The following is a 72089-nucleotide window of genomic DNA, read 5'->3' as shown; positions in this document are numbered from 1 at the left end:
TCTGAACTATTCCAATCAACAGAAAAAGAGGGAACCCTCACTAACTCATTTTATGAGGCAAGCATCATCCTAATACCAAAGCCTGGCAGAGACACAACAAAAGAAGATAATTTTAGACCAATATCCCTGATGAACATTGATGCAAAAATCCTCAATAAAATACTGGCAAACCAAATCCAGCAGCATATCAAAAAGCTTATCCACCTCGATCAAGTGGGCTTCATCCCTGGGATGCAAGACTGGTTCACAAACCAAATCAATAAACGTAATCCATCATATAAACAGAACCAAAGACAAAAACCACATGATTATCTCAATAGATGCCAAAGAAGCCTTTGACAAAATTCAACAGCGTTTTATGCTAAAAACTCTCAATAAACTAGGTATTGATGGGACGTATCTCAAAATAATAAGAGCTGTTTATAACAAACTCATAGCCAATATCATCCTGAATAGGCAAAAAGTGGAAGAATTTCCTTTGAAAACTGGCACAAGACAGGGATGCCCTCTTTCACCACTCCTATTCAACATAGTGTTGGAAGTTCTGACCAGGGCAATGAGGCAGGATAAATAAATAAAGGGTATTCAACTAGGAAAAGAGGAAATCAAATTGTCCCTGTTTGCAGATGACATGATTGTATATTTAGAAACCCCATCGTCTCAGCCTAAAATCTCCTTAAGCTGATAAGCAACTTCAGCAAAGTCTCAGGATACAAAATCAATGTGCAAAAATCACAAGCATTCCTATACACCAAAAACAGACAAACACAGAGCCAAATCATGAGTGAACTCCCATTCACGATTGCTTCAAAGAGAATAAAATACCTAGGAATCCAACTTACTTTTTTTTTTTTTTTTTTTTTTTTGAGACGGAGTCTCACTCTGTCGCCCAGGCTGGGGTGCAATGGCCGGATCTCAGCTCACTGCAAGCTCCGCCTCCCGGGTCTACGCCATTCTCCTGCCTCAGCCTCCCGAGTAGCTGGGACTACAGGCACCCACCAAGGAATCCAACTTTCAAAGGATGTGAAGGACCTCTTCAAGGAGAACTACAAACCACTGCTCAATGAAATAAAAGATGACACAAACAAATGGAAGAACATTCCATGCTCATGGAGAGGAAGAAACAATATAGTGAAAATGGCTGTACTGCCCAAGGTAATTTATAGATTCAATGCCATCCCCATCAAGCTACCAATGACTTTCTTCACAGAATTGGAAAAAACTGCTTTAAAGTTCATATGGAACCAAAAGAGAGCCCGCGTTGCCAAGACAATCCTAAGCCAAAAGAACAAAGCTAGAGGCATCACGCTACCTGACTTCAAACTATACTACAAGGCTACAGTAACCAAAACAGCATGGTACTGGTACCAAAACAGAGATATAGACCAATGGAACAGAACAGAGCCCTCAGAAATAATACCACACATCTACAGCCATCTGATCTTTGACAAACCTGACAAAAACAAGAAATGGGGAAAGGATTGCCTATTTAATAAATGGTGCTGGGAAAACTGGCTAGCCATAAGTAGAAAGTTGAAACTGGATCCCTTCCTTACACCTTATACAAAAATTAATTCGAGATGGATTAAAGACTTAAATGTTAGACCTAAAACCATAAAAACCCTAGAAGAAAACCTAGGCAATATCATTCAGGACACAGGCATGGGCAAGGACTTCATGACTAAAACACCAAAAGCATTGGCAACAAAAGCCAAAATTGACAAATGGGATCTAATTAAACTAAAGAGCTTCTGCCTGGCAAAAGAAACTACCATCAGAGTGAAAAGGCAACCTACAGAATGGGAGAAAATTTTTTGCAATCTACCCATCTGACAAAGGGCTAATATCCAGAATCTACAAAGAACTTAAACAAATTTACCAGAAAAAATCAAACAACCCCATCAAAAAGTGGGAAAAGGATATGAGCAGACACTTCTCAAAAGAAGACATTTTTGCAGCCAACAGACACATGAAAAATGCTCATCATCACTGGCCATCAGAGAAATGCAAATGGAAACCATAATGAGATACCATCTCACATCAGTTAGAATGGCGATGATTAAAAAGTCAGGAAACAACAGGTGCTGGAGAGGATGTGGAGAAATAGGAACACTTTTACACTGTTGGTGGGACTGTAAACTAGTTCAACCATTGTGGAAGACAGTGTGGCGATTCCTCAAGGATCTAGAACTAGAAATACAATTTGACCCAGCCATCCCATTACTGGGTATATACCCAAAGGATTATCAATCATTCTGCTATAAAGACACATGCACACGTATGTTTATTGCGGCACTAGTCACAATAGCAAAGACTTGGAACCAACCCAAATGCCCATCAATGATAGACTGGATTAAGAAAATGTGGCACATATACACCATGGAATACTATGCAGCCATAAAAAAGGATGAGTTCATGTCCTTTGTAGGGACATGGATGAAGCTGGAAACCATCATTCTGAGAAAACTATTGCAAGGACAGAAAACCAAATATCACGTTATCTCACTCATAGGTGGGAATTGAACAATAAGAACACTTGGACACAGGATGGGGAACATGACACACTGGGCCCTGTCATGGGATAGGGGGAGGGGGCTGGGATAGCATTAGGAGACATACCTAATGTAAATGATGAGTTAATGGATGCAGCACAGCAACATGGCACATGTATACATATGTAACAAACCTGCATGTTGTGCACATGTACCCTAGAACTTAAAGTATAATAAATAAATTAAAAATGAAATATAAACATATGCAATTTTATATGTAACATAATATAAATGCACACAATGGAAAGAAGACAAGAATACATTAAATTTTAATAATCATTTACCCTCTCTGGTGGGATAAGAGGCTTCTTCCCCCTTCCAATTTTCTCCATTCTTCTCTTTTATTATTTATCCATTTATTCAATTTTTTTGTAGAGACAAAGCCTTTCTATGTTGCCCAAGTCTCAAACTCCTGGCCTCAGGCAGTTTTCCTGCCTTGGCCTCCTAACGTGTAGGGATTGCAGGTGTAAGCTACCACACCCAGCCATTCCCCTTCTAATTTTCTATATTTTTCAAACATAAGTAACAAATTTTTAGTACTTCTACGCATTAAACTGGCAGCTTATTTAAATCTAACCGAAACTACTTTATGACCGGCAGTAAGAATATGTGAAGGGGCTGCTGTATGCAGGAGGTCCATAGTAAGTATATTTGGGAATAAGCCTAGGAAGGGAATTGTGGCAATTGTTAGAACTTTAATTCTCCTGCTGCCCATTGTATGGTTTTAAGCCTTACAGTTTTGATGGTGTTTACAGCATCTCCAGCTTCAGGAATGAGTCCTGGTGTGTTAAATTGTTTAGGGTAATCCTATTTCCTTTAGCACCTTGATTGGTTGAGAAGTAGACTGACCCAGGGCTGAGCCAATCAGTGGATGACCTCCCTGGCCAAAGTCATTGGTCTGGAGTGGTCCAATCTCCTTAGGGATGGAATTTTGTTCCTGGTTTAGGAAAAGAAACGTCTCTCACTCTGTGCATCCTGGAGGCTACCTTGAGAAGCTGGACCTGAGGCAAATGCAAAACATAGTGGAGGGTGCAACAGAAAGAATCATAGAAAAGCAGAGTCCTGTTTGAACGAGACTGGACACCAATCACAATGTCAAGACGTTTCATTTACCTGAAACAAATCATTCCATCATTTGAGCAACAAGAGTCAAACCAAAGTATTCTGGCTGATAACATAAAGAACATATTGAGTGTTTCTTATGTACTGGCCATATTATCATATTATACATGTTATTTCCTATAATCTACACAAAACAATGCTGTTAGGTTTTACTACTTTTTTTTTTTGAGACGGAGTTTCGCTGTTGTTACCCAGGCTGGAGTGCAATGGCGCGATCTCGGCTTACTGCAACCTCCCCCTCCCGGGTTCAAGTGATTCTCCTGCCTCAGTCTCCGGAGTAGCTGGGATTACAGGTGCCCTCCACCACGCCAGGCTAATTTTTATGTATTTAGTAGAGACATTCACCATGTTAGGCCAGGCTAGTTTCCAACTCCTGACCTTAGGCGATCTACCTGCCTTGACTTCCCAAAGTGCTGGGATTACACGTGCGAGCCACTGCGCCCAGCCAGGTTTTACTACTCTTATTTTAAAATCAGGAACTAGTGACAGTGATGTTGGTGAACCACCCAAGGTCATAGACCTAGCAATAGTTTTGCTAACTTTTATTTTGCTGGAACATTAAAAAACCTCATCATGTTTTGTCATAACAATTTCATAAAGGGAAGAACATTATAATAAAAAATTAAGATGAACTTAGTCCGAGAATAAAAGACAGCTCTCAAGAAAGGGCTTTTGCCATCATCATGGATATTTTCCTCTGGACAGGAAAAAGTTCATCATGTGTGGGTGCCAGGCCAGCCGCATAAAAAGTCATATTTTGATTCAGCAGGAATTGAGCAAGGTCTGGAAATGTGTTTTTTGAAACGAACTGCAGGTAATTCTGACAGGGAGCCAAGATGGGGAACTTCTATTCTGGGAGACATAAAGTGTGCTTCCACTGGAACAGGTCCCTTTGCCTGCTTTCTCCAGAAGTTTCTTTCCGTTCTCCAATCTGCTTCTATTTGCCTTTCAGGCTGTACTCCTCACCTTGGCAGATCCATGATTCCTGTCTCTTCCGGTCTACAGTTCTGTTAACTAAACATTACTTCTCTTTCTCTTGTTGCCTCAGTGATTACATTCAGGTTTGACTATTGTTTTCTTATTCAGAACTACCCAGGGAAGAAAAGACTTCTCTCTGAGCCATTAACCATAAATTCAAAGAGGCAACAGTGGCATGACTATTTCCAAAGACCTCAACCTGAGACTTCCCTGGAAGGTGGGGAGTAATTGAACCTGATAAAAAATAATTTACGATTGTAACCTTTGTCAATAATTTTATTTGAATGTATTATATTCCTTGGGAGAATATTAGATTGTATTTTGGGAATAGATTTAATGAATCCTATGAGCTGATGATAATCATGATAATATGGTCCATGTCACTAAAGAATTGTCTGAGAGTTGATTGACACTTTCTGTGTTCTTTTTCCCTCCTCAGTTTCCAACGGCCAGAGACTTATTATGTTAATTTCCAGAGCCCAGCTGTTGTTCACTTTCCCTCTTTTTCTTTTTCTCTCTAGCTCTTTCCCTCTGCCCTCTCTCCTCCCTGCTCTGCACCTTGCTTCTGCTACTGACATTTCTAGCATCCGTCTCTCATCCAGTTTACCTTCTTAAGGTGAGGAGATCTAATTTTGTTGGTTTGTCATTACCCAATATGGTGAGTTCTCATGAGAACAAATTTGGGTTCAGTTACTGATTTCTTGGCCTGATCAACAATGATTAGGGTAGCAGGACTAGTTTCACTGCAAGCATTCAGCCTCTTTTCTCCAAAGGTTTTAGTAGGCGAAGTGTAGCTGAAAAATATTCTGGGGCTCTATAACCCATTGAGTACAATCCAGCTTTGCAAAATGCTGAAAACTCCCCAGGCAAGGTTTAGGTAGGGGGAGAGAGCGAGCGCGCATGTGCGCGCAAGCACAACAAGACATTCTAAGTAATGACTGCTCTCTCCTTTGTCTTTAATATAGAGAAATGTCTAGATTTTCTCAGTCATGTATGGAGGGAAAACCCAGGCAGATATTTATTTGCTCCTTTAGCAATTTCAGAATGAATGCCCAAAGGTATAAGAACTTGACTCCCTGCTTCCACGTTGTCTTTATGGCAGGGGGTCTTCTGACCTCTGCAGTCTTCTCTCACTAATCTACATGTACAGAATGCCCAGCTGTAACGAATTATTTGCCTCTGATTGTTCAACACACTTGCAGAAGCAGCTCTCTCTCTGCCTTTTCAAACTTTCTCAACTTTACTACCTGTCAGCTTCTGTTTGAATTCAACATAAGCATGATCTCCATGAAACCTCATGAGTGTGGCTGTTAGCCCGCTGTGGCAGGCTGTATTCCTTGCCATCACAAAAACCATTCCCCTATCCACCCTTTCAAGTGGAGCCCCCATTTGTTCAGAAATCAGGCAAGCATTTTAGTTCTCAGGAAGGGTAACTTCAGGGTAGCTGGTGTAGGAACTGTCATGGGACAAATGGAGAGGCAATAAGATGTAAAGGGAAGTTTGTTGCAGGAGTCCAAGGAAGGGTTTTTAACTCCTTGATAAGAGAATATCAGCACAAAGAGAAACTCACCTGTCCACACCACCTCCTACTTCTAGCACACCTGACCTGGCAAAAGCACACTTGCTAGGACAGGTGTGCTAGGACACTTTTGCGCTGCAGCCATCATTTGACTTTGACAGGAAGGTCAATGGAGTGCAGAGATGGCACTCTTTATGTCATTGAGCTACTGAGCCCCAATATGTTGAAGCACTGCTAATTATTCTGTTGCTTACAACTGAAAGCATTCCTAACTGTTAACCTCCTCTGTGTGCATAAATGCAATCACTGAAGGAAGTATCCCTGTCATGTCCTCAGAATCAGTTTTGCCTGAGAGTGAAAACATCGTCACTTTTAAACAGTACCATATTACTGACAACAGGAAAACATCTATAATTGGTGTATATTTGGACACATACTTACTATGCCAATAAAAATAAGACAGCTACACTGGCAAAATGATCTCATCCTGTCTTTGAGTTGTAGAGTTTAGTATAAACCCATATTGACCAAGCAAATTGTCTTTGCAGTATGCCTGCATACAGAAATACTAGAAGGAAAACTTCTTTCAGCTGAGTAGAAATAAAAATAATTTTTGATCTAATGATTTTCATAGTCTCCCAATAAGAAGACCAAACCTCACATTATGAGAGCCAAAAATCATCCATCATCAGCTATATATGTTTCTTGGTCTACATTATTTCTGTCCCAGACACTGGAAGTCTGGACTTCTCCCAGAGAAGAGAACTGTCATCCTGTCACATGATTGCAATTGGCAAGTCTTACCAAGAAAGTTTGGCAGATCCTTAGAACAGGACTAACATATGTTTTATATATGTGTGGGTAGGTGTATATATAGCCATCCATCTACATACATATATGTATACTTATTTATTTATAAGCTCTAGTTAAAGTTAGAAAAATTAATTTAGATGCATATGGATAAGTCACACAAATTAGCACCAGTTTAAAAGGAATTAGTAGAATCCTAAAAGAAATCATTTTGATTTTGTTAAAGTAAAAATGCCAATGCAAATTTTAAAAGTGGAACATCATGTTAATAACTTTTATCTTTAGATTATTGCTCATTTAGAGCAATGATTCACTCACTCATGCAACAAGTGTTTATTAAAGACCAACTACAAAGACTTATAAGACACAAAGTCCTTGCCCTGGTGAATCCTATGGTCTAGTTGTAGACACACACACACACAATCATTCATTCATTCATTCATTCATTCATTCATTCACTCAAAGATTATTATTGAGGACTTTCTTTGCCTGCCATGTGGGCTGAGAATACAGAGGCAAAAAGACAGAAGACACTTGCACTCCCAGAGCTTATGTAATATGGGGGGAGGTGGAGAAAAACAGTAAACAAACATTAACATATATACATAAGAGAGTGATAAATGCAATGAAGAGACTTCAAATTGAATAATATGATAAAAAGTAACTGAGCTGCTACTTTTAAATGGGTGGACAAGGAATACTCCTCTGGGAAAACATTTAAGCTGAGACACAGGAGACCACTGGAAGAGGATGGAAGGTGAAGTGAGGGACTCTTTGCTATTATTATTATTGTTTTAGTTGTCTGTGTGTGTGTGTGTGTGTGTGTGTGTGTGTGTGCGCGCGCACGCGCGCGCTTAAGAAAGGGATTATTAGAACTGGTGTATGACAATGGGAGTGATTGGGAAGAGAAATTATGATTCAGGGAAGACTGAGCAGAGAATTGAGAAACAAAACTTTTAATAAGGTGAGGGGGCATGAATTCCAGAGTAAAACCAGAGGGTGTGCCAGTGACAGCAGCAGAGATAGTTGCTCTACAATAAATTGAGCAGGCAGATAATAGGTATAGAGTGAGGAGGGTAGATAATATTTGATTGGAAAGGTGAGGGAATTCTTATCAAACTACTTCTATTTTCTCAACGATTTATGAAGCAATGTTATAAGCTTGGAGTATGAACAGTAAAATTGGTCAGGAGATTTAAGGAGTTAAGACATGAGGTGAAATTATCAGTTTGGAAAGTGGGAATGCAAAAGTCCTACAGGATAATAAGATTGCTCTTGACTACCCACTTGAGATTTATAGCCAGGATTCAAAGTGATGCTAGCAAGCATAATTTTTTTGCCTTTACCAGTGTTCAGTTGTGTTGCTGCATGGGGACCACTGGGTATAAGAAGGTTGCAGCTCAGCTAAGGTGAAGGAGGGTGGCACAGGCAAGGGAGTGAAGGGTGTTATCAAACAGTGGCTTAATAATGTATTACAGAGTCTAAGGTGGGTGGATAAGGAAGGGAGTACCTGAAGAGGACAGATTGATAGTGATTCAGTCATAAACTCAACAGATTAGAAAGTCTTAATAAAGGCAAGATATTGTTTGTATAGATATTCTTGGTTTAGTGAGCTTTTAGGATAGAAGACAATAGTCAAAAGAATGGGATGCTTGTACTTGAGTTATTGGAGATGATGGACTTACTGATGATTACAAGGTCAGAAGTAGGACCTTTGATAGGAGTGGGTAGCTGATGATGGGTGAAGAATAACATCATTCTACTGTAAGGTGGAAAGATCTGGAAACTGGAGTCTAAGGTATTAGATGTATTATTTGAGTGGGCATTGAAATCAGGAAAAAGGAAGTGAGTGAGAATAACATCAGAATAATCATGAAAAAAGCCCCAATGAGTCAGGTGCTAAATTTATCAAAGAATGAAGTTAACTGAATTCTCTAGATGACAGGAACAAGGAAGGGGAGTAGGTGCCAAAGTCTGATGGCACAGAGCCAGGTGTGATGGCTCATGTCCATAATCTCAACACTTTAGGAGTCCAAGGCAGAAGGATTGCTTGAGGCCAGGAGTTCAAGGCCAGTCTGGGCAACATAGTGAGATCTCATCTTTATAGAAGCCCAAAAAACTCTGATGGCACAACTTTAACAGAGCCTGGGGCGTGGAAGGATGCAGGAAGACAATGGCACTGGAAATGGCACTGGAGAACAAGAAAAGCACTCACCGCAGAGCTGGGTCTGGTTAGGTAGGATACAAAAGAAGAACAGATTGCACCACGTATAACTGCAACAGAATTGATTTCAACAAGGCACAGTCAGGTTTTACCTAGAGCAAGAAAGGAAAGGTAACATTCAAGATGATGTTGAGGATGCGTTCACATTTGTTGATGATGGACTGTCAGCTGTAGATGGCTGAGTGGAAGTGGTTGGGATGGCAGAAGTGAAAGAGTAGGTCAGATGAGTAGATATACACAGTAGTGCAAGAATGAATGTCTAGGCTAGGGGTCAGCATATTGTTTAAATAAAGGGACAAATAGTAATTACTTTAAGCTTTGTGGGTCATATGGCCTCTGTTTCAAGAATTCAACTCTGCCTTTTACTTTACAAATTTTTATTTATTTATTAATTTTTAAAAGAATCAGTAAGCATCTGTGGGTCTTGGACCCCAGCGGGGAGACTGGACAGATGGAGAGTCTAGCATGAGGAGAGTCTAACTGCTTGAGCTAAAACCAACCCTCTGCGTTTTTAGAGTGAAAGCAGCCATAGATGATATGTAAAGAAGTGGATATAGTTGTGTTTCAGTAAAATTTTATTTACAAAAATGGGCAGTGGACTCACTTTGGCTGATTTGACTCTTCAATAAACAGAGCTGGTGATGGAGTTTGGGTTTGTGATGATCAGTGAGGTAAAAAGCAAAAACATGATCAAAATGGGAGTATTTGATACTTTCCTGGAGAAGGAGGATTGCCCATTTAAGAAGGAAGCTGTGAAACTACCAAACATCTGCTGCTCCCAGATGTGGTAGCCAGGGATTAAAAAAAAAAAAAAAAAAAAAAAAAAAAAGACCTTGACATGGAACTGCTGTGACTTCTTGACCAGGAGCAGAAATTTTGGTGAGAATATCTGCTTTTGAGAGGCCCCAGTGTAACACAAGATGTGGCTCTCATCTAGAGGCTTGGGACCATCTCTTTCCCAGGATACTCAGTATTATTGACTCCAATCAGTTGACTACAACTAAGAGGGAAAGGGCAAGGTACAGACACTTGGGGTTTCTAAAGAAGGAAGACACAAGCACTAGTAAATATGGGAACAGGCAAGATTTTCATACTCAGTCCAGGTCTATATCCTAAAATGCAATCACTAAGGAGGTTAATTTGGCTTTCTCTAATATTTAAAAATGATTCTACAGGTTTCAATCAAGCAGACTTTTAGATTTTGTGAGACATCAAATTGTCTCTCTGAGAGACTGGTGTTTTGCACCAGACAAACTTAGAGTCACTAGTCAGTCATTATGACAGAGGCTTGAACTCAACCTGTATTAACAGTTTTAAAAGATCCCTGGATTGAATTTACTTCAAATGCTAAGTAAACTTTGCACTTGAAGATGGCTTCTTGGATGCCCAGTTTTAATGATTCTTAAATAAAAGGTATTCACCCCCATTTCTGAAAGATTTTTAGCTCTCATCTCACTAATTATCCCCTACCAAATTGGTCCACATTTTTGGTCTAATTTGATATTCTGTTGATATTATTAAAACAGCTTAATAGTAAGCTGTTGATATTATAAAAACTGCTGTTTAATGATATTGTTCTGTTGATATTATTAAAACTGCTTCTTCAAATGTTTAAATTATTTCCTGATAATAAGCAAGGTTGTAATTTATAGGAAGACATGAACTCTTTTAGCCCCCTGGAGTACAATTTGGCACACTTTTCTAGTGATCTGAAGGTATCTAATATTCTTCTTGATAGTAAATTAGGTCCTAGGATACTGGTTTATTGCTTATAACTTGTGAGATTTCTGTTATAGTGATGACAAAAGAAATGGACCCATCTTTCAAGAGAATACTTCATTTGATTTTAACTGAAGAAAAACACATGAATGATTTAATACAACTGAAGTACATTAGTGTGTAAATCTTTTTTCTTTGTTGGAGCTATTTCTGCTTTATAGGAAATGTATATTCTATCAAACACATTTCACGGTGACTGAATAAAACTCTACATTGATTTAGCAGTGATTATACACAAAGTCTGTGCTACATACTGTTGGGGAAACAAAGCTGAATAAGGCTTGATGCTTTACATATCCCTGGTTTGCTTAGGTTTACATTTCCTTTGTATAGGAATTCCTTTGTAAATATTCCTATATGTAAATATATATGACCTATATTTGAGACCAATAAAAAGCAATGTTTCAATTATACAAATGTTTGAATTATATAATTTCAATTATATAAATAATAATAGCGTTCATAATTATTGGACCTTTCATATTACTTAACATTAATGAATTTATCTCACAACAACCCAATGAAGTGGGTACCATTGTCCCATCTTAGAGGTAAGTAAATCATCACTGACAGCTAGTAAGGGATAGAGTTTAGTTTCAAAACTAGGTCTGTCTGATTGCAAAGCCCTTGATCTTAATCCCTCTCTCATTATGCTTCAGAAACACAGATTTTAAGCTGGGTAGAATCAATAAGTAAAAGCCAGTTATTGTAAAATATGGATTTTTGCCATTCTTGACAGAAAGATGTGACATTTCGACTGCTGGCAATAGGTCTTCAAGAGTTCTTCTTAAAAATGCAAATCTATATTCCTAAAAGGAAAACATTTTAAAAAGTAAATACTTTTAGGCTCTTAACTTGTGTGCCCTTGCAAAATCTTAAAAGAATGGGATAAAGAACAGGTAAGTTTTGATAAGGTTAAGGAGTAACAGGTACGGAATAAGGGAGAGGCAAACTTGAGCAGGAGGTGGGTAGGGAGTAATACCTTCAAGAAACAGGCAGCATAAAAGACCCGAGTATCTGTGGTGGGAACTACTAAATGGAGACAAGACGAAAAAAAGCTAAGACAAGATATTATCGCTATATAATTTTGCATAAGACCAATATTGCTGCCTCTGAAAAAAAATCCAATGGTATACCATTAGCAAGTAAAATCAAATAAACTTGTATGAATTTAGAAGTGTAGTAGCTTCCCTAAGCAGGGACTGAGATGTAATATCCATTGTCAAAGAGTTTATAATCAAGGAAGCATTTTTTTTCTCTCCTTCACACCTATTTACTCCAGCATTCTTTACATAATGTTAGATTTTACCCATGATCACCTGTAACATGGTTCTGAATTAGCATTATACCCAGAGCAGGGCTGCTAATATAATCAATTACTAATTAGTTCTGTTGTTTCTTTTTATTGCAATCACATTCTTAAGAGTATAACAGTTATCAATATATGACTCATTCATAAAACGTAAATGCAATTTTAGTTAAATGTTTAGTTACCATCATTGTAACACTAATAATTGTAGGAATTATGAAAATAATAATAATAAAAGCTAAATGGTTTTAGGGTTAGAGATGAGTCTAAAAATGGTATCTTCATGATCTGCGTTTATCCTACATCAATAATTTTGCATCAAATTTGTTCAATTTACATATCAAAAATAGATTTTTCTGTCAGCAAAGTAAGATCAGTCTTGTATCTGAAAATCAAGCACAGCTTGTACATCATCATTAACCATAAAGGCTCTGAAATCAGAACTTAGCTGCCAATTTTGTTGATGATGAATAAGATGAAATCGAGTACAGCTGGCTCTTCTGTCCTGTGCTAGCTCTGCAGTACTGACATTAGTGAAAAATCTGTTTGTTTTTTGTTTCAGGAAATTAAATAGCTATGACTAAAATGAAGCAGAGAGAACAGATATATCTGGGTAATAACCAGGTGCCATTTTATTTTTATTTTTTTCTTGCAGGTTCATTTGATTATTGCAACACTACTTGAGTTTGACCAATTGTAATGATCTCAAATAATATATTTTTCAAAAAGACCTCCTAGAGGAGTCCTTTTTTAATAAATGGGGACCAAATAATCCAAATCATTTATCTTGTTTTAATTAATTTTTTTGAGACAGAGTCTTGCTCTGTTGCTCATGTTGGAGTGCAGTGGTGCAACCATGGCTCACTGCAGTCTTGACCTCCTGGGCTCAAGCAATTCTCCCACCTCAGCCTCCCAAGTAGCTGGGACTACAGCCAAAAACCACCACACTTGGCTAACTTTTAAATTTTTTTTTGTAGAGATGGGGTTTCTCTAGGTTCCCCAGGCTAGTCTTTTTTTTTTTTTTTTTTTTTTTTTTTTTTTTTTTTTGAGACGGAGTCTGGCTCTGTCGCCCAGGCTGGAGTGTAGTGGCCGGATCTCAGCTCACTGCAAGCTCCGCCTCCCGGGTTTACGCCATTCTCCTGCCTCAGCCTCCCGAGTAGCTGGGACTACAGGCGCCCGCCACCTCGCCCTGCTAGTTTTTTGTATTTTTTTTTTTAGTAGAGACGGGGTTTCACCGTGTTAGCCAGGATGGTCTCGATCTCCTGACCTCGTGATCCGCCCGTCTCGGCCTCCCAAAGTGCTGGGATTACAGGCTTGAGCCACCGCGCCCGGCCTCCCCAGGCTAGTCTTGAACTTCTGACCTGAAGCCATCCTCCCACCTTGGCCTCCCAAAGTGTTGGGATTATAGGCGTGAACCACCTTGCATGGCCCTCCTTTATAATTTAAAGTTCATCACAAGTAACTACAATTTTCTCAGTGATTCCTTCTAGTAGAGTATCTATAAGCAAATTTTACATTAAAAATAGATTTAACTATTTATTTTGTCAATTGGCTTTTCAGAATGGTACTTTATATGATTTAAAGCCAAACTTTAAAGTCTTCCTTACAGAGAAACAAGCCAATTTCTAGATGTCACCTTCAGATGAGGAAATGAGAAAATTTTCAATAAGACAACATTAAGTTAATGGCATAAAACTAAATTCTAAATTCTTAAATCTACTGGAAGTTTGGTAATCAAGAAGATCCTTACCTCTTTTCCCACCAAGCATGAACTGTGCTATACCAGCTCAGTTAGAGTGAGGATTGCACAATATTCACCACCATCACTTCGGGAAATTCTGTTAAAGCAATCTTGAAATTTTTTTTTGAAGACACAAAAGGATGACAGCAAGAGGAGATAATAACAACAGAGTTTTGAAAACTGAAAAGGAGATGAATGAAACCTGACTGCCTTTGCATACCCCAGAGAGTGGAAACCAAGTTGGTAATGGTGAAAACTGAGAAGCATCTCCATTAATACAAGAGAATCTTCAAAAGTTTCAAGAAATGGTAAGACAAGATAATTCTGGAACTGAAAATGAAGGAAGGATGACCACTGCTAAAATAGGAAGGAGTAGGTGAAAGCTGACTCAGACATAGTCATCTCCTTATTGTCTTTCCCAGCTCCATGCCAGTAGGAGATTGACTCTCCCAGTTTGGTCATAAGTCTGTGGTTTTATTTTCTGGAAAAGTGTACGGTACTGCTTCTGGACTGAGGAAGGATACAAATGTCTGAAGACCTGAATATTCTATTGAAAACATTCTCTTATTCCCCTTTCCACACTCGGAACCCAGGACACTCCGTCTCTAGAGCCGGATCTCTACCCTTGAGGGAGGAGATAGGTAGATTTTTCTTTGGTAAACTGACCAGCCTAAGTGGAAAGGCATCAACATACTGCTAACAAGGCTACCCACAGTCTTCCCAGTTCATCTTGCAGTAAAGCTCAAGGTTACTGAGCCTCACAGGCATGCAGAACTCCCAATCAGATTTTCAGTTTTCATTCTGAAGAGCAGAAAATCAAGAATTACAAGAAATCTGATGAAAACTTCTAACATGGAAAGAGAGACCAAAGTAAACAATCAAATGCAACTTGAATAAATTTTAAAAATGTGCACACACATATCTTAAGTACATACCATTCATATCCTTAGAGAACTAAGAAAATATATTACAGCTTTGATAAAAGAGAAAAGTATAAAAATGGAACACAGAACAAGAGAACTCTCAAAAAATAAAAAAATATATATATAATAGTACAAATAAAACTATGATACATCAATGTTAGTTGCAGCATTATTTACAACAGCCAAAATGCAGAAGCCACCCAAGTGTCTATCAACAAATGAATGAATAAAAAAAAGTGATATACTTGTCCTTTGGTATCCATGGGGGAATTGGTTACCAGGGATCTCTCAAGGATTCCAAAGTCCATGGTTTCCCAAGTCCTTTATATAAAATGGTGTAAGTCAAATGCAGTGGTACACACCTGTAGATACAGCTACTTGATTGGAGGCTAAGGCTGGAGGATCACTTGAGCCTAAGAGTTGAGGCTATAGTAAACTTTTGTTTGTTTGTTTGTTTGTTTTTTGAGACTGAATCTCATTCTGTCACCCAGGCTGGAGTGCAGTGGTGTGATCTCAGCTCACTGCAACCTCCACTTCCCTGGTTCAAGCAATTACCCTGCCTCAGCCTCCCGAGTAGCTGGGATTACAGGCACATGCCACCACGCCTGGCTATTTTTTTCTTTTTTTGTATTTTTAGTAGAGACGGGGTTTCACTATGTTGGCCAGACTGGTCTCAAACTTCTGACCTCAGGCAATCCGCCCGCCTCCCAAAGTGCTGGGATTACAGGCTTGAGCCACTGTGCCTGGCCTATAGTAAACTATTAATATGATTGTTAAACTGTGCTCCAGCCTGGGCAACAGAGAGAGACCTCATTTCTAAAAAACAAATAATAAAAATTAAAATAAAAAATAAAATGGCATAGTATTTGCATATAAACTACACAATCTTCCAATATACTTTAAACAATTTCTAGATTACTTATAATGCCTAATACAATGTAAATGCTATGTAATTAGTCACTATATTGTATTGTTTAGGGAAGAGAGACAAGAAAAAAGTCTTTACATGTTCAGTACAGATGTCATTGTTTTTTGAATATTTTTTACCTGGGGTTGGTTGACTCTAGATGTGGAACCCACAGATATGGAAGCCCAACTGTACACACAGTGGAATATTATTCAGCCTTTAAAAAGGCAGAAAATTCTGACACATGCGACAACATGGATGCATCTTAAAGACATTATGCTAAATGAAATGAGCCAGTCGCAGGAGGGCAAAAAGTATATGATTTCACTTACATGAGTTATATAGAGTAGTAATCAAATTCATAGAGACAGAAAATAAAATGTTGGTTGCCAGGGGCTGAGGAAGAGGGGAATTTGAAGTTTTTGTTCAATTGGTACAGAGTTTCAGTTTGGGAAGATTAAAAATTCCGGAGATGCATGGTAGGGATGGTTGCACAACAACGTGAGTGTACTTAATAAGCCACTGAATCAAAAATGATTAAAATGGCAAATTTTATGTGTAGTTTGTCACATTAAAAATAAATAAAATTTTGAATATATTAAGAATATAAGTTGGAAAATAAAATTGAGAAAATTTCTAGCAAAAACAAAATGAGATGAAAAAGAATAGAGAAGAAACAGAAAAATTGGAGGCCCAGTCCAGGAGGTCCATCATTTAAAAAAAAAAAAAAAACGGAATTTCAGAAAGGGAAAAAAATAAAATATACAGAAAGAAATTATTAGTGAAGTGATTTAAGAAAATTCCCCAAACCCTAGTTTCCAGATTGAAAGACCAATGGATAAAAATAAAATCACACTAAGGCATATCACTGGGGACAAAGAGAAGATCATGAAATTTTCCAGAGAGAAAAATATTGAGTCAGAAATCACAATGAGGGCCAGGTAGGGTGGCTCCCATCTGCAATGTCAGTATTCTGGGAGGCTGAGGTGGGCGGATCACTTGAGGTCAGGAGTTCAAGACCAGCCTGGGCAACATGGAGAAACCTTGTCTCCACAAAAAATGCAAAAAATTGCCAAGCACGGTGATGCAGGGCTGTAGTCCCTGCTACCCAGGAGGCTGAGGTTAGGTGCATTGCTTGATCCCAGGAGGTCAAGCTGCAGTGACACATGATCATGCAACTGCACTCCAGCCTGGGTGACAAACTGAAAAAATGAAGAAGGAGATCACAGATCACAATGTCATTGGATTTGACAGTAAGACTGGAGCAATGCCTATACATTTCCAACCTAGAACTCTTATTATTGGCCAAATTATTAATCAGATGGCGGTTGGGGGGCGGGAGTGGTGGGTTGGGAGAAGAAAGGGATTTTCAGCAATGCAATATCTCAAAAAATGTACTTCCCAGACACTCTTGCTTACTTTGAGGTTATTGGAAGATATATTCTGAAAGTGAGAATGCATGTAAGGGGGTGTAGGGAGACAGAGAGACAGAAAGAACATGAAGAAAAAGAGGGTTACATGGGTTGGAGGAAACAAGATATCCCTCACAAGAGAAAGGGGAAGGGAATCCTTAGAGGAAGGTTAGGATTACAGGGCGCCTGTTCTTTACCAGGCATACAGGAGAAAATCTAGATTGGATCTTGTTAGAAATTTGGGGGCTAAGTACAGTGCAGGGCTATTTTTCTACAGCTCCCTTTCCTCCACACAGAACAAATGTGTATAGAGAAAATTGGTGGAATTTATTTTATCATGTTAAATGATTATGACACATGAAGCAATAAATATATTTCTATCTTAAGTGGTTACAATGAACCATTTCAGCCAGCAACTTGGGAAGAACCTTCTGATTTTTGTAGACTATGATGCAGAAGAAAACACAAATTTGCACAAACAAATTAAATTATCCTATGTGAACTTTCATGTGTGCACATGGGCATATGTGTAAGCTTATGTGTCTGTGTATGTGTGTATAAAATCTCTAAAAGGATATAAATGAGGTGGTAACATATTTGTTCCTGGGGAAAGGAAAAGTGTAGTTGGGCAAAAGGAGTATGAGGAAGACTGATTTTTCCAAATTTTATCCTTTTATCTCTCTGAATTTTCAAAATCACAGTTAAAAAGGAATAAAAGACTTTCCTTAAAAATGACAATACGTAACTAATAACATATTTTATTTCTAAGAAGGTATTCCAAAAACATACCTACCCATAAGCAAAAGGATATAGGTGCAAGGATACCTTTGTCCTAGCAAAAGATTGGAAACAACTTAAGTGTCCATCTACTTGGTACTGAAATATATTATGTACATTCTTGCAATGGAAGAGTATGTAACCAGAAAAAAATTTAAAAGCTCTTTATGTGCTTATACTATCCCCAAGAGAAGTTTTAAAAGAAAATAGACAAGATACATACTCAAGCATATATGTGCTTCTATATACACAGACTATCTCTGTGAGAAAATACAAGCATTGTATAACATTGGTTTAGACTGGAAAGAGTTGGATGGCAGGGGAACAAAGATACCATAGAAATTATTCTCTGTAGAATACTATAAACACCTCTACGCAAATAAACTAGAAAACCTAGAAGAAATGGATACTTTCCTGGACACTTACACTCTCCCAAGACCAAACCAGGAAGAAGTTGAATCCCTGAATAGACCAAAAACAGGCTCTGAAATTGAGGCAATAATTAATAGCCTACCAACCAAAAAAAGTCCAGGACCAGACGGATTCACAGCCAAATTCTACCAGAGGTACAAGGAGGAGTTGGTACCATTCCTTCTGAAACTATTCCAATCAATAGAAAAAGAGGGAATCCTCCCTAACTCATTTTATGAGGCCAACATCATCCTGATACCAAAGCCTGGCAGAGACACAACAAAAAAAGAGAATTTTAGACCAATATCCCTGATGAACATCGATGCAAAAATCCTCAATAAAATACTGGCAAACTGAATCCAGCAGCATATCAAAAAGCTTATCCACCATGATCAAGTGGGCTTCATCCCTGGGATGCAAGGCTGGTTCAACATTCACAAATCAATAAACGTAATCCAGCATATAAACAGAACCAAAGACAAAAACCACATGATTATCTCAATAGATGCAGAAAAGGCCTTTGACAAAATTCAACAGCCCTTCATGCTAAAAACTCTCAATAAATTCGGTATTAATGGACCGTATCTCAAAATAATAAGAGCTATTTATAACAAACCCACAGCCAATATCATACTGAATGGGAAAAAACTAGAAGCATTCCCTTTGACAACTGGCACACGACAGGGATGCCCTCGCTCACCACTCCTATTTACATAGTGTTGGAAGTTCTGGCTAGGGCAATCAGGCAAGAGAAAGAAATAAAGGGTATTCAGTTAGCAAAAGAAGAAGTCAAATTGTCCCTATTTGCAGATGACATGATTGTATATTTAGAAAACCCCATCATCTCAGCCCAAAATCTCCTTAAGCTGATAAGCAACTTCAGCAAAGTCTCAGGATACAAAATCAATGTGCAAAAATCACAAGCATTCTTATACACCAGTAATAAACAAACAGAGAGCCAAATCATGAATGAACTTCCGTTCACAATTGCTTCAAAGAGAATAAAATACCTAGGAATCCAACTTACAAGGGATGTAAAGGACCTCTTCAAGGAGAACTACAAACCACTGCTCAACGAAATAAAAGAGGACACAAACAAATGGAAGAACATTCCATGCTCATGGATAGGAAGAATCAATATCGTGAAAATGGCCATACTGCCCAAGGTAATCTATAGATTCAATGCCATCCCCATCAAGCTACCAATGACTTTCTTCACAGAATTGGAAAAAACTGCTTTAAAGTTCATATGGAACCAAAAAAGAGCCCACATTGTCAAGACAATCCTGAGTCAAAAGAACAAAGCTGGAGGCATCACGCTACCTGACTTCAAAACTGTACTACAAGGCTACAGTAACCAAAACAGCATGGTACTGGTACCAAAACAGAGATATAGACCAATGGAACAGAACAGAGCCCTCAGAAATAATACCACACATCTACAGCCATCTGATCTTTGACAAACCTGAGAAAAACAAGAAATGGGGAAAGGATTGCCTATTTAATAAATGGTGCTGGGAAAATTGGCTAGCCATAAGTAGAAAGCTGAAACTGGATCCTTTCTTTACTCCTTATACGAAAATTAATTCAAGATGGATTAGAGACTTAAATGTTAGACCTAATACCATAAAAACCCTAGAAGAAAACCTAGGTAGTACCATTCAGGACATAGGCATGGGCAAGGACTTCATGTCTAAAACACCAAAAGCAACAGCAACAAAAGCCATAATTGACAAATGGAATCTAATTAAACTAAAGAGCTTCTGGACAGCAAAAGAAACTACCATCAGAGTGAACAGGCAACCTACAGAATGGGAGAAAATTTTTGCAATCTACTCATCTGACAAAGGGCTAATATCCAGAAACTACAAAGAACTCAAACAAATTTACGAGAAAAAAATAAACAACCCCATCAAAAAGTGGGAAAAGGATATGAATAGACATTTCTCAAAAGAAGACATGCATACAGCCAACAGGCACATGAAAAAATGCTCATCATCACTGGCCATCAGAGAAATGCAAATCCAAACCACAATGAGATACCATCTCACACCAGTTAGAATGGCAATCATTAAAAAGTCAGGAAACAACAGGTGCTGGAGAGGATGTGGAGAAATAGGAACACTTTTACACTGTTGGTGGGATTGTAAACTGGTTCAACCATTGTGGAAAACAGTATGGCGATTCCTCAAGGATCTAGAACTAGAAATACCATATGACCCAGCCATCCCATTACTGGGTATATACCCAAAGGGTTATAAATCATGCTGCTATAGACACATGCACACGTATGTTTATTGTGGCACTATTCACAATAGCAAAGACTTGGAATCAACCCAAATGTCCATCAGTGACAGACTGGATTAAGAAAATGTGGCACATATACACCATGGAATACTATGCACCCATAAAAAAAGGATGAGTTAGTATCCTTTGTAGGGACATGTATGAAGCTGGAAACCATCATTCTCAGCAAACTATCGCAAGAACAGAAAACGAAACACCGCATGTTCTCACTCATATGTGGGAATTGAACAATGAGATCACCTGGACTCTAGAAGGGGAACATCACACACCAGGGTCTATTATGGGGAGCGGGGAGTGGGGAGGGATGGCATTGGGAGTTACACCTGATGTAAATGACGAGTTGATGGGTGCTGACGAGTTGATGGGTGCAGCACACCAACATGGCACAAGTATACATATGTAACAAACCTGCACGTTGTGTACATGTACCCTAGAACTTAAAGTAGATAGATAGATAGATAGATAGATAGATAGATAGATAGATAGATAGATAGATAGATTTACACCTGGAAAAAAAAAAAGAAATTATTCTCTGTATACAATTTTGTATCATTTGAATTTTGAGCATTTGAATATGTTGCCTTTGAAAATCAAATTCAGTTACAATTTTGAAAATGTGGGGCATTTTTAAATAGCCTAGATTATTTTCATCTCAATTCTTTCTTTTTCCTCTATTGCAAAGCCAGTATGAGGATCTTTCATCTAATAATAACACTTTGGTCGTAGTTCTGCCATGCTTAAGAAATAAAATCTGTTACTCCTGCTGGGATCAGAACAGTTGTCAGCATATGTGGGCAGCAGTGGATGAAGAGCTCTTGAATGTAAGGCATGTAAACTAAATACCAAAGTTGAATGTATTAAAAGTCATTGTTGATATAGGAGAAATCTTATATCAATGATATTTATGAAGACATCTGTCATGTAGTTCTCTATGATACAGATGAGGACAAGACTCTATATACCAGCTTTATGCCATCCATTCGATCAACATAGACAAGAGATACGAAAAGAGAGGGGTAATAGGAATTCCAATCAGATTTCAAAGCTATGTCTGGGTCCCTTTACAATGGCATGGATACAGAGGATGTTGTTAGGTTCTTCATTTCTCTTCTATGTATTCATAACTCTGTCCATTATGTATATTAGAAATTCAGGCATAAACTTAACTTCACAGAAGATTTTTGGAAATGCCATAAATAACTACTTTTCAGAAAATTAAGTGGGCTGTGTGTGCCATAAAGACCGTGATGTAACTATGATGATATGGTGCAGAGATGAAGAGTCCTGCCCATGAATTCTACAACTAATGTGTCAGAACAAATCATTTATGTCCAAAATTTGCATTCATGAACCTCACCATGCTCTCTATCAGATGCCATATTACCATCTCTCCTCAACCAGATTCATCTAGGACCAGAAATATCTGACAGAATTACAGAATTATTAAAGATGCATATCCTACAAGCCTTATTGATCACTATATGAACATTTACTTTCCCAAACAAAATTGACAGCTTTTCAAGGACATCACTGCTTTTACTGTGGTACCATCTGTCTCAATATTGAAAACTTGGGTAATTTTTAAATGGGTAAATCTTTAAATGGAATCCTCTTAGCATGACAAATGACTTTAATGGCACTTCTTAACTGAACAAAATAACACATTTTTAATGGTTCTACAAAAGGCCTAATTCACTAGCTTTGAATACCTAAATCTTCAAACGAGAGGAGCAGCTTTCAATAGAAATACTGAGGCCAATAAACAGGCAGAAAAGTTTTTTCAGGTGGTATTGGCAGAACACTGGGAAGGGAAATGAGCTAGGGCTCTTTGTTTTTGTTTCGTTTTGTTTTGTTTTTGAGACAAGGTCTTGCTCTGTTGCTTAGACTGGAGTGCAGTGGTGAGATCACGGCTGACTGCAGCCTTGACCCCCGGCTCAAGCAATCCTCCTACATCGGCATGTAAATGGGACTACAGGCACATGCCATCACGTCCAGCTAATTTTTGTATTTTTTGTAGAGATGAGGGTTTCTCCATGTTGCCCAGGCTGATCTAGAATTCCTTGCTCAAGTGATCTGCCCTCTTAAGCCCCTCAAAGTGCTGGGATTTATAGGTATAAGCCAGTGCAACTGGCCTCAGGGCTCTTTAGAAAGACAACCACAAAGAAGGTGTTCAGTAGGCACAGGCCAGGGCAAGGAGGGAGAGACTGATGATAAGAGGCAACATAGGTTGGGGCCGGGCGTGGTGGCTCACACCTGTAATCCCAGCACTTTGGGAGGCTGAGGCGGGCGGATCACGAGGTCAGGTGATCGAGACCATCCTGGCTAACATGGTGAAACCCTGTCTCTCTAAAAATACAAAAAATTAGCCGGGCGTGGTGGTGGGCGCCTTGTAGTCCCAGCTATTTGAGAGGCTGAGGCAGCAGAATGGCATGAACGTGGGAGGCGGAGTTTGCAGTGAGCCACTACAGCGCCACTGTACTCCAGCCTGGGCGACAGAGCAAGACTCCGTCTCAAAAAACAAAACAAAACAAAAAAAGAGGCAACATAGGTATTGTTGCCAAAGTCCAGGCAAGAAACAAAGAAAGTTAAAGGAAGAGGAAAGAAATGGCCACTTTTTTTCCCTTTGGTAGAAGTGGCAGGTGTGGGTGGTGTTTAAAGGTAGAATTGACAGGAAGCTCTGATACCCTTGAGAACAAAGTTTTTGTTTTTTTTTGTTGTTGTGTTTTGTTTTCCCCACCTGCTCCTGAGTTATCTGAACATCCATAGCTCAATTATAGTCCACATTTTCCTCCATGCTCCTCTGCAGGCTGCTGCACATTTCCCTGCTACTTGCCAGAATTCTCCCCAGTAGGCCATTGGGGTCACAACATTGTGCAGAAGGTTACACTTCCCTATGTTGGTAAAAACTGTCCACTAAATCAACAGTCCCCCACCTTTTTGGCACCAGGGACTGGTTTCATGGATGACAATTTTTCCATGGACCTGGGGTCGGGGGGATGGTTTCATATGATTCAAGCACATAACATTTATCGTGCACTTCATTTCTATTATTACATTGTAATATATAATGAAATAATTATACAACTCACCATAATGTAGAATCAGTGGGAGCCCTGAGCTTGTTTTTCTCCAACTAGATGGTCTCATGTGGGGATGATGGGAGACAGTGACAGATCATCAGGCATTAGAATCTCATGAGCAGTGCACAACCTAGATCTCTCGCATGCACAGTTCACAATAGGGCTTGTGCTCCTATGAGAGTCTAATGCTGCTGCTGATCTGACAGGAGGTGAAGCTCGGGCCTTACTGCCAGCAATGGAGAGTGGCTGTAAATACAAATGAAGCTTTACTGGCTTCCCTGCTGCTCACTTCCTGCTGTGCAGCCTGGTTCCTAATAGGCCAGGGACTGTTAGGCCTTGGTCTGTGGCCTGGGGGTTGGGGACCCTTGCACTAAATAAAACTTTCCCAGTAGTTAAAGAAGAGCAAAAAACAGAGGATTTTCACAGAGATGCCCTTGAAAGTATACTCTGATTGCTAGTCAGGCTTCCTTGTCTCAAGGTCCACTATTGTGTATGTACTTTCCTCTTCAAAAGCATCTTTCCTCTTTTCTCTATGGTATGTATCTTTACAACTTTATGGCAGTTTATCTCATGGAGGGTCCAGCCCCCTTTCTCAATCAGCGCAACCCACAGGACATTATGTTTAGCAATACCTTTCCCAAAGTCTTAGGTAGGCAGTCTAAAATAATGCTACGGAAAAACTCTCTCATAGCACAGTCTCTGTAGAGTTTTCATTCCATTTCTTGCCCATTGGTAGCAATGAAGATTTGCCACCTAATTCTTCTTGATCATCTATGGGATTCTACTTACATATATATCTCAAGGGCAAATAATTATCACCAAAGATAATTCACACTAAAAAAGAAAAATATCTCTCCAAATACAACATATTTTGAACTGAGTCAATCCTAAATGGAGATAACTGGATATATTTTCATGCAGATTATTGCCTATTTCCACAATATTCATTCTCCTGCTTCTAAGCGTGCCCAGATTCCTTCAGGTCTATAAGAAATAGGATCCATCTGTAACCTTTTCATGCGACAGCAACTGCCTTCCTACATAAAGATGTTGAAATTGTGGGATTACTAAAGATCGTGGATATGAATGTGTGTGTATGTACGTGTGTGTGTTCACATAAAATGGGTGGAGAGTTATTTTTTTCAGTTATATTTAGCTCGGCTCTTTAAGGTATCTGAATTTATTTACTATTTGAACTAATGTTCGGTTTCTTGGCTATAATAAAACATTATGTAATCATAAATAGTGTGTAGGTCTGGGGAGCAATCTGACATATATAGAGAATAAAATGCTTAAAGAGAATAGAAAGAAGGTCTTTAACTTAGAAAAAGAAGACAGACAAATTTAAAAAATAAGGATTCTTAAACTTTGTGATATATCACTATACTTATGCAAATATAAAATACAGAATGCTATCATGTGATGAATTCTGATGAAATTAAAATATTTATTCTTGTAGAATCTATAATTTTGCTATTCCTGCGAAACATATTTTACCTCACAGGATTAGGTGAATTCTAAGTTCCCAGCTATAAAAATGTATGAATCTCTCTGCTTCCACAGCCATTCATTTAATGTATTTGATTATTTCCACTAGGCATAATTATTTATAGCTTAATGGCCAGGTCCCTAAAAGTTCCAAGATGAGTTGGAGAGAATTCCTGCCCTTGTGGAGCTCAGTCTAGTAGTAGAAGAGCTAGAGAAATAAACAAGAAGAAATTGGAAATAGGAGGATGTACAGAGTGTGACACAAGTAAATGATCCATTTTAGAGTACGTGCGTGGGAGGTATGAAGTGCAGGATTGTGTCATTGTTAGGTAAAACAAAAAGTCTCACAGAAGAGGGGGCCGGACATGGTGGATCATGCCTGTAATCCCCGCACTTTGCGAGGCCAAAGTGGGTGAATCACTTGAGCCCAGGAGCTTGAGGCCAGCCTGGGCAACATGGTGAGACACCCCGCATCACCACAAAGTATATGAAAATTAGCTGGGTGTGGTGGCGAGTGCCTGTAGTCCCATTACTCAGGAGGCTGAGGTGGGAGGATGGCTTCAGCCTGGGAGGCAGAAGTTGTGGTGAGCCTAGATTGCACCACTGCACTTCAGCTTGGGTGACAGAGCCAGACCGTGTCTCAAAAAACAAAAAACAGAAAACAAAACACAAGACATTTCACAAAGGCTGGGGCACTTGAGCTGGGCCTAGAAGGGTAGACAGTACTAGGAAGTACATTCCAGCCTAAAAAAAGAGCTAGAGAAGAGGTACTAATGCATGAAGCAGCACGGACAACTATTAGTTAACTAGGAGTAAAAGCTAGAGGTGGGGGTGCAGCAATAAAACGGTGGAAGATATACAGGGAACAAAGCCTTTTATGTTTCATGTCTCCTGCTTTGACTGCTGAATTTTCTGTAGTGGTGATAAGAGGGTTTAATATGTCTGTGGTAAGAAGAGTTCCATCCTCCCTAGAAGTTTAAACAAAAGTGGGTACTCCAATTAGATTTTGACATGCCACATGTGTGATAATATTACAACTCCCTTTCCTTGGCCCAGTAGCAGTAAAGTTAATAAATTGGTATCATATGTGTATGCACTGATATTGGTCAACAGGTAAGTTCTGTACTTACTATGCCCCACTAAGGCTTTGAACAGGTATTAGAGGCTAGTGTATTAATTAGGATTCTTTCCATTTCAAATGACAGAAAATTCAATCCAAGCTAACTTCACCTAAAAGAGAACAAATTTACTCATATGATTTGAGAGTCCAGGGATCAGTCTAGCTCCAAAATAGCTCAAAGGTCTTCAGCACCCAGTTTCTCCATCTCCATCTCTTGGATCCATTTTCTCCGTGTTGGCACTGTTCTCCAGCAGGCTCGTGCCCTGTGGTGGCAATTTACATTTGTTCAAGTACAGAGAACAAAGAAATACAGAGATCCCTCCTGATGGCTCCCGTACAAGTCCTGACCAGTCACTTTGGCTCCCTGGGGTGAAGACCAGTCAATGGAAAGAAGAACTAGTGCAATCTCTAGTACAGATGAGTGAGGTCTAGGTAGTATTTGTGTGATGATTTGTCTTCCCGTGACACACCTGGATGCTAAAACCACAACCTCTTGGGATTCCTTTGTTAAGTCTACCCCGGGCCTCTTCTTTCTTGGGCTACTTCCCCAATATCAGCTTCTAGTTCCTTGTTTCTCCCTCAGGAAACCTAATCATTCTGTCTCTGTCCCCTTGTAGTGCCCATGGAGATCCTTTTTACAGTTTCAGAAAAATATTTTCCCCTTTGTAGCTTCTCCCAGATACTTTGGATTCTTTTTCTTAAGAATTTAGGATTTTATAAAACAAAGCCAGAAATATTCATAGACCATTTTTGTATGCACTTACTTTTACCTCTTCTTGGGACAGTGAACACCCAGCAGGAGATCTGCTTACAGGGGTAGAGAGGGAGGAGAGAAGCAATAGCAGAAAATATAGGGAGAAGAAAAATACAGGACATGATGTAGATTTCAAAATATTATTCCAAGGAATCACATATATAATAAGGTTTCAAATTAGTAATGTAGGTGTTTTCTTCTTTCTCTCTCTCTCCTTCTCTCTTGTAAGATCTGAGGAGGCGGAGACCATTGGCAAACAAGCTAGTGAATGAGTAGGCCTCACAAATGTGTGATGTAAATTAAGCCTTGACAGGTATTATATGCCACCCTTTTTATTGGTGTGAAATTTATGTCTCAGCCTCAGCTATGTATTTGCCCTGTTCTGACTTATGTGAAGTTATGTAATATTTTGTGTTTATAATTTTAATATTATGCCCATGAGAAATTGATTTTTTAAAGTGTATTAGGTTTTATCCTGCTTTTCTAAGGACTGAATCCTTTATTAGCACTTCTAAATAGCACATTTTAAAAAAGAATTCCTAGTAAAAGGAATTCAAGGAATGACTGAATTTTCCATGTATACGGTCCAGTAATGCCTGTCAAAGGGATATATGGATTCAGGCTCCAATCAGAACAGAAACTGCTCTGAGTATTTAACATAGGGATAATTTAATTCAATAAATTTGTAAAACAGGTGAGAACAGAGCTAAGAAACCAAAAAAGAGACAGTTATTTTTCAAAAGGATGAAGCCACTATGACTCCAAAATAGAACATTAAAGGAAAGAGGCTGTGATACCGGGGCACAGGGTCAGAGGTCATGGGTCACTTGGCCGGAGCTGGAGTGTGGCAGTGTGGCGGGGAACATCCTAACTTTTCCCACCCTCCAGCTCTCCACTGTCCTCCTCCAGCTTCCCATTCAAACCCAGCTGGCAACCAGCTGGCAAGGAGGGTTGGAAATGCAGCTTGCAGGGATTAGCGTCCCTGTGATATGGACCAGAGGAGGGGAAAGAAGAACCAGGAATGAACTCCAGGGCAAACAAGTCTAGGACCCTAAACCCACACAAAGGATTTTTAAAAATTCATAGTTAACAAATCCTAGTTGGAGGTTGATAATTTATACTAGAACAACAAAGTTGTTTGCAGTGACTCCCATCAATGGGATACCAAAGTCTGGGCAGCTTGAGGCATTTACCCATTAAAATCAGGACAGCCTTGTCAGAAGGGCTGGTTATATGTGTACATGTCCACATTTTTAACTGATGTTGGGAGCCCTGTAATTTTCTTGAATTTAGTCAACCTTCTTTTTAAGACACTGCCTGCCTGAATGTATTGGCCTTTTAAATGAACAAGGCTCCTACTCCTAAATCTGAGTTGTCCCTTTTCTTTCATTTGGAATACTGAGAATCCCTCATCACTTTTCTTGTTAACCTTCTATTTATCCATTTGAAGGTTGCTGAGATTTGCTTATACTATAACTTCAGTGATATTTTCCAAGATGAATTTTCATTTCAATCACCAAAACTCTACTGCACAGGATATGGTAAATATTTGTGCTCATTCCTTTGAAGCCTCAACCTGGCTGGCACCACTCTCTAAATATAGATCAGGATTAACTGAGTAATAAGGCAAGAGTTCACTGTAGTTTCTCTAATAAATTCTTCAATACTGTTGCTGTAGAGGAGTCTTTCAAAGGATTTAACCTCAGGTAGACAGAAACTTCAGAAGATTGGGAAATGTTCACATTCTAAAACATTCACTATGTTTGAAAAATTGTAACAAGCTTTATGTTATCAACGAGATCCAGAAAAAATTCTTCCATATTTTCAGTCCCCTATTTCACAAATTTCGTTATGATTTTTTTGGTCTTGTTTGTTTTGAGGAAACTGGTTGTTTTACTGTATTTCTACTGGTTCTAAAGCTAACCTTGTTTCCTCCCTCCCCTCTAAAATTGGGCATGTTTCAAATTTTGCCAATATATGCTAGTTCTCATTCTATTAAAATTTTAAGGGCAGGGATAATGGAAAATGGAACTGATCACATTAAAAAGGGATAAGAAGTAAGCAAAAAGGCTTTAATTTAAAATTATGAGAGAAGTTCAGTGTTTCAGGGAAATAGCAGTGAAAGAAAAATACCTCTTTATAAGGAGCAGAAGAAAGAACCTTAAGGCTAAGTTAAATCAGACATATCAAACATTTTATGGGAAAGAGAGACAGATGTGCTTTTGGAACTGGAAAAATATTGGTTAACTTTTCGTTGTGATCACACTTTGGTGGTGTCTATGTGAAGCAAATGTTTTGGCTCTAAACTTGTTTTTGCCACTTTTATGTTTTCTGCGTTCACCAACCTGAAGAAAAAAGAATAAAGCATATTCTGACTGACAAGATAAATCAGAAAACTTTCCCTTGTCTCAATAACACCACTTAGTGATAAACAATTCAGTGTCTTTCAACGGAAACATTCCTTTTAAAAACTACACAAACCAGAAATGGGAGCAAAATTGGAGAAAGTGGTCTCATTGCATTTTGCTACCCATAATCCATTTGCTCACATGAGAAAACGTGGTGTTGGAAAGGGCCTGTGACATCATTAGATTGTAAATATGTCTGCTGTCCTGTAAATGAGGCAGACTGTGACAACTATTTTTTCCTTTTAAAATAGTTTTAATGGTATATTTTAATTCATTCTTTTCCTGAAGTGGCCCTAATATATTTTAAGATGTACAAAATTTTAAAATGTCAGAATATCAAATTTATCTACATTTGTTACCTGTCTCCCATGAGACACTGGGTGCTTATGTTTGTTTGATAAAACTTTATCCCTGGACACAATATCCTTTAACATCCTAGAATGTTAGTGTAGAAAAGGAACTGTCAGTCCTTAATTTTAATGAAGAAAGTGCGGCAGAGAAAGGCCATGGTTTCTGCAAGGTGGCACAGAAAAGTACAGTGAACACATAATTAAAACTCAAATTTCTTGATCTTCTAAACCCCAGCTCAGAGAACCTTCTACTATACCACTTTGCCTCACTAGAGAACTAAGAACTACTTCTTCCAACACTAGTAACTCACTCTACCCATGCAAGTCACTGCAACAGCTTGCTTGCATCTGCAAATTTATATCTATATCAGCACCTCAGAAAACATGTTCATATAGCTGAGACATTTTGCTTAAGACGAAATACAGTTTTACAGTCTACTAATTGATGGTCCCAAGAAAACAGACTGCCTCCAGTTGTATATGGCTACCTTAATGAGTAGGACAAGTGTCAGGGTGTGTGACAGAATTGCCTGAGTATGGAAGGTAGCAATGAAAGTCTCCACAAAAATATGAATACTTTCCTACAGAGAAAGCCCCCTTTAAGTGGGAGCCTTTATTAAGGTCCATAGTTAAAACGTCATCTCTTTAACGTTGAGAAAATCGACTTTTAGAAAGTTCATTTACGCCGTGTTTCAGGCCTACGCTAAGTTCTACGGCAAAAAGACCTGTAAAATGCACCGGAGCTGACATCGTGGGTCCTGGAACCCATGCCCGCGCCGCTTCCACGGGGCACCCTTTCTATAATCCAACACCCCAAATGAAAACACTAATGCAAGCCTGGCCCCACAAAAACCTAAGATAATGCTGACCTTGCAAACGAGAGGTTTTTCACTTTTATTTTCGGTTGAGGACTTACTACCACAAAAACACATCAGACCTGTACTAGAATAGGTGTGTGGCGGAGCGGGAAAAGCATCGGGTCATTTTAACTCAACTAGAAAGGAACACAGCGATGCCCTCGCTAAACTTGTCGCCAAGTTCCCACCTCGCCATCCCGGGATGCGTGGAAAACCCCTCCCGCCCGGGGCCCCGGCAGCACTCGGGGATGCCGGCACGCCTGGCTCCTTCCCACCGGCGAGCTGCGCTCCCCGCAGGGCGGGCCGGGGCGGGGAAAGAGAAGCGCGGCGCGAAGGGCCGCGGGCGGCCCGAGAAGGGAGGAGGGAGGCTTGGGAGGCTGGCGGGCGGTTTTATTGTTTCCTTTCGCCCTCCTCCTCCCGCGCCTCGGCCCCGGCGTCACTGGAAAGCCGCCCGAGCCGCCCGGCGGCTGGTTATTTATAGCGCGGGCTGCGCGCGCGTCACGGAGCCCGGCCCGGCTGACGGGGCCGCTGACGCGCTTGGCCGCGGGGCCGAGTCCGCGGGGCTGCGCGCCGGGCGCCGGCGACAATGGGCTTCTGTGTGTGCAGCTGCTGTCGCCGCCGGGGGCCAGGGGAGGGGGGCGGGCGACTCCCCGGCTCCCCGCTCTGTCGGCCGCGAGCCCCCGAAAGGTAACAGGCCTCTTTCGCCCCCGGTCAGGACCCGGGCCCTGTGGGCTTTTTTTTTTTTTTTTCTATTTTATCTGTAAGTTCCCCTTGCCCCAGCCTCCGGTTTCACTTCTCGTGTTCCCTCTATCCCAAAAACCGCCCCAGTATGTCGAGAGAGGGGGATCTATCCAGCCGGGGGCGACCACTTTGTGAGCCCCGGGGAGCGGGACCCGTACCACGCGCGTCCAGCTGGGGATGCGGTGACCGAGGGGCCGGGAGCGCCGGGCAGGTAACGTATCCTGGACTTAGAGTCGGGGGGCTTTGTTTGGGTCGGGAGGAGGGGAGTAGGGGTGGGTGTGAACGCCGGGCGCTCCTTCCGGGACTCTGGTCCCCCCTCCTTCGCCCCCCTCGCCTGCGCGCTGGAAGCCAACCTGGGTGTGTAGCGCGAAGAGCGAAAGAGAAACTTCTCCTGCGTGACTGACTAGATGAGGCTCCTCCCGAGAAGCCGAGATAATACAGGCCCCTCTCCCGCCGCCCGCCTGCCTGCCTCTCCTCCCCCGGCCGCTCCCTCCTGTCGCCCCACCCCTCGAAGGCTGCGGACCAGCCCCCCACACTTCCCCCTACATCTCTGGCGGGTTCGCGCCGTGGACGCCCCCGCCCTGCGGGAGGAGGGGCTGGCGCGGATTTTAGGGACTTCCTGGGATGCGGAGACCGGCTCTGAACCATCCCCTTTCTGCTGCGGGGAGCTGGGGAAGCTTGCTCTGGAGCGTCTCTCACGTGGCAGGCAGGCAGAGAACTTGCTGTACCTTCTAGGAAATTACAATCGATTTGTAATGCACTTTCGCTAATTGAGAGTTCAAAATTAAACTTTAATAAAGCATTTGTGTCGTCTCGTCTAATTGTGAAAGCTTCCATCCGTCCTGGTAGATAGACTCTAAGTCTCAAGTTAATGGCGCTAAGCTAGATTTCCCCCCCAAGTACAATTCTGTCAGCCGTCGTCGGCGCAGCTGGATTTCCGTAAGGTACAGATGTTGCTAATGACAGCTTAAGCACGGATGGGCAGATAGCATACGGAATGCAACATGTTGCCATATGGTTCCTTTAGCCTTTCACCTCCAGGGATATCAATCACATATATTCTGGGAGGAACTTAATGACTCTCTGAACAGCAAAATGAATTACCTGGTACAATTTATATCCCTTGACCTGATACGTTATAACAACAGGAAGATAGCATCTCGCAATTCTGTGGTATAAATTGAGCTACAGAGCTACATTTCAAATTCTACAACATCTATTTGTAGTTCGAGGGGCCCTGTCATATTCTGGCTGTAAAATCTGTTTCTGTATTGCCCATCTCCCTCCCCCTCCTACCTCTGGACGAAGCAAAATTTATAAAGTTTAGCAAAACTGTGGTGTCGGAAATTGCCAGTCAACCGATTAATAGATGAAGTGTGGAGAAATGGAAAATAGGACTTCCAGAGCTAGTTACTTCAACAAGAATTAGCCATCTTCAGGAATACCATACTTTTAAGCATACAAAATTAAAGGACTCCGGAAAACGTATTTTCTGTTAGTTGTTTCAGTATAGCTCCTAAATCTATTCATTAACTATTTGAAATTCTCCATTTATTTTCAAACTTCAACCATTCCTACACTTTGGAAATTACAGAAGACAGTTCTCAGAAATATGAAATGCAGGAAATGTAAGTAGCACCTCCTCAGCGAACCAGTTTCTGTATCCACAACCCCATGCACTCACTATTTATGTAGCTTAATTTGAATCATGTACATGGTGGTACTGGTAGTTTGCTTTTTCCTCCCAACATGTCAGTGACGGCATACTTAAGTTGCTGTTTCTCTCCTAGTGGATTGATTCTGCAATATCTCACAGGTGTCATTTTTAAATATCCTGGTGACTAATAAAATGTTTTGATTGCCTTTCAGATTATAAACGTGGTTGTCTTTGGTTGTCTTTTACTGTATCCTTTATTTTCTATTCACTAATACAGATAGATCACACAGAAAGACAGTAAGGGCAAAAAAGTAAAATAACTTACTAGAATTTCTAAACTTTATGTTTACTTTTACCTACTAAAGGATATTTGAAAGGTAGAGACACACTTAAAACTTTTCGCTTTTGGCACTATGTAAACATTAATTCATGTAAACTAATGACTAGCAGAATGCCCAAAATAGGCATGAACAATCTGAAAAAGTATTTACTTTCAGTCATGTCAAGTTTCAGAAAGTGTTAACATTTTGAAAGTTTGTCTATATATCATGTCCTTTCAGAATTACTGTGAAATTATAAGACAATGCTTCTCCTTTTTTTCCCCCCCCTTTTGTAGTGGCTGATTTGTTACCTAGTGCTTGAGTTAGTTCGATAACTTTGATAATTATTATCAAAGAAGATCTTTTGTGTGTGTATATAGGAGAAAATCTTATACAGAACACATTAAGATATACATAAGTTATGGTAATCTTGTTTTCTGGGGCTGTTTTTTAAATCTTTTAATGGCTGAGGTTTTATTTCTCTTTGTAGTACCAGCACTCGATGTGTTTTAAACATGATCAGTAGTGATGGTGAGCTTGTCAATAATGACTCCATCTCCATGACTTGTGAATAGGCGGTGAGTGTGTCCTTTAATCAGTCACACAGAACTTGCTTTATAAAGCTGTTATTGTCATGAACAGATATTGCAGTCTTTTGTCAGGCCCAGTGATTATTAAAGTGTTCCTTCTTCAAAAGCCAGGCCGAAAGTCCTGCTGTGCTTCATTTCAGAATTGAAGTCCATTAGTAAATAAAACCCCAAGCCGCATGATATGCTTTTCATCAAGTTATAGGCTTACATATATTTCATTAATAATCTTGGACCCTTTTGTAGACATAGGTAGGTATATTTTTGGTGTGTGTGTGTATATATATATATATATATATATGTCATATATATATATATGACAACGAAAATAAAATATGTATCTTGCAGCATGACTTTTATTTTAAATGAAGATTTGATGGATGTCCATTGTTACTCTAAATGAGGTGGCTGGCTGCCAAGGGAAACCCTATAGTCAGAAAGTACTAGAATTGTTACTGCCTACAGGGAATCACTTTCTGTTTTTTGAGTTCTCAGCTTCACCTCCTCCTTTCAATAGTGCCCTTCCATATTGCTAATCTGAGAATTAGTCTGAATATGAAAACTTTTGAAAATATGTTTGTGTTGTCCAAGAAAAATTTCACCAGTGTTTCTGGTTGCCTGCTGGTTTTCAGCCTTTATCTTGAGTGTGCATGTTTATTCTAACTGAATGAAGAAAGACTATTAGAATTAGGTATATTCCCCATGCTAAGTATTTAAGATTGGCCAGGAGTCTGTTTTTCTCAAGGTAACATGGGACAGCTATGGATAGGCATTAGGCCTCTCGTAGAAGTCTTCATTCAAGTGATTGTGGCTGAGAGGAACAACCAGGAAAGAGTATAGTGCCCTGTTGCACTTGCCCTGTTGGCTTTTCAAATGCAAAATCCACGTTGTTGCATTTGGAAACTTGTTTCTCTCTTTTATGGTATTTCATTTAAGATTTATTTTTTAACTGCCAGTCTGCAAATATTTAACCAGCCAAGCAGGAAACAGCCTTTTATTCTCGGCTGTATACAGCTTTTGTTTTTATCTGGATTAGCATGGGTGCCATGTAAATACCATATAAAATTTGACTTTGGTTGTCCTTACTTTGAAGATTGACAGGGGCTTCTTTAATTAATCTTGTTTCCTTTCATGTTCTGTATTGAGATACTGAAATACAGTATTTTATGCAGTTATGGGATTGTGTTTGCATTTATTTAATTTATGTTTCTTTTTTTTGAAGCATGTAGCCTTGAATGTTTGTTCTACCTTTTTTTTTTTTTTTTTCACATCATTACTCTGGTACTGCTTGATGTAACTTGATTAGCTCCCTCCCCAGTCATGATTGGTAATTAAAATAGGCATTAAAATTAGTCACTTAGCAATTTTGCTGTTCAATTGGCAATTAAATTACTTAATTGCAATTAAAGTCCTAATTTTAATTGGCAAAATGATAGATGTAGATTTAAGATAATATGTATAAATACTTTAATAAGTGTCTATATAAGGATTACTTAATTACTCAACTTCAAGTTTATGCTGTTAACTTTAGAACTTTTAAGTGAGCAATGAAATTTATATTACATCTATTCAAAGGATATGGTAATTAGATTTATTACTTATCACTATAAGGGTCCTTGCTTTAAGTTACTTTTGTAGTGTTAAAATTGTAGGCTTGATAATTGCAGAATTATGATGAGGAAAAGGGCATATATGTCTCTGTTGCAATATTATCAATACCTTCATTTTGTAAATTAAATTGAGACATTCTATCCACCAATTAGTCTGAGGAAAAAATCAAAAGTGGTTATTTTATCATAAAAGATAGAACAAAAACTAGCCAGCTGTGATTTACATATAAAAACTTGCAAAATGTATGTATTTTATCTAAGTTTAAATAAATGCTATCTAATACTGGTAGTGTTACTAATGGTATTAACTACTTTTAGAATTTGCAGATATTTGATATTTTCTTAGCATGTAGCAACTTATTTTCAGAATCTTTACACTGTCTGTTAGGACTTTGTACATTTTAGTGATGCCCATGTTTACTAAAATTAGCAATGAAATCTAAAACCAAAGTTATTCTTCTTTGCCTAATAAAAAATACTTCTTAAATAAGAAAATATTAAGTGGTTAATTTTAAAGCAAGTATTTAGGAGATGGTAACTGTGTGTCAAGTATTAACAAAAAAATGAAGGATTTTTATTATGCAAAATACTGTTTGAGTGGCATGAGGTTTTACCATATGTTCAGTTTCATAATTTTAATTTACAAGAAGATGCTTCTAGAAAAAAGAATGCTGGTTTTTTTTTCTGCACATCTTTACACATTTCTTGTACTGAGTTCTGTATCAAAGTAAGAAATAATTTTAAAAGTATTTGTGTTAAGTGGTTTTTGGTAAAAATCGGCCGAGAAATACTGAATAAAAGCTACAACTACCCAAAATGTGAATATTAACAAAGCAATAGATTTATTCTTTAACCATCCTATGAGAAAGGAACAAACAATTTGGTCAATTAATATCCTGTCAATGCAAATGAAATGGCAAAAGCAAAACAATAAAAAAACTTTCGGAAGTAAAAACTTAATTTGTATTTTCAGAAACAGATTTTTTTCAAAGTGAAAATGTATTTCTTCTATCAGTAATGTGACTTAGTGCCCAATGGCAACGAATGCTGTGAATGAGTTTGTACAAATGTAATTTAAAATATGTCTTTTAATGCTAAAAATAGGTTCTACTAAGTAATTTTATTACGAAAAATCTTATAGTTGCCTCCACTCTTACAGCATAACAGGTATGTCTGTTTCACTATATCTGCATTGTAAGGTCTATTCTGAAGTCATTTGGGAAGAATGGTGAAATAAATCCCTAAAGGCCTCTTTCCCATGCATTAAAATAGAAAATCCTATGGGATTACATTCATGTTTGCTTTCTAAATTATGCCAAAAGCTCAATTTTATTAAATATAATCTGCCTAGCCATGCATAAAATAAAATACTTTGGTTTAGATGTGAGTATATGTATTATTTATGTTGATTTTTAATGAAAATATGTTTACATGTACCAATATGTTCTACCTAATATTGGTTAATATCATAAAAAGTAATATAGTAACATTACCTCCCTAAATGTTTTCTGTGGTCATCCAATAGTGTTTCTTAATAGTAATGCTTTTTAATTTATTTCAGTTGGTTTCAAAAGAAGATAGGAGCAATTTTTACTCCCATTTATTTTAAAAATTGTTAAGAAAATAACCTTCATTGTGGGGTAACTTTACACATTTATACATGGCAATAGTTTAAAGTTATATCAGCTACGGGGGCCTGAAAAAACCATTATTGTCATTTTAATTGAGTTATAAAATACTTTACTTGAACTATTTATGTTCAAGAATCTTGAAGGGTTGCAGTCATATAAATGCAGAATTTCAGTTTCTTTTAGCCTAAAGCATCGTTTTAACATTTTCTGAAAGGTTGTTCAATTCTACATTTTGATTCCATATGTGTAATTAAATCTCTGGGCACAAAAGCATTCTCTTATGTACTAGCAAATATACCCACAGGAATCTCCTTCTAAACTATAATTTATTTAAACATGTAATCATAGGATTTTAAAACATGGTTTCATTTTTCCAAACTGTATGCCATTTGAACTTGCTGGTGATAAAATGAGAGATTTTATTACCAGTTTGATTTTTTCCTTCTGTGACCTAACAGTGAGTTAAACATGAGCAGGAGGAAATAAAGAAAATCTTTTGTGACCCTAATCCCATGTGTTAAAACTGTTTCCCTTTTGGAGAAAATAGAAGAGAATCAAAGATTTTTAGTTATTTATGAATTCCAGCACAACATTAATATTTGGGCCTGCAGCCTTCTCTTTAGTTTAGCTTAAATAGCGTGTGTGTGTGTGTGTGTGTGTGTGTGTCTGTGTGTGTGTCTGTGTGTTATTCTCTTGAACGTTGTGGAGTCAGGCCCCCTACTGACTGGATCAGTCAATTACACACACATTGGCGGTGCTACTGAGACATCGTCCCATTAGAATCTGGTGAGGAAAACTGTAGTCTGGGGTTTTGAGGGTGGCCTTTTTCTTTCTTTCTTTCTTTCTTTTTTTTTAAACACTTTCTGATCTATATGCTGAATCCTTTCCAACCCAGCTCATCCGGGCCCTACAGAAACCCCAGCCTAAGAAGTAGCTTATTCAAAATTGGTTTAAACGAGTTTAACAGCCTTACATCCGGCGTGTCTTCCTAAGAAACAGTAGAAGCTTCCCAGAAACCAGAATAGGACTTTGAAGAGGAGAGAACTCTTACACAGATGATAGAACAGATAAGAAAGGTCTCCCCTTTCTCTCATTTTAATTTTATATATAATCACTCCATTCCCAGTTAATAATAATTCTTATAATAAGCTGCTGTGAAAACGACCCTTCATTCTTGGTGGCATTAAGACTTGGACAAAGGCTGTTATCAGGAAGCCGCACCTTTAACAGGTTGCTGTTAAACAATAACGCATCACATTACAATGTTTGGCTTCCTTGGCGCTCACTTGAAGAACTCCAGGACACTTTTCAGTTCCCTGGGACGGCATTTTCAAATTGTCCCAGGCTCAACCCAACCTAAACTGAATGTTTTTTATGGCAATGAGGGAGGGGGAAGCGTGCAGAGTGAATGCATCTACTTAGACGGGAGTGTGTGTATGGAGGCTGGTGGTTATAACCAACCTGAAAGTTCTCCCGGCCCCCGCTTTCCTAGGACTATATTAAAAAATAATAACTGCCACCCCGGCGTGCCTGTGCTTGAGTTTCCGACTGCCTGAAAATAGCGGCCGGGAGCCTGGCCCACCGCGGGGATCAAGGAAAGCTCCCCGTGGCCGCGCCCTGCTCTCTCGCGGAAGGGGAAGGGAACCCGGGAGGGCGCCTCTGAGCTGGTGTTGCTGCTATTTTGGGCCCAGCCTGGCCGGTGCGTCAATGCCTGCGCCCCTGCGTCACCGCCACCCCCACCCCCTTCCTTCTCCCCGGCTCTCCAAACTCTCACTTTTTCCCTTTCGTTCGCATGGAATCGCTTCTGCCCACGGGGCGCTGACGCTACCGAGCTCATGCTAATATGCTATTCTTCGCCCTCCCCTCCTCATCCCCCTACTCACACACCCTTACCCGCCACCACAACCCGCCCCCCCACCCACTTCCTGGTTTTATTTTTTTCTTGCGCCTGCTAGGGCACCGCCGAGCAGCGGCGGCGGCGGCAGCCGTAGCGGCAGCCGCAACATCTGGGGGAAACTTAAGGTGGTCACGTAGGTTTCCCGGAGGCTGCGGCGCAGAAGAGCCCGCGGCTTCCTGGGGCAGCCGCAGGACATCTGTTGGCAACGCCTCCCCAGCCACCGGCGAGCTGGGGGCAGCAGGGAGTAGGCAAAGGCGGGGCTGCAGATTAGGGCTGAGCAGCCCGGGATCCCGAATAGTTCCACGGCGCCATCGGCCGGTACTGAGAACACGAGTAGGGGGGCAAGTTGCAAAAGGGTCCCGTCGGCCTGGAAGCGAGCCACGCCGAGAAAGGAGGGGCGGCTGGGACGCTCTGCGCGAGTAGAAAAGCGGGGGCGGCTCCGAACTCTCCCTCTCAAGGCCCAGCCTCTTCCAGCCCCGCGGGAGAAGCCCTAGGAAGCCCGCCCAGCTCCGGCCGGGAGACTGGGGGAGGGAGCTTGCCCTCCGGAGCCGCGGCGTTGTCTTTGCTAGAAAGCTCCCTGCGCCCGCGGCCTGGCGAGGGGAAATGAATTGCAAAGCAGAATCAGCGGCGACTCGGATGGCTGCGGGGGTGGGACACGCTCCCACAGTCCGCCCGGGCCCCTCTCCTGGCTGGGTTGTAGGCTCACACCTTACGCTTTGCGGAGACGCTGTCTCCAATCCCCACCCGCTTCGCTTTTCTTGTCCAGTCTTTCTGGGTTCTAAGATTGAGGCTGTGATAGACCTTGTGTTTCAAACGAAGGTCGATTTATTTCTCTAAAACTCGTGGAAGGGGTACAAGTTGGTGGGCACCGAGGAGTATCGAAAGTATTAGAGTTTGCAGAAGGTGGGAATCAGAGTATCTTTCTGCAGAAGGCGCACCTGTTGCCTGCTGCTCGGCTGCATTGTCTGCGAAAGGAAAAGGCGCGACGCTTCACTCTGACTTTTGGGGTTTCTAAAGAGCTGGGTCACGGTCACTGTCTACCCTCTCCCCTTCCTCTCCTCCCCCCCAACCCCACGCACCACGTCCTCCATCGAACGTGGGCACTGCGTGGAAATAAGGAAACACAGAAAAATAAGCCCTACCCCCACTCCCATTCCCTTTCAGATGGGAGTGTGGGAGTAGGGGGAAGAGGGAGAGAGAGAGAGAATGAGAATGAATATATGCCAGAAGAGGAGGCGGCCTAGGACAGGAAAAGGGAGTAAAAGGGGATGAACCGGGTAGGGAAATCCCACCCGAACTGCGTGAGCCCTCTGAGCGTCTCGTGTCATGGGACATCTGTACGCTCTTCCGCTAAGGGGGTGACGAAGGTGGGTGGGAGAGGTTAGGGCGCTGCAAGGCACATCCCATTCCGTGCAGCTCCAGGTGCGTGCTACCTGGCCCACGCCGGCCTTCCCTTCCGCCTGGGCTTTTGTTGCACCCTCCCCACATGTGAGCGGCCGAGCAGCTGCGAGGGCGCGGGGGCCTGGGGGAAAATGAAGTGTCGCGGCACTGCGGGCTGCGCAGACCTGGGAGAGGTCACACCTCTTTCGGAAAAAAAAAAAAAAAGAAAGAAAAGAAAACACCAAAAACCACCCAAGCTGGCTACCAAGGTGAACGCAGAGCGGTTCCCACCTTAAAATCTGCCCTGCTCGTGACGTCAGGTCGGAAATATACCAAAGCGAGCGCGGGCCAGGAGTCCAGGGAGCGCGGCGGCGCGGCGATTGGGCGGCGGGCCGCTGACGCGCGCTGACGCGCGGAGACTTTAGGTGCATGTTGGCAGCGGCAGCGCGAGCCACATAAACAAAGGCACATTGGCGGCCAGGGCCAGTCCGCCCGGCGGCTCGCGTACAGCTCCGCGGTCCCTTTTGCCTGTCCAGCCGGCCGCCTGTCCCTACTCCCTCCCTGCGTGAGGTGTCCGGGCTCCCTTCGCCCAGCTCGCCCACCCCTCCCCGACCCCGGCGCCCAGCCTCCCAGAGGGAACTGCACTTCGGCAGAGTTGAATGAATGAAGAGAGACGCGGAGAACTCCTAAGTGAGTAGATGCAGCCCTTGCAGTTCGCCTTCTTTTATGCTTCTTCCTTCTTTTGCACGTCTCTTCTTTCCACTTGTGTGGGATAGGTTCTTTGGAAGTGGGAGCCAGAGGCTTCTAGTGAGAGTGGGACCGAAGGATGGGGAGTGCGTGCGCGTAGTTACCGGGGGGCATTTGTTCGAACTCCGGCTTTGGCACTAGTGGGGAGTTGGCTCCCGACAGAGGCTTCCAGGCTCCTCATTGGTGGACGTGGAAGGGAGACTCCACAGTTTGGGAGCTGAGGACTAGCCCGCGGAAATGTGAGCAAAGTTTGCTGTTAGTGAGGAATTGATTGTGGCCTGTGAAGACGGAGACTCCAAGTTCTGTGTATACGAAGGAAGCTGCCCACAAACTGACAGGGAGAGAAAGTTCTTCAGTTTATGCGTTGCTTGGGAACTGTGTCTCCGCGGCTGGCCAGCGCGCGATGTTTCCCGGGTATTGTTGAGTAAGGGTGGTGTTGGTAGAGTGTCCTGTTACTAAGTTGTCTGAAATTTCTGGTTTTGACATATGCTGTCCTTGGGTTTGCGAATGTGTCGAGAGAGAGAGAGACAGAGAGAGAGAGAGAGAGAATATGAATATGTAAAGAGTGCAGTTATGAAACTGTGGAGCTACCAGGGAGTTAATATCCAACACAGGAATATCTCTAAGGGCTGTGGAAGTCGAGTCTCCTTTCTGCTTTTTCTGGGTAATCACCCCCCGCCCCCACCCCCACCACCACTATGAAGCAAGATTGTGGGGGAGGGGAAAGAATAGAAAGAGAGGATACTGGCTTTCTTTTTCATTAGTAATAAGATTGTCTGTGCGCTAGAATGCCTTCTAAGTGGGAACATCTGAAAATTACTAGGACACAAGAATGCCTTGTTCCAGAAAGGCAGATCGTGGAAGGCATTATGGGGAAGGTGTTCGTCTTGCTGTTCTGGGAAACACTTCTAATATTGGTGCCAATACCATATAAGCAGTATGTCCCCTCTCTGCAATTGACCTAAGATACTCCTGGAAAAGTAGGGTCCCCTCTTCCCACCTTGTGGCCATTAAAGATGCTGAAAGACAAGTTTTCTGGAAAAGTGAACATCAATTTGTCTGCAGCTCCAATCCCAGTGCTCTGTCAAGAGCACTTTAGAAATGCGGATGCTTCCACTCAAATTGCCTTCTCAGTCAAGGTCTTTCTAACATTTTATAAGGGGAAAGATTGTTTTCTCATTTTATATTCTTGACTTCTACTTTCTTCCCCTCTACCAAAAGAAAAGGCAATTTCACCACATGAAAAAAAAAAAATGCAAGAGAAGGTTCCAATGCTGTATTTTCAGACTCTAGTCTTCATACTCAGGTCCTGAATTAACCTAAGATGGAAATGACCTCTCCACCTACACTGTAGCAAAGGGGCCAGTTCATTACATCATAAATGTTAAATGAGTTCATGGACTAACTTTCCTCTTGCAGGATCCTCTCTCTGCAAGGATTTACACAGTGCAATGGGTAGTATTTTCTGTTGTTTCAAGTCATTTCTTTTATACATTCATTTTAAGTGCTGTGTTTGGTAAAGGCTTCCCACTCACTTCCAATGAGATGAACAGGGAAGGCATGGAAGGGCCTGCCTGGTGAGTCTACATATGCCCAGTTGAATCTCAGTCAGGAAGATACCCTGAAGCTTCCTGTGTCTGTATTTCAGGGAGGAGATTGGACAGGCTGGACTCCCCATTGCTTTTCTAAAAATCTTGGAAACTTTGTCCTTCATTGAATTACGACACTGTCCACCTTTAATTTCCTCGAAAACGCCTGTAACTCGGCTGAAGGTTAGTGCAACTTCATTTATTTCCTTTACTCTCCGGAGTTCCCCAAACATCAAGAAACAGGACAAGGCGATCTTCTTGGCAAACCCTGTAACTTAAGATTTGCCCGACCCATCGCCTTGGGGAACAACTTTCTCATTGTGAAATTCAACTTCATTTCTAGATGGTCATTTCTAGAAAGAGACTGCTGAATCTGAGCTTCAGAGAAGAGGCTCATCTGAGTGGGATTGACTGTAAAAAGGTGTGGGGGGTGGTATGGAGGAGATGTTTGGAAATACCTAGGAATGTGGACCCTCAGTAGCTTTTTAGCTCTGGGTCTTTATTTGGTCAGTCTTTCCACACCCTACACTGTTGTTCGGCAGCATTCTCCCTCTCCTGCCCTTCCTCTCGCGCCCCTACACGCTCTCTGACTGCCGCGGGCTGCCGGTGTAGCTCCAGGTGTACCCGAGCCCGGGAGGAAGTGTTCAGTTGACCAGGCTGAGTGTGTATCACCCTGTTTCATTTCCAGCCATGCCTTGTGTTCAGGCGCAGTATGGGTCCTCGCCTCAAGGAGCCAGCCCCGCTTCTCAGAGCTACAGTTACCACTCTTCGGGAGAATACAGCTCCGATTTCTTAACTCCAGAGTTTGTCAAGTTTAGCATGGACCTCACCAACACTGAAATCACTGCCACCACTTCTCTCCCCAGCTTCAGTACCTTTATGGACAACTACAGCACAGGCTACGACGTCAAGCCACCTTGCTTGTACCAAATGCCCCTGTCCGGACAGCAGTCCTCCATTAAGGTAGAAGACATTCAGATGCACAACTACCAGCAACACAGCCACCTGCCCCCCCAGTCTGAGGAGATGATGCCGCACTCCGGTTCGGTTTACTACAAGCCCTCCTCGCCCCCGACGCCCACCACCCCGGGCTTCCAGGTGCAGCACAGCCCCATGTGGGACGACCCGGGGTCTCTCCACAACTTCCACCAGAACTACGTGGCCACTACGCACATGATCGAGCAGAGGAAAACTCCAGTTTCCCGCCTCTCCCTCTTCTCCTTTAAGCAATCGCCCCCTGGCACCCCGGTGTCTAGTTGCCAGATGCGCTTCGACGGGCCCCTGCACGTCCCCATGAACCCGGAGCCCGCCAGCAGCCACCACGTGGTGGATGGGCAGACCTTTGCTGTACCCAACCCCATTCGCAAGCCCGCGTCCATGGGCTTCCCGGGCCTGCAGATCGGCCACGCGTCGCAGCTGCTCGACACGCAGGTGCCCTCGCCGCCGTCGCGGGGCTCCCCCTCCAACGAGGGGCTGTGCGCTGTGTGTGGGGACAACGCGGCCTGCCAACACTACGGCGTGCGCACCTGTGAGGGCTGCAAAGGCTTCTTTAAGGTGAGCAGTGGCTTGAGCGGAGTAGGCAGGTAGGGAGCCCCTAGTGCCCGGGACCCTGGAGTGTGCCTCCTGGGACTGCCCGGCTCTCCGGGGTCCACCGAAGCTACCCTGCAGGAGTCCACGGGCTGCGGCGGGGACTTCCGGGTGTCTGAGAAAGGGAAGCAGAAAGACTGGGAGGCCAGGGTCGCATCCCCCTCGCACTCAGCCGACCCGGCTGGCCCCCGCCCGAAGTTGCTGGAGCCGGAGTTGGAAGAGGGTCATTTGCATGTGCTAGGAGCTGTCTTCCCTGTTCAGAATGAAATTGGTTAGGACAGAGAACCGTGTCTGAGCTAACCAAGTGGAACAGAATTCCCTATGGTCAAATTAAGTGATCTCTTTATTTCGCCATCCTGATTGAATAATCTTATCATTTTAAATAGAGAAGGTCTCCAAGGAATGTAAATAATATGAATGCCCACGGATTTGTATTTACTGAGCGTCTCCTTCTCCTTCTCTTGGCATATAAAACACAGCAAGGAGCGGCAAGGTTAGCTCAAATGTTAACGCTATCAATTTTCTTCTGTTAAATGCCCTGGGGGAGGAAAAAGAAAAGAAAGAAAGAAAAGGAAGAGAAAAAAATAAAATGGAATTGTGTGTATGTGTTTGTTTGTGGGGAGGAATCGTAAACCCCAGCCACATATCGGAAATTTTCTCCGAGTTGCCTGATTTTCAAAAGAAGAAAAAATTTTTTTGGTCTATATTGTCTCCTTTTGCAGCGCACAGTGCAAAAAAATGCAAAATATGTGTGTTTAGCAAATAAAAACTGCCCAGTGGACAAGCGTCGCCGGAATCGCTGTCAGTACTGCCGATTTCAGAAGTGCCTGGCTGTTGGGATGGTCAAAGAAGGTAGGTAGCGGGGAGCTGCCGACCCTCCAGTTTGCGCCCTTAGGAAACCACTGCTCATACTCTAGCATCACGTTCCACTTCCCGGTGCTGGGGATCTCCGGTTCCCCCACAGTCTGGCCTTCAGGACCCCGCAGCTGCCTGCTTGCCCGGCTTCCCCTAGAGAAAGCCGCCAGGCCCTTCTCTCCTTAAACTATACGACCCATTTGGAGGAAGATATAAAATAACCCCGCATTTTTTAATGCTTCTCGTCAGTAAAGGCTTTACAAGCAGTGGGGCCCTGAGCCGCTCAGCCTGGTGCCCCGCGGCTGCGGCCTTCCCCCGGGAGGGACCGAGGCAGCAGCTGGGCCTGGGCTCGGAAAAGTGGCGCTAACAGGGCTCTTCCTTTGCAGTGGTTCGCACAGACAGTTTAAAAGGCCGGAGAGGTCGTTTGCCCTCGAAACCGAAGAGCCCACAGGAGCCCTCTCCCCCTTCGCCCCCGGTGAGTCTGATCAGTGCCCTCGTCAGGGCCCATGTCGACTCCAACCCGGCTATGACCAGCCTGGACTATTCCAGGGTAAGAAGCTGGTGGGGGGAAATCATGTGGATAAACCGACAGATGGGCAGGACCCCTCCCCACATCCACCATTAACCCTCAGATTCAATGGGGTAAAGAAGGCAAGCAAGACTATATGCCTCACAGCTCTGGCCAGGGATTGTAGCTTGGGGTCATAGACATGAGAACAGGGCAGAGGAAGGAGAAGAGGGACATGCCACAGGGTTTGAAGCTGTGTGAATTCCCACTACCCCACTACCCCTCCGCCCCTCCTCTTCCATATACCCCAGTGCCTCTATCATGAAATCCAGGGGCTGTACGAACTCCCCCCTCCCCGATCTACTTTATTCCCAGTCCTCCATAGAGGTAGATGCTTTAATCCTCATCCTTCCTGGCACTGTGCTGGGGAAGGATGTAGGGCCTGTCTGGGGGTCAGGGAAGGGAAGAAGAGGGTGTGAAGAATGGCAGTGAGGTGGGGGATCAAGTGGTCAGATCCTTTTTACTCCAGCTGTGAAAAATATGCGGGCTTTAATTGGAGGAAGTATGTTGAGCAAACGTGGTAGCGACTGCAATTTTATTAAGATTTGAAAAAGGATGTCTCAGCTCGAGGCCCACTCTGGGACTAGCATGAATACTAACGTGTCAATTGTTTTGTGGAGATAAGAGTGAACGTTTCCCAGGGCTGGATGGCACTGTATTTAGTCTGTATGGAAATGGTAATTTACATATTTAAAGCAGCGACCTCGTAGCACCATCCCTAATTGAATTAATTGCCCCGGAACATCTAATTTCCTTACTGGTCAGAGAGAGGTTTAATTGTTATAAAAACCTGGCTCCCCTACTAGAAACGGGGTTAGCAATTTCACGGGTTATATATTTTAGAGAACCTCATTAAGTGCTTTTTAAAATGAAATTCCAGTTCCAGGCGAACCCTGACTATCAGATGAGTGGAGATGACACCCAGCATATCCAGCAATTCTATGATCTCCTGACTGGCTCCATGGAGATCATCCGGGGCTGGGCGGAGAAGATCCCTGGCTTCGCAGACCTGCCCAAAGCCGACCAGGACCTGCTTTTTGAATCAGCTTTCTTAGAACTGTTTGTCCTTCGATTAGCATACAGGTAATGAGGGAGGGAGGAGACAATCCAGGGAGGCTGTGAGAGAAATCAAGAAAGGAAAAGAAAGGGATGAAGGGAAACCAGAGGGTGGGGTAGAGAAAAAGAATAGGAAATGAAAGTCGGAGAAAGGAAGAAAAAGAAAGAAAACAAAAAAAGACAAGGGAAGGAGCAAGCCCAGAAGCCTTGGATGAATGGAATGGAGGTGGGATAGGGGGCGTTCTTGATTGTTATGAAATTAAACCCTTTCAAGGTCCACTGGTCTACATTTTATTAACTCTTCAGTAATTAGGTGCCTCTTAAATCCCTCATTTATTGCTCTTCAAGTAATTAGTTGTTTAGCTTTTCTCTCTCTCTTTTTCTCCCCTCTCTCTCTTTGGTATTAATTGCAGGTCCAACCCAGTGGAGGGTAAACTCATCTTTTGCAATGGGGTGGTCTTGCACAGGTTGCAATGCGTTCGTGGCTTTGGGGAATGGATTGATTCCATTGTTGAATTCTCCTCCAACTTGCAGAATATGAACATCGACATTTCTGCCTTCTCCTGCATTGCTGCCCTGGCTATGGTCACAGGTCAGTACTGCAGGTGCAGGGTGCTTCCCCTCCAGAACTGCCTAGCAGGATTTGTCCTGGCTTGCCCTTGTCACAGATTCTCCTTGGTTTTGCCAACTAGCTAACTGTCTTGTACATTCTTCTTTTGTTTCTGATTATATTTTCTTTAGAGAGACACGGGCTCAAGGAACCCAAGAGAGTGGAAGAACTGCAAAACAAGATTGTAAATTGTCTCAAAGACCATGTGACTTTCAACAATGGGGGGTTGAACCGCCCCAATTATTTGTCCAAACTGTTGGGGAAGCTCCCAGAACTTCGTACCCTTTGCACACAGGGGCTACAGCGCATTTTCTACCTGAAATTGGAAGACTTGGTGCCACCGCCAGCAATAATTGACAAACTTTTCCTGGACACTTTACCTTTCTAAGACCTCCTCCCAAGCACTTCAAAGGAACTGGAAAGATAACGGAAACTGTCCAGAGGGGGCAAGTCACATGGGCAGAGATAGCCCTGTGAGCTGTCTCAGCTCAAGCTGCCCCTCATTTCTGTAACCCTCCCCCAGCCCCCTTGATCCCTAAAGAAAACAAACAAACAAAAACTATTGCTATTTCCTAACCTGCAGGCAGAACCTGAAAGGGCATTTTGGCTCCGGGGCATCCTGGATTTAGAACATGGACTACACACAATACAGTGGTATAAACTTTTTATTATCAGTTTAAAAATCAGTTTATTGTTCAGAAGAAAGGTTGATATACTGTATAATGGGAAATGTTTGGCCATGCTTGGTTGTTGCAGTTCAGACAAATGTAACACACACACACACACACACACACACACACACCTTAAGGGGACCCACAAGTATTGCCCTTTAACAATACTTCAAAGTTTTCTGCTGTAAAGAAAGCTGTAATATATAGTAAAACTAAATGTTGCGTGGGTGGCATGAGTTGAAGAAGGCAAAGGCTTGTAAATTTACCCAATGCAGTTTGGCTTTTTAAATTATTTTGTGCCTATTTATGAATAAATATTACAAATTCTAAAAGATAAGTGTGTTTGCAAAAAAAATAAATAAATACATAAAAAGGGACAAGCATGTTGATTCTAGGTTGAAAATGTTATAGGCACTTGCTACTTCAGTAATGTCTATATTATATAAATAGTATTTCAGACACTATGTAGTCTGTTAGATTTTATAAAGATTGGTAGTTATCTGAGCTTAAACATTTTCTCAATTGTAAAATAGGTGGGCACAAGTATTACACATCAGAAAATCCTGACAAAAGGGACACATAGTGTTTGTAACACCGTCCAACATTCCTTGTTTGTAAGTGTTGTATGTACCGTTGATGTTGATAAAAAGAAAGTTTATATCTTGATTATTTTGTTGTCTAAAGCTAAACAAAACTTGCATGCAGCAGCTTTTGACTGTTTCCAGAGTGCTTATAATATACATAACTCCCTGGAAATTACTGAGCACTTTGAATTTTTTTATGTCTAAAATTGTCAGTTAATTTATTATTTTGTTTGAGTAAGAATTTTAATATTGCCATATTCTGTAGTATTTTTCTTTGTATATTTCTAGTATGGCACATGATATGAGTCACTGCCTTTTTTTCTATGGTGTATGACAGTTAGAGACGCTGATTTTTTTTCTGATAAATTCTTTCTTTGAGAAAGACAATTTTAATGTTTACAACAATAAACCATGTAAATGAACAGAATTTTGTCTTCTTTCTGGGTCAGGAAAAAATAATGACTGAATGGCAACATAACCTACACAGTTGGAGATTAATTTGGGATAGGTCACTTATTCAGTATCTGAATTTCAAACTGACAGCCTAAATCTATTCTGGCAAAAGAAATCAGGTGAACCAAAATAGTCATCCAGATAATTCAGTAAAATATTTTTTCTTAACTAGAATTTTCCAGTCTGGCGACCAATATTTTTAGAGTCAATTTAGAATATCTCAACTCTTCTGTTAACTTTGCAAGTAAGTGTAGCTTTCAGGAGAGATGTTCTGGAGACCCAAGAGCTTTTGAACTTGAACAAGGTCAGAGTCTTGTCAAGTACTTGTCTTGCACAGTGATTAGGAAGTATCTTTTTAAGACTCAAGAAGTCAACACGGGTTTGAGGAGTGTTGTACGTAATCTCCAATTTTCCAATTTCTCCATTTACAATTGTTGGGTCATGGAGAAAGGGCTAAGCAGTTCAGGCCCTTTGGGCCTTGGGTCACTTTGGCACAGAGCGGAACTCAGTAGAGGTATTTCTTACAACTCTTTATTTTCCTCATTCAGTGGATGGTGATGAGGTGCAATTTGTAGTTTTAGAACAGAATTTATCCCTTATAACTTTCTCAGGTACATGATAAAATATCTGTGTGTTGGATCCTGGGCCTAGTATAAGCAAGTTGTAACCAGGCCTCTCGGATTCCACCCAGCACCAACTTTCAAAAAAGAAACTGATGCTGTAGAATCTGCTTCCGCTCAGAACCCTTGTCCTTGGGCAGATGAGGTCCAACGAGTTTCGCCTTAGGGCAGCTGTGAATTCATAGTGAGGGTAAGGTGGGGATGGTCTCCTTCGCTGACCCTGGTGAATTACTGATGGCCTTGGGGGGTCACTGAAATTTACAAAGAGTGTTATTGTTTTTAAAATGCAGAGTTAGAACTGTAAATTGCCACGAGAGCGCTCAGGTTTTCTTTCGCTTGTTTCTCCTCTTTTTAAAAGACACGTTTTGCGGGTCAGCAAAAAGAGAGAATGCAGGTCTCGGTGGTAATATAAGGTTATTTTTACAAGATGCGTTTTTCTCCGGGTAACTGAGGGACAAATAGGGTGGCCACATAAGAGATTAAATAATAACGAAATGTTCAATTTCTTGACTTTCTTGAAAAGATGAGACTAGCCATATCATTTTATTTTCACATCTTATGCCCAAGTAAAGCTACAAAGCAGTAAGTAAAGAGAAAGAGAAAGGCTCTTTAGAAATGCTGGGAATCTGCAGAGCCTTCAGCACTCGTCTCCCAGGTGTCTGCAGCCCCGAGACAGTGACATTCCGTCACACAATCCCCCAGAGTTGAACCCAGAAACGAACTCTGTGACTGGTTCTCCCTTAAGGAAGCGTCGGCGCATCACCCAAGGCCAAGGGGGAGTCGGGTAGTGCGCCTCCCGGGAATTTGGGGTCAGAGGAGGCAGGGAGGACGCTCCACCAGGTCCGCGTGCCGACTACACCGGCTCGCCGAACATTCCGTTGTGATTCCTAAATTGCACATTGGTTAGTGCCTTTTCTGTTTCACAGAGTCGCTGTCAAACTCGCGGCCGCGCACCGAGTTGCTCGGGTAAAGAGCGTCGCATGTATTGCCCCTGCATCTTTCCATATGCAGCTGAGGACTTTTCTTGTCCTAATGTTTCTAGGAGTAAAGTGAGAAGAAGCAACAGACACGCTGCATTGCCAAAAGCCAGACGTTGCATGACCTTCTTCAGAAAGAGATTAAACTTTATAATGAGGGCTTCATACCGCCCTCGTCTACCCACGTCCTCTTAAGCATTTCAGTTATTGTGCATCGTTCCAGCAATGGAAAATACATGATCATTGTTCCGAAGACATGACCATACAGTTCTCAGCTCTGAGGGAAGGTCTAATTTTAAGACTTTGCTATCTAGCCCCATTTTGAGTTTATGGATAGATGCCCTTAATTCAAACCTCGAGTGAGCAGTGAGCAGCGGTGTCGCCTGCTCCTTCCTGAGGTCTGCCTTTCTGCCGTACAGGGGACGGTCACAATTTCTCTGGGTGCCCTGCTGGCCTTCCGCTGTGGATGGGTGGATGAGAGAGAGAGAGAGAGAAAGAGAGAGAGAGAGAGAGAGAGAGAGAGAGAGAGAGAGAGAGAGTATTTGGGGTACTGATTGTCACAAGAGAGATATGTACGGCCCAGGGAGCCCATGGTGCCCTGCAGTGACAGCGGCACCCAACGACCTTATCTTGTGTATTTCTTTCTGGCACTGGACTCCATTCTTAGATAGTTTAGGTGCCTCCTCCCCTAAAAAATACCGGTCATAAGTCTTACGGGCCACTGGTTCTCTGCATGCAAGGAGCACAACAAGGAGATATAGATATTCTTGCAAACTCAAGAATGTCATTTGAAGGTTCAATTTCACTTTGCCTTGAGAATCTCTTGGCTTTCTCGGTGTCAGTGCGGCAACGAGAATATCAAATTATCTAATTGTATTTTAAACCTAGGCGTCGGCATTGCAGAAATGTTTCCAAGATACAAACAGGTCTGTGAGGGAAAAGTTTAATTTCATTGCAATATTTTGATCATAGAGTCTTCCAGTACAGGATACATTTCCATCTCGCCAGGTCCTATACAGGAGAGTGACACCAGAGCACTTCTAGGCATCGCGCGTGTTGCGCATCTTCGAGCCACCAGCTCCCCGCCTCGCTTTGTACGCTCGTCCGTTTCCTTTTGTATCCGCCGCGTGGCAGCGCAGAGGTGTCTGCCGAGAGTAAAGGCTGGGGGGCTCCCCGTCCGGGCCTCGCCTCTCTCTGTGGAAGAGGCGCTTGTCTCAAGTCCTGACGCTGTCAAATCGAGGTCAAAAATGGAGACAGGTTCCCTCAAGGTGGAACGGGAAAGGAGAGTATCTATTCTTGGAGATTTTTAAAGTTTTTTTCAGTATCATTTTGACTATTGAATAGAGGTCTGGGAGTGAGTTTCTCATACATTCTTCTCCAAAGGAGGTTGTAAGGTCCCCTCCCCACTTGTCCCCGCTGTCAGAATAGGAACGCTTGCATCGTGGGCGCACCCCGGAATTTCTCAGGATTCCAAGCTTCCCAGGCAACTACGGGTCGGGACTGACTCAATTTCGGAGTCTGATGGAGGAGGAAGAGGGTTTGGGGTCTCAGCCGACGCCCAGTTAACCCTTCTTCCCCATAGGGCTCAGCCAAGACTTAAAAAAAAAGCGCACCCAATTCCAAGTCTTCGGGAAAGGTTCTGCTTAGATTGGTGCATCCGACAGAACCCAAGCAATCACGTTTCGCACCCCTGCATTTATTGTGTTCAGTCGATACTGGCTGACTTTGCTGGTAAAGCAAGATACGAATTCCAAATAGGTCATCACTTTTTAGTAATTCGTTTTTAATAATAAAATAAACATATGGAAATCCCCATTTTACTTTTAAATTTTGCTAGAAACCAAAATATTGCACATAACTATTTAGGATGGCAAGACTGTCATTTAAAGTCACTTTCCTTTAGTGTGTTCCCTGAGACCATTAGGGGCGACAGCTGGGGCCGCAAGAAAGATCTTTCCTCCGACTTTGACTTTGCCTTTCCTTAGGAAAAGTCCAGCTTCCGTCGGAGGGCGCCTGGTGGAGCGGTCCTGGCGCGGGAAAGCAGGGCCCCACCCCACGCTGGGGGCGCTCGAAGAGAGCCGCAATTTTGGTCCCTAGCCGCGACGTGCGCTCTGGGCACTGCAGACAGTGGCTGGAGAACTCCGGAAAGCAGGGTTCTTGCCGCGTACTCCCCACCCCCACCTCCACGCCTTCTTATTAGTCACCCCCCACCCCTCCTCCCACCACAGTCTGATTTCGAGGCTCCGGAATTACTGGCGAGGACTTGTGTCCACGATCCGCCCTGCGGCGAAAGTGGAGACACAAGCCCTCCTGCTCTGCCCACTGCGTTTTGGAGACATAGTTTGACTTTGCGGCTTGCAGTCGTAGACTTTGCGGAGAGAGCCCTGGAGCCCTTAGGACGCATTCACTTGGGTGAACTTTGTTTCCTCCGTGTCCCTCCCTTTCCTCCCCAGCTGCTCCCTGCGTCTTTCTCAGCTGTTTTACACCCCCGCGTCCCCCACCCTCAGGGCGAAGGGCGCAACAGGCTGCAGTCGCCTCTAGGTCGGGTCAGGTGCGCTAGGGCACGAACACAGGAGTGGAGCGCGTGTACTGCTTCTCCCTGCACCCAGCGATTCCCGATCAGTATCTGGTCTCTTCGAGCGCTGAGCTGGGCTGGGGCGACCTCCCACGCGACACTGGGGAAAACTGTTTTTCTAGTAGTGAGGGCGCACAAAAGGGCGGGGCAGAGGAGCGTCCGCACCTAGTGGAGATCTAGGAGAGGGGCCCACACGCCCATGCCACAGCCATGCTCCACGCGTGTGCTCACGACCCAAAGCTCTGAAGATAGATTGTGCGTCCCCGCCTTGCTTTCAGGTCTCCTCGCAACGCGTGTAATGAGCCCTAGGCCTGCGAGCGCTGGAGCAAGCGTCTAGTCAAGTGGCCAGATCAGTGCTGCGCCTGTGGGGCCCTTGGGGCCGCCAGTATGCTGATCTTCCCGCGGCTGGGAGCGCTCCTTCTTCTCTACAAGATGCTGACTGCGGGTCGCTCGCTGCCCTCTTCTCGGCTTAGCTGAACCCTGTCGCGCTCAGTTTAACTGGACACAGCGCCGAGCCAGCACCTGGATCGTAGGAGAGCTCAACTTCAACGCTTTTCTCCTCATTTCTTCTTCCTACACTTAATCTTTCTCTCTCCTATTTTTTCTTATTTCTGTCTCAACCTGTGTTTAGATAAACTAGGATGTCCAGGACATGTGTCACCCGTTCTAGCAGATACAGAGCCCAAGTTTTTGCTAGAGACGTCCCTAGTAGAGTAGAGGGCGGCTGCTGCGAGTATGAGAAGTCTTTCATCGGTTACTAGAGGTACTTCCAGAGGGATTGAGTCTACCACGATTTCTTGGCTCTGGAAGCTTGGACGAGAGGATTGTTTTGACAAAATCAAATTAAATTGGGATTTTGAGAAGGGTAAGGACAGAGAGAGGACTCCTCATCAATAAGCTGCAAATAGGCCAGTGTTTTTCAAACTGAGGGTCCTGACCCATTAGTGGTGTTCAAAGCTATTATATTGGGTTGCCATCAGAATTTTCTTCTAAAGAAATGAAAGAATAACAGAATAGAAATTATGAGGGCTTTGCAGGATAGCAAAAATATAAGAGGTCCAAGCATTGTTTGCTGCAATTTTTCTTGGGTGACACTGTGAAATATGTTTATGGGGGAGGTCTCAGTTAAAAAGGTTGATAGTGTCTCTACTGAGGATCACATTGTGCAGGAAGTGAGAGAAAAGGCTGCCTTTAGTGAGAGATACTGATAAGGGAATCTCAGCAGTGTGGTTTTCTTTTCTTTTCCTTCTTCTTTTTTTTTTTTTTTTTTTTTTTTTTTTTGAGATTGAGGTGGAGTCCTTGCTCTGTTGCCCAGGCTGGAGTGCAGTGGTGCTTTCTCAGCTCACTGCAGCCTCCGTCTCCTGGACAGGTGCTGGCAACCCACCCAGCTATTTTTTTTTTTTTTTTTTTTTGTATTTTTAGTAGAAAGGGGGTTTCACAGTGTCGGCCAGGGTGGTCTCAAACCCCTGACCTCAGGTGATCCACCTGCCTCGGCCTCCCAAAGTGCTGGGATTACAGGTGTGAGCCACCATACCTGGTCTACTACTGTGGTTTTCTGGCCAGTCCTCTTTCTTCACTCTGGTTTGTTCATTTTTGGTCACCACTCCAATGGACTTTTGTATCTCATCCTCTGGCCTGTTATCCGCTTGAAGCCAGGTGGGTGTCATGAGGAAGGGCCAAGAGGACAAACACATAAGCATACGTAGCCACCCCCTTTTCATCTTCCTCAGGAGCCTGGTACCTGGGAAGAGAGTGAACAGCCAAAAAAAAGGCATAGAGGAAAGCTAGAGAAAAGGGACGGTAGTGAATGTCCCATTGTCCATGTCACAGGCCCTCTCATTTATATGCTATTGCCAAACATGAGGGAGGAAGCAAAAGCTTTTGGGGGAAATGGGGAAAGATAGGGATGGATAAAGATAATGAACCATACTGTGAATGATCAGGTGAGCAGGGACTGAGAAGTTGGAAGAGGAGGAGGCAATTTAGAGGATTTATTTAATCAGAGTCCTAGAGTTGAAGGCAGAGATGAGAAGGAGAGGACTAAAATGGCCAGGGTGCCAACAGTAATGTGAATGAGTTTAAAGTAAGAAGAGATCTATGGAAGTGAATAAAAAGGGCACATGGAGGATGCTGGGTGTTGGGCAGGCAAGTAGGTATAAGATGAAAGTTGGATATAGAGGCCATAGCAGGACTATGTTAGGAGAGTGTGACTGTAAGTATGGGAAGCTCTGGGCTAATGAGGACCACACAGATGTTTCAAGGTATGTCATAAAGGAGTTAAAAGGAACAAAATAATTGGCATGGAAACTTGCATTTCCTATCATTCCATTCTAGTCAGAGAGCTTGTTTCCTAAGAGGTGCTGCAATCTTTAGGCAGGGGTGATGTGGACTCCTTCAAAGATTTGGGCCATTGTGAAATGCAGAAGCAGGTGGCAGACAGAGGACACATTCCATGGTTTCTGATGTTCCTCCATTACAATAACTCTGTCTACTATATGTTGCAAAGCCAGATCTCATATCATATAATCCTTTCAACTCCAAATATGACGTTGGCACTTTATTTCCATTTTACAAATGAGGAGATGAGGTTCAGAGGTATTGTTTAGTATCTTGGCCTATAAGTACATAGAAGAATTGGAATTCGAACTGAGAGCCAGGACATGAACTTACAAGTGCCTTACTTTAGCACTTCCTGTCCCAGAAGGATTGTACCTTTCTGCTTCTGGAGAAACTAACTAAAGATTTTCTCACCTGCTGAGAGTTGAGGATGTTGCTTCAGGCATGTTCAGACTTCTGGAGGGGAACATTGACATGAAACCACAGTGGGGTAGTGATAATAGCATAATGTTCTTCTCACTGAAATTTTAAAGAAGGGATTATTTTCATTGCTTTTTGTAGTTTATGGGCAAAGGAGTTCTGAGTTGCTTGCTTTGCTGCCCAAGAAAAGAGTAGGAATTATTGCTGCATGTGTTTATGTCATTGAGAAAGTCATATTAAAGGTAGTAAAAAGGAAAACTGTTTTTCGTCCTCAAGCTGTTTGAATTTCCTTATATTAATCATTTGAGTTTTCAGCAAGCTTCTAGGTTTCCTATCGGGAAAACCAAATTGCATATTAGTTAATTCACAGTCCTAAACAGGCCACTTTGTAAAAGTGAAAAGCTGGCTATGCATGAACCTTTTATTCTTTCTCTACTTCTTCTATATTTGTGGTAGACAGTGTTTAGCTGTTATTAACATTTTCTTAAGAGATACTATCACAGTCTAACAAATGGTATAAACATTTTGCTTAGACAGTCAAGCAGAGAGTAATATTTATTCAGAAGACTGTCTGCATCTAACTTGGTGTGGTCAAAGGGTGGCAAAAATAGTCTTATTATATTATAAAATTTATTAGAATATACACACTTGACAAACAAAATATAGTGGATTTAGGTCAGCTGTTTGCTTATACAATAGATTTTGTTCGTCTTTGACATTTAATTTAAGCTTCACTTATCTGAGGGCTGGAAGTAGGATAAGTATGTTCTGCATGTGTTATGCTTCTTGTTTTATAAGACTTACTTGTCTGTGGTTATCCGGAAATAATTCATAATCAGTGATTTAGGGACAAGGAAGCCTTGTGACATGTTCTCAAAGTGTCTTTCTGAAATGAAGTTCTGAAAAGTTGAATTATGGAGACCCTAACAGGGGTTTCTATTTTTGAGGAATGAAGATAGCTACATTTGCTTTCTTGGTCTTTTGACTAATTATCCTCCCTGCATACTGAATTGATACAGTTAAAAACAAGCTTCTAACAAATCCATAATGAATCTATTCGGTGCCAGGAGTCTGTGTTCTGTGTAATTGTCCTGCTCTCAGAAATTCTGGGCAGAATTCTCTACATGGGCCACATATGCGGAAATGACATAGAAAACATTTGACATATCAGTGACTTATTTTTAATATATCTGAGAAAAATAAAGTCCGCTGCTGTAAAATCTGCACTTGTAGATGTGTGAGCCCTAAATAACCTTTAAAATTGGTCATGGTGTGGTGGGAGATGTTGGTATTCATGAGTGTTTTGACATGTTTGACATTTTATGTATGGTGCACTGCTCTGTCTGTCTTGCATTTTTTCCCCAATAGTGCATATTTTCTTACTAAAATGCAGCTTTTGGTGTTTATATTTGGGGTCGCCAAGTCTGCTTATTGGATGAATGATTTGTTACTTATGCAAATAATGTTTTAATGAATTAGGTTATTATTGATTTTTATACTATAAGCATAAAAGAGGAATTCATAAAAAAGATACTTTTGATTTTAAAAGGAGCAATATATGATAAAATATATTTGATACATGCCACATATCTCCAACTTGCAGTGGTCCTGGGTTAGTAAATAAGGTAAAGCAATTCTGTGGAATGATTATGTTCTCTGGAGCCAAGAAATTTGTGCACCTGAATCTTGGGTAATGAATATAGAGTTTAAAAATCAGTCTGAGCAGCATTTAAATTTGTCCTCCACTTATATTTGGAAGGAATAAAAGGGTCCCTAGTAAAGAATTGCCAATTGAACTGAAAATCTGGGTGGCCTAGTGGTAAATATAATGTACGAAATACCTAATACATATACCTAAGTATATATAGAATCAGATGTCAATAGCATTCACTGAATAGGATACATGTTTGCTACTGTGGTCATCTCCTTTTGTATCATCTTCTATATTAATTCTCTAGGTTGAATTCAATAAGTGAGTTTAAAACTAACTCTTGGTGAAGGATTTTTCACATTTATGGCTACCATGCTCCTTTTTTTGAGTACTAGAAAAGGCAAAAATTTTGATTGAAAAAGCTTTTGCTATCACGTTTTTACCTTTGTGATAAAACCGAATGCTATACAGTCTATTCTAATTTTTATTCTAACTTGACTAATGATAGATTTGGCTGAACGTTTCATAATTCAGAATTAAGATGTTGCTAATTACCTTTTCCCTCTTTAAAGCCCGTGTTACTAATAATGTGGCTTCCCTTTAAATGTTATTCTCTTTAAGACTGTAAGTGACTCTAAGGCTTTGACATTTTTTTTTGTCCCAGATCTTTCTCCTGTTTTTAATCTCCACTTGTTGTCACATGCCAGGACAGCCCTGTGCCTTCAGGTGGGAGGACAGAGGGACAACTTTCTTTGTCCAGGGTGTCAGGGCTCTTTTCCTCTGGAGCGGAAGTTTTATGTGCACTTTCCCTTGTACCCTCTCCCTGGAGACTAACACATCACCTCCGTGACACATGTAGCAGTTGTGGCCTGGGGTTTGACCAGGATAGCATAAGTTTACTTTCAGTAAGCAGAAGTATTTAATGTTGCTTCTTACAATTCAAATGGTATCAAGAGACCAACTTGCATGCACTATCTAAGAGTACCTTCCCATTTTCTGTTCTTGACTAACAAAGCCTCGATGTCTCTCACATCCCTTTGAGGATATTCTGGAGCAAAATTTCATTCATAAAACACAAAACAACATAAAACTTCAACATTGAAAGTGCGGTGCTGCTCTTTTAAAATATTATTTTGATTTGTAGAGCAATGTGAATGATTATAGTCTGACACTAACAAGATTGTGAATCTCATTTTCAATGTTATGAGTTAGGAAAAATGCAAGGCTTTTCTTGAATGTGCAGTGTTTGGTATGCTCAACATTGCTTTCATCAAAATATGTACTGTTGATTCATTCATTACATTTCTTGTCTGTACTTAACTGAAAAGCAAGAAAAAGAAAATCAAGTGCTTGTCTTTCCTAGAGTTAATTTCCCTTAACATGCATTCAAAATAAGCATTCCAATGTAGTATCATGTAAAATAGTTATAGAATTTGATGACTATAGGAAAGTTGGTGTGGGTGAGAAATGCATCATTCATTAGATTGCAAGTAGCAATGTATGAGAGAAAGGCAGGTACTATAAACAAGAAGCTGTAAATAAGCACTTTTCCCCCTTTCTGTTACTTGAATACAAATACTTGCATTATGTGGACATATTCATAAATTTTGATGATAACTTAGTGGAACAGGACCATAAATATGGAAACTAGGCATATTATTAAATGTATATGATTTTACAATGAATGCTTATTATTTTTAAAAGTCTGTGTTCCTATGGCTTTTACTTAGAGAAATCAATCTTCTGGTACTATGAATAGCCTAATCATTTTTTTTTCCTCTAGCTAATAACAGTAACTTCCAAAATTGAAGACTGAACCACAGCAGTCAAACTTAACAACCTTTTGATCAAAACTGGTGACTAAAAGGAACATGAAACCTGTGATACAGTTTCAGAAAACCTTATTGAAATCTTACTCATATTAACATGGGCACTGTCACATGTCCTGAAAATTGGTTGAGAGACCATAAATAAAATGAACTGTTATTCTGCAATAAGCTGACTTGTGTGGAGTGATTCAGTGGGGGTGCTGTTATAAGGTTTTTATTTAACCTTATTATTAATAACCCTTATAATGGGCAAAGATCATATTAATTACACTCATAAATGGAGCTGAATCGAGATCTTGGTGATGCTGGAGAAATACAGTGGCACAAAGATAGGTCAGGCATACATGGAAAAAAAATAAAGCATTTCTCAGCTGAGAAAGACAAAAGCAAATATATCTAATACACATCTCAGTACAAATTTGAAATACAAAGTATGAGCTCAAGAGAAATATTTGCAAAATGCTAATGCTTGGAATGAAGGCTATAGAAAAAAATTAGTTGGAAATATTTTGTATAAATTTATAGCAAAAAAATCGTATATGCTTTTGAAGCTGCATGCCCAGAGACTTCTCACCAAGAGAACAAGAGAGGTGATCATCTTTTTTCTGTATAAAGCATTGATGAGGCAGTACCAGAATCTTGCATGCAGTCCTGAATGTCCCAGCACCAGAAGGATGTTGACAAATTGGACAGATTTCAGAGAAGCACAACAAAAATGATTAAGGGGCTGGTGCAATTGACTTATGAGGACAGATTAAAAGAACCAATTACGTATTGCTTACCCAAACAAGACAGGCAGCAGAGTGGGGAGGAGAGACAAGAAAACCATGTATGATTACTTGAAGAGTGTAAATACCAAGGTAGGAGATGAATTGTTTAGATTGGTCCAAGGTGGCAAGAACTTTGAGGTATAGGGAAAGAAATAAGTAAAGAATAATTAGGTAGATTATGAAAACATAATTTGCAGTAACGCTACTTATAAAATAATGGAAGCAATTTTGAGGAATTGGTAAACTGCATTGCTTTATTATTATTCTGTTTTTCAAAATGCAAAAAGAAACTGCTTATTCACTACTGGGAAAACTTTTAAATGAGAAGGAGGAAAAGAAAGGAAAACCCAATAGTTTACTTCAATTTAGAATGTGAGGAGCTTCATGTGTAGTTTAAATTAAATATGACACATTCCAATAAAGGCCAGAGTGAATGTTAAATGAAGCTGTCCTAAAAATAGGACCATTCCTACTTTCACAGCTCTTCTTAGCGTTACATGTACTCTCGACCATATATTCTATAGTAGGGTAATCTTAGCTTGGTCAGTGTAATAAGAGGATTCTAATGTTTTCTTTTAATAAAATATTCCTCTCATGAAACGATTGTCCTCATAATGATGTTGATGGGACAACCTTCACTATCAAATTGATAAAAGAACTAAGAAGTGTTCTTATTTGTCCTTGATTACGATTTTTCCTGTCATGTCCTTCTGAAACGTGGCTCAACTTGGAAGGAAAAAGAATGAATGAAATGAAGTGGCCACTTTAAGTTATGTAAGCATGGAAGTGAGGGAAAGGATATTACAAAGCACTCTATCTTAGAAGCCAAGTAAAGGAAAAGATTTCTTCTAGGGTCAAGAAGGCACATGAATGCTTTAAAAAACATTAATGGTAGAAAAATAAAAAATGTAAGTGAACTGAAGGCCCATAAGGATCTCCTGCTTTCTCTGTCTTAGTAGGAGAGTGATTTTCCCGTGCTAGAAGATGCAGTATGTGAGGTAGAGAGATGCAGAAGGAGAATCTCATTAACATGAGCTCTCTCCACTTCTCCATGCAATTGGAAACTGCCTGCTGTCAGGCTGCTGAGAAGCCAACATATGCAGGCTTCCAGGGCGTGCATGCTGCAGAAGGCTGAGTGTAATTATTTCTGGATAGGATCCTGTGTATGATTCCATGATAGTAGTGACTTATAGTCTGTCTTTATTTGAACTGATATTTCCTGTATTTATAATTTAAGCTTCTAACAGTGAGGTATCATTTTGGAGGTGCACATAGATATTTTCTCTTAAGCTAGGTAGTGAACGTTGAATTATGGTGCATTTACTGTACTGATCAAAAGAAAAAAAGAAAAAAAAACCCAACGTTTGCTTTTTTTTTTTTGAAGGATTGTTGTTGTTGTGTATAGCCAGTACATATGTGACGGTTTGTGGTCAGTTATATCTAACTGGTTCTATTTGTACTATCTTTAAATTGCTATTAGGTGTGTTTTATACCAAAACTCTCCACATAATTTTAGTTTCAAGATGACAAAATGTTACATGGTACCTTTTTACTCTGCTGTAAGATATCCGAAGTGTTTTTATTTATTATTATTATTTGTTAAAGATCGGTTTTAAAAACTGCATTGTCCTGATAAAAGTCAATGAATGATATTTACTAGACAGTTTTATTGAGCGGAGAAGATGCTGTAAGAATTCAGTATGTATTTTTTTCATTTTGTAAATGGTTATAATTTCTGTTTTTATTTTAGCAAACTCTCTTCAGCCCAGAGATTTAATTTAATCATTTCTGTCTTAAAAAGTGATAGAGAAGAGATTACACAGGTAGACAATGCTGTAAGCAAACGTTTATAATTGTTAAACTGCTTTACTTCTGTTACTATCTTAGTGATTGGATAGAAAAACGACCTTACTTTTTTTTTTTTTTTTTTTTTTTTTTTTGAGACGGGGTCTCGCTCTGTCGCCGAGGCTGGAGTGCAGCGGCGCGATGTCGGCTCACTGCAAGCTCCGCCTCCCGGGTTCACGCCATTCTCCTGCCTCAGCCTCCTGAGTAGCTGGGACTACATGCGCCCGCCACCTCGCCTGGCTAATTTCTTTTTGTATTTTTAGTAGAGACGGGTTTCACCGTGTTAGCTAGGACGGTCGTGGTCTCCTGAGCTCGTCATCCGCCCACCTCGGCCTCCCAAAATGCTGGGATTACGGGCGTGAGCCATCGTGCCTGGCCAGAATGCCCTTACTTTTGCACAAAAAATTAATTAAAGAAAGCTACAATCACTGACTTTTTCTTATAAGACTAATTATAAACTTTTCTAACAAAACATTTCTGCTGTAACTATTTGCAAATTTAAAACTTCCAATGTGGAGAGAGGAGGGGATTGATTTTTGTTTCCAGTTTTATAATTAGTTTATTCTAAACATTTAAAAATTCTTCTAATCATTTAAAGGAATGATGAATTTTGGATTATTCTGTGTATAGTGCTTATACCCAGGTTCTAGAATGTTTAACTGCAAATTCTTTTTATTATTCTAATTTATACCATAACCAGAAATTTGTTGTAAGTGATATTGAGCTGTTTTTAAAATAATTAATAATTTATTTTTATTTTCTAGTGTGTCATAGCTTCAGTGTGGAGTCCTAGTCCTAACCTTTCACTTAGCATGTTAAGCTTTTTATTCAGTTTATACTTTATATTATTTTGAGCCTAGGTTTTTGACTACAAGACTTCCTGAAGTGATTATGCAATTCTTTTTTTTTTTTCTGTGCTGTTTGTGGTTCCTTTTCATCTGTTTGAAAGCACATGGCAAGTTCAGCCAGGGCTGAGGGGCCACATTAAGGAAACTGATAATTATGCAATGGGATTGTATGAGTGAATTGTCTAGATCTTTCCAAATTCAAGACGTCATTGCACAAGATCTGAATTTTCTTTGGGTATGAGAACATTATTATTATTATTATCATTGTGCAATATTTATAATGTCTATTTTGTGAATTTTATTCATTTTTCGAAGCAATTAACATTTGTTATCTTCTTAGAAAGATAAGCACTTGTTTGTTTCCTGAATTGTAAAATGATAAAGCTTGAAGTGATCTCACCAGGTTGACTAAGGCTATCTTTTTTCTCTTGCCCAATATTGTCTTGCTTCCCTTGGGTGCCAAAGACAATGTTCCATTTTAACTCCAACTAAACAAAGGGTAACCTGTCAAGGGATAGGAATTTGAAAACAATTTTTATGAGCACTTTAATATTTAGATGCTAACTACTTTGAATATCCCATTAAAAGGAATGAAAGATTTATCTTTTGATAAATTTCTGGGGCTCAGTGGAAATTCTTAGGCACTCCAGTGTTTTACCCTGTAGTGCATTAACACATTTATATTCCAGATAAACGTCTCAGAAATGACTGTTTTTAGGCCCACTTTAGGAAGGGCATATTTTGCATATAAAATATTATGATACAGTGACAGAATATTATAGCATTTAGTGAATGATTTAGTGAATACTCTCCCAAGTGTTTTAGGATGCCAAGTGTAGCTAAATTACATTATGTACATTTGGCTTACTTATACAAAATGTATTTATTTATAGAAAAAGTAGTTTTTTGAGATGATTCTTTAACATATGTGAATAACTTCCATTGATTTTTTTCCAAGGAATAAGAAATATTTAAGTTGATATGAATGTGAGAGTTTTTGACAATGGTGAGCTTTGTTGCTTAACACTTTCTTGGTGGATTTATAAATACTGACTATGTTCTAAAGATGAACACAATGCAGAAAAAATGCTTGAGGCAGTCAACATATATTATTACATATACAGACACTAAATTGCTCTGACACTAATTAGGGCAAAAATATTGGTATACCTAACCAAAGATAAGCAAAACATTTGTTTAGTAATGAAACTAAAACTTTATTTGCAGGTTCAAAGTTCATCTGCTTAAAACAGGCCAGGTCAGAGAGATAAAACATAAGCAAGTAGACAGAGCCACAGTGCCCAGCTTTGCATCATTCTGAGGACTTTGAACTCCCATTGAGGGTCCAGGGTCTTGAGGCATGTGGAAATAGGAATTGGCATGTTCAATAGGGCGAACCCTTGTCTTTGAGCTTTTATTTTCCAAAAGTGTATACCAGACTCTGTTTACGTATCTTCCTCCCTTTTGTCTTGATCAATTTGGAGTTTTCATGGGAAGGATCAGCCTAGTTTGTGTTCATATTAGGAGCACTTTGGGAATTCGATTAGTTACCTTGCTGAAAATTACATATTTTAGAAAAAAGAATGAATGAAGCAGCCTCCAGTGGAATGGTAACTTTAGAATCTTTTAGGATTACTAAGGGAACAGCTCCAAAGATTTGGATATGAATATGAAAGTTGACCAAATGCAAAATAGTCATTACTGTATAACTCAATAATGCAATGCATTGTATCAACTATAAGATACGTTGGGATTTTTGGCACTTGGTATGAGCACTGAAGTAAAACTAGGCATCACTGGTGATATGGCTTGGCTCGTGTCCCAACCCAAATATCATGTTGAACCCAGTGTTGGAGGAGGGCCCTGGTGGGAGGTGACTGAATCATGGGGGTGGACTTCTCCCTTGCTATTCTTATGATAGCATCCTCATGAGATCTGGTTGTTTGAAAGTGTGTTGTAGCACTTCCCTCTTCTCTCCCCCTTCCCCACTCCTCCTGTGAAGAAGGTGCTTGTTTCTACTCCTCTCTTCTGCCATGATTTTAAGTTTCCTGGGACCTCCCCAACCATGCTTCCTCTACAGTCTGTGAAACTGTGAGACATTTAAACCTATTTTCTTCATAAATTACCCAGTCTTAAGTAGTGTGAGAATGGACTAATACAATTGGTAAATGACCAAACATCTATGTTTATTGAGCATTGCCAGTTACTAGCTGTTACCGTGGGCTATTTTCCTATCCTATCTATGCTTCAGTTTCTTCATCAGTAAATGAAATAAAAATAAGATCTCTTAGGGTAGTTCCGAGGTTTAAATGTATAAAATGCTTAGAACAATGCTTGATTAGTAATTAATTCCTGGTAAGCTATTATTACTTTGATTACTACAATCTTATTGAACTCTGAGAATACAATTACTTTCTATTTCAATTCTGCTTTCCCCCCTTGTTGATTCTCCCATTGTACTTCTTGGTTTGTACTGCTATTCCATGTAAAGATCCTCTTTTGGGTTCATTTATCTGATCAATTTTGATGGCAAATTGTGTATGTGTGAGAGGGTAGGGATACTGGGAAGACAAAGGAAATCCATAGTCACTTATCTGAGCCATCTTACAATCTTATAAGGGAGACATACATGAAAACAAACACTTTCAACACAATATGTGAAGAACTCTAATGGGGGCCTATGAGCCATATGTTGGATGTAGTAAAGGTAGGAGTTTGCTTCCAAGATAAGAAGGAAATGAAAAATTGAAGGCATAAAGATATGAGATCTGGGATTTTTCTGGGAAATGCTGGTGTATGTAAAACTCAAGAAGTATTAATGGAAAATGAAGTTGGACAGATATAAAGAATCTAGATTCTGCAAGCCGTGTGTTGCAAATTAAATGTGTTCCCCAAAAGTCTATGTGTTGGAAATTGAATTCAATGCGGCAGTGTTGAGAGAAGGGACATTTAAGAGATGATTAGGCCATGAGAATTCTGCCTTCATGAAGGGATTAATGCTGTTATCTGAGGAGTGAATTATTTAACTTGTAATGTGTTCCTGATAGAAAGGATGAGTTTGGCTCCATTTTCTCTCTTTGTCTGTTTTGTAATGCCTTCCATTACAGGATGACTCTTGCCAGTGCCATTCCCTTGGATTTCCCAACCTCCAGAACCATGAACCAAAACAAACTTCTATTCTTCATGAGTAACCCAGTCTCTGGTACCTTGTTATGGCAACAGAAAATAAACTAAGACACCATATAAAGGAGTTTATTTTATATTTTGACAATAGGCAATAGGAAGCAATTTATGAACCTTAATTTGGGGAAAAAACTGATTACATTTTTATAAAAATCACTCTGGCTACACATGGGGAATGGATGGAGAGTGAGAAGTTGATTTGAGAAATAGAAGACCTAGGAGAATGTTGTAGATATTTGGAGAAAAGATAGGTACATAAATTAAGGCAGTAGCAGTAGGGATACAGGGAATAAGGATGAATACAAGAGATATTTTACAGAAATCGTGATAACAACTCAGAAATGGACTAGCTGTGAAAGATAAAGGAAAGGAGAGGAATATAGCTAGATTCTCACGTTTTAGGTTTGAGCATTAGGATGGTGGCAATAGACACTATAGAGACACAATTACTAGAAACTCTAAATATCTCATCTTGGTTTTTTCACCTATGTGCAGGAACCAGCCAATGTAAGAACTTCAAGAACCTAAGAACCTTTCCTTACTCCTGTTACAATACGTACAATATATACTTTTCTCCTAATATAGAAATTAATTTTTAATTAAAGCAATATATTTATATGATTTAAATAAATTAAATCATTTGTAAAGTCTTACAAGTACAAGAGTCTCTTGACATTACCTCTCCCCATTTCCTAGTCTCTTTTCCTAGAAGGAATCACTTTCAGTGGTTTTGCTAAACATATTTATTACATTTTTATTTCTTGATTTCTCAATTTTGGACATTATTTATTGACTTCTCATTATGACAGTTGAGAAATGTGCTCTCCTCCAAGCTATTTCTACTGTCCCCTGTTTCTTTTCATTTCAATTTCCTCCATCCTTTCAATGTAGCTCACCCTCCCCTCCCCTTTTCCCTCCCTTCCCCTGCCCTCCCCTTCTCCCCTCTTCTCCCTCCTCCTCCCCTCCTCCTCCTCTCCCCTCCCCTTCCTCCCCTCCCCTCCCCCTCCCCTCCCCTCCCCCTCCCCTCCCCTCCTCTCCTTTCCCTTCCCCATCCCCTCCCCCTTCTCCCATCCCCCCTCTTCCCCCCTCCTTCCATCCCCCCTCCTCCCATCCCCCTCCCCTCCTCCCCTTCTCTTCCTCTGTCCCCTCCCCTCCTCCCGTCCTTCCTCCTCCCCTCCCCCTCCTCTCCCTTCCCTTCCCTTGTCCCCTCCCCTGCCCTCCCCTATCCTCCCCTCCTCACCTCCTCTCTCTTGCTTTCCCCTCTCCCCTTCCCTCCTCTCCTCCCCTCCCCTGCCCTCTTCCCCTCCCCTCCCTTCCCCCTCTCCTCTCCCTCCCCTCCTTTCCCCTCTCCCCCCTCCCCTCTTCTCTTCTCTTCTCTTCTCTTCTCTTCTCTTCTCTTTTCTTCTCTCCTCTCCTCTCTCTTCCCTTCTCCCTCTCCCTCTCCCTCTCCTCTCCTTTTTCTCTTTTCTTTTCAGCATGATTTTGCTCTGCCACCCAGGCTAGAGTACAGTTCTTCCATCATAGCTCACTGCAACCTTGAACTTCTGGGCTCAATTAATCCTCCTGCCCCAGTTTCCCAAGCAACTGAGACTACAGGCGTGTGCCACTGTGCCAGGTACAGCTGCACCATTTTGATTTCTCACCTATAGTGTACAGGTTTCAATTTCTTCACATCCTTGCCAGCATTTCTCTTGTTTTTCTTTGATAATAGCTATCCTAATAGGTGTGAGGCTATTGGATTTCATTGTGGTTTTCGTTTACATTTCTCTGATGATTAGTACGTTGACTATCTTTTCTGTAAGCTATTTGTATGTCTTCTTTGGAACATTTGTTCAAGTCTTCAGTTCATTTTAATTGGTTATCAGTCTTTTTTTTTTTTTTCTTTTGCTATTGTATTGTAAGAGTTCCTTATATATTTTGGAAATTAACCCTGTATCAGGTATATGAGGTATATGTTTGCAAATATTTCCTCTTGTTCTGTGGGTTGCCTTTTCACTCTGTTGATTTTTTGCTTTATTGTGTAAAAGCTTCTTAGTTTGATTTAGTCCCATTTGTCTATCTTTACTTTTGTTGCCTGTGGTTTTGGGGTCATATCCATGAAAAAATTGCCAAGATCAATATCATGAAGGTTTTTCTCTAAAATTTTTCCTAGAAGCTTTATACTTTCAGGTCTTATGTTGAAATATTTAATCCATTTATAGTTGACTTTTGTGTACAATGTAAGATAAGGGTTCAATTTTTGCATGTGGAGATCCAGTTTTCCTAACACCATTTGTTGAAGAGACTGTCCTTTTACTACTGAGTAATCTTGGCACCCTTGTGGAAGATGAGTTGTATGTATGTATGTGTAGATTTATTTCTGGGATCCCTTTTCTGTTCCATTGGGCTATATGTCTGGCATTATGCCAGTACTATACTACTTTTGTTTGTTTTTTATTTTTGAGATGGAGTCTTACTCTGCTGCCCAGGTTGGAGTGCAGTGATGCAATCTCAGCTCACTGCAACCTCAGCCTCCCATGTTCAAGTGATTCTCGTGCCTCAGCTTCCTGAGTAGCTGGGACTGCAGGCATGCATCACCAAGCTAAGCTAATTTTTGTATTTTTAGTAGAGATGGGGTTTCCCTATGTTGGCCAGGATGGTCTCAGACTTCTGACCTCCTCAGGTAATCTTCTCACCTTGGCCTCCCAAAGTGCTGGAATTACAGTTGTGATCCACTGTGCCTGACCAAGCCACCATCCCTGGTCATATACTACTTTAATTACTATAGTTTTGCAATATATTTTGAAATCAGGAATTGTGATGTCTCTAGGTTTCTCTCCTTTCTCAAAATGTTTTTGGCTATTCAGGGCCTTTTATGGTTCCATGTGAATTTTAGAATTGTATTTTATTTTTTATTGTTTGTTTATTTATTTATTTATTTTTTTGAGATGGAATCTGGCTCTGTCACCCCAACTGGAGTGAAGTGGTGCAATCTCGGCTCACTGCAACCTCCACCTTCCAAGTACAAGCAATTTCTCCTGCCTCAGCCTCCCCAGTAGCTGGGATTGCAGGAGCCTGCCACCATGCCTGGCCTAGAATTATGTTTTATATTTCTGTAAGAAATGGTATTGGGATTTTAATAGGGATTGCATTGAGTCTATAGATGGCTTTGATACTCATCCCTTATTTTAATGCTGTGGCTTCTGAATATTTTCTAACACTGTAATCCATACTTTAAAAATTATGATCATCCTAGCATGAGAATTGGTTTTATAATCATGCAACAAGCAGCATTTTATTTCAGTCCCAGCTACTCAGGAAGCTGAGGCACAAGAATCGCTGAATGTTTTATAACGTATTAATTGAAAACTTATTTGTCACTTACTATTTTCTAACATGTTCTGCCTTTCTTGAAGAATACATCAAGTACAGAGCATAAAGAAAATCTATCAAGATTGGTTCAACAGCCTTTGGCTATGAAAGTCTCAAGCAATGACTAATAATCAGTTTTGATTAGTGAGAAGAGAGAAGCAGGAATAAATCAGCTACCACACATGCGACTCAACCTAGGATCAAGAGTTCTAGTTTTTCCCATGTGAATGACTTAGGTTTTTTTTTTATGCTATTGTGGAATAATAAATAGTATATGAAGACTTTAAATTTTTTAAATCCTTGAAAACTTTCTAAAATGGAGAAAAGTTTGCTCATATAAAGAGGAATTATATTGAAACTAAAAATATCTACTGCTGTAAAGAATACAAACTTGTTCAACAATGGTTCATGTAAAAGCAAACAAACAAACAAGCAAACAAACAAACAACCTGTGCATAACTGACCTGTGTTGAGAAGACAAGGGTTTTAAAGGATTTTGATATTCTTTTCTCTCATCACAAATTGGTAGCTGATAACATTTGGTTCTTTGAAAATATCCTTATGTTGCATGGTTTCTTTGTTTCTTTTCTCTTTCTTTCTTTCTTTCTTTCTTTCTTTCTTTCTTTCTTTCTTTCTTTCTTTCTTTCTTTCTTTCTTTCTTTCTTCCTTCCTTCCTTCCTTCCTTCCTTCCTTCCTTCCTTCCTTCCTTCCTTCCTTCCTTTTCTTTAAGTTCAGGGATACATGTGCAGATTGTGCAGGGTACAGGTTTGTTACATAGGTATACTTGTGCCATGGTGGTTTGCTGCACCCATCAACCTGTCATCTAGGTTTTAAGCTCTGCATGAATTAGGTATTTGTCCTAATGCTCTCCTTCCCCTTATCCCTCACCCCCTGACAGGCCCCAGTATGTGATGTTCCTCTCCCTGTGTCAATGTGTTCTCATTGTTTAACTCCCACTTATGAGTGAGAACATGTGGTGTTTGCTTTTCTTTTCCTGTGTTAATTTGCTGAGAATGATGGCTTCCAGCTTCATCCACATCCCTGCAAAGGACATGAACTCATCCTTTTTTATGGTTGCATAGTATTCATGGTGTATTTGTGCCACATTTTCTTTATCATTGACGGACATTTGGGTTGGTTCCAAGTCTTTGCTATTGTAAATAGTGCTGCAATAAACATATGTGTGCATGTGTCTTTATAGCAGAATGATTCATAATCCTTTGGGTATATACCCAGTAATGGGACGGCTGGGTCAAATGGTATTTCTGGCTCTAGAACCTTGAAGAATTGCCACGCTGCTTTCGAAAATGGTTGAACTAATTTACACTCCCACCAACAGTGTAAAAGCGTCCCTACTTCTCCACAGCCTCGCCAGCATCTATTGTTTCCTGACTTTAATAATTGCCATTCAAACTGGCATGAGATAGTATCTCATTGTGGTTTTGATTTGCATTTCCCTAATGACCAGTGATGATGAGCTTTTTTTCACATGTTTGTTGGCCGCGGAAATGTCTTTTTTTGAGAAGTTTCTGTTCATATCCTTCACCTACTTTTTGATGGTTTTTTTTTTTTCTTGTATATTTGTTTAAGTTCCTTGTAGATTCTAAGTATTAGATCCTTGTCAGATGGGTAGATTGCAAAAATTTTCTCCCTGGTTTCTTTAAGAAGAGGCCCATTAGGGGTTCTCTGTATCACCTCTTAATTTCAGACTCTTGAGTTCAGACTCAGATTCACCATGTATTTTGCTGCTGGCAAATCTTATGCAAAAGATAACCCGGATCCACAAAGTGTTACTATGTTTTGATTTTATTTTATTTTATTTTATTTTACTTTTGAGATCGAGTCTTGCTCTGTTGCCCAGGCTGGAGTGCCTTGGTGCGACCTGCAACTTCCACCTTCCAAGTTCAAGCAATTCTCTTGCCTCAGAATCCCGAGTTGCTGGGACTACAAGTGCCCGCCACCACGCCTGGCTATTTTTTTGTATTTTTAGTAGAGACGAGGCTTCACTGTGTTAGCCAGCATAGTCTCTATTTCCTCACCTTGTGATCCACCCGCCTCGGCTTCCCAAAGTGCTGGGATTACAGGCATGAGCCACTGCGCCCGGTCTGTGTTCTGTTTTAAAGTCAGCTTTTATGTGTCTGGGTCACATTTCAGAGCATCAGATTCCATGCTCCACTCGAAGGCTATGAATTTTTCTGTAGGCAGATGTTTGTAGAATGTGACTTTATTGTTATTATTATTATAATTGAATGTCATAATTGTTCATTTTAAGTTTCTGTAAAGGTAAACCGAAAAATCAGGGGTAGGGAATT

The 72089-nt window shown here is 41.1% G+C and overlaps 2 protein-coding genes across 9 annotated transcripts; both read left to right on the top strand.

The window, feature by feature from the left end:
• Positions 1-30904: 30904 nt before the first annotated feature.
• Positions 30905-33445, top strand: LOC107126892 (uncharacterized). Its single transcript, XM_065525501.2, has 3 exons — positions 30905-31515; positions 31657-31780; positions 33164-33445. Exons 1-3 carry the CDS (start codon positions 30984-30986, stop codon positions 33183-33185), a joined length of 678 nt encoding a protein of 225 aa, XP_065381573.1. The 5' UTR covers positions 30905-30983; the 3' UTR covers positions 33186-33445.
• A 7654-nt stretch (positions 33446-41099) lies between these two features.
• Positions 41100-49342, top strand: NR4A2 (nuclear receptor subfamily 4 group A member 2). Of its 8 annotated transcripts, none has more exons than XR_012421115.1 (8): positions 41100-41341; positions 43047-43170; positions 43854-44541; positions 45297-45426; positions 45816-45904; positions 46878-47080; positions 47588-47645; positions 47795-49342. XR_012421115.1 is itself a non-coding variant. In XM_074009132.1 (8 exons), the coding sequence occupies exons 3-8, from the start codon at positions 43867-43869 to the stop codon at positions 48049-48051; spliced, it is 1533 nt and encodes a 510-aa protein (XP_073865233.1). In that variant the 5' UTR covers positions 41100-41341; positions 43047-43170; positions 43854-43866; the 3' UTR covers positions 48052-49342. The 8 variants fall into 8 exon arrangements, 4 of the variants coding, with proteins under 4 accessions (XP_073865233.1, XP_005573268.1, XP_005573267.1 ...); XR_012421114.1 differs by having other exon boundaries at positions 45816-45979; XR_012421113.1 differs by having other exon boundaries at positions 43676-44541.
• Positions 49343-72089: the final 22747 nt, after the last annotated feature.

The sequence above is a fragment of the Macaca fascicularis genome, chromosome 12 (genome assembly GCF_037993035.2).
Source record: "Macaca fascicularis isolate 582-1 chromosome 12, T2T-MFA8v1.1".
NCBI lineage: Eukaryota > Metazoa > Chordata > Mammalia > Primates > Cercopithecidae > Macaca > Macaca fascicularis.
The sequence above is the reverse complement of the archived record's forward strand: the minus strand, read 5'-3'. Positions and strand labels throughout refer to the sequence as shown.

What these genes read in the sequence shown, in the direction of transcription:
- LOC107126892 (XM_065525501.2), top strand. Translation starts at nt 30,984, where the DNA reads ATGCCCTCGCTAAACTTGTCGCCAAGTTCCCACCTCGCCATCCCGGGA. An exon ending in CGGCCGCGAGCCCCCGAAAG is followed by an intron (nt 31,516 to 31,656) that starts GTAACAGGCCTC and finishes AAACCGCCCCAG; the next exon opens with TATGTCGAGAGAGGGGGATC. An exon ending in GGGCCGGGAGCGCCGGGCAG is followed by an intron (nt 31,781 to 33,163) that starts GTAACGTATCCT and finishes TGGAAATTACAG; the next exon opens with AAGACAGTTCTCAGAAATAT.
- NR4A2 (XM_005573209.5), top strand. Translation starts at nt 43,678, where the DNA reads ATGCCTTGTGTTCAGGCGCAGTATGGGTCCTCGCCTCAAGGAGCCAGC. An exon ending in TGTTGGGATGGTCAAAGAAG is followed by an intron (nt 45,427 to 45,815) that starts GTAGGTAGCGGG and finishes CTTCCTTTGCAG; the next exon opens with TGGTTCGCACAGACAGTTTA. An exon ending in GTCCTTCGATTAGCATACAG is followed by an intron (nt 47,081 to 47,466) that starts GTAATGAGGGAG and finishes TATTAATTGCAG; the next exon opens with GTCCAACCCAGTGGAGGGTA.